Consider the following 72,089-nt stretch of genomic DNA (forward strand, 5'->3'; position numbering starts at 1 on the left):
ACTATTATTGGGCTGAAGCATTGTGATGGTGAGCGAATGGGCCCTGGAGGAGGGGTTGGTTTGGAGACAGATGGAGGCGACATGTGTCAGGGAGTGTGCCTGAGGGCTTTGTTGTCAGGGCTCTGATGTTCTCGCTGGACAGATATTCTGTTAGCCCAGTCGTGGTGTCAGCCGAGAGAGTGTGGGGGTCAGTGTGGGTAGCACTTGGGGTTGGAGGGTATGTTTGTGATAAGTGTAGGTTTGTGTCGGCAAGACTGGATGTGAGGTTCCGGGGGTGCCGGCAGGTGGGATTGAGTACTTCAGAGACCTGTTTATAAGGGGCAAATTTGCGGGGCGAGAGGAATTGTTTCAGTTTCCTACTGGGAATGGGTTTAGGTACCTGAAGGTTCGGGATTTTGTGAGGAGAGGTATCGTTTTTCCCAGTATTGTAAGATGGGCTTCTGTCCGAGGATGAAATAGGGAGGGGAAAGTTTCGGATATTTACAGGAACTGATGGATTGGGAAGGTGCCCTGGTGGAGGATGTTAAGCGCAAATGGAAGGAGATGTTAAAAGAGGTGGTGGAGGCTGGGGCATGGGCTGAGGCTTTGTGGAGGGTGAATGCGTCCTTGTTATGTATGAGGTTAAGCACACTCTCCTCCACTCCTTCTCTCCCCTCCTCCCCCCATTCCCTCCCCTCCCCTCCTTCTCACCCCTCCTCCCCTCCCCTCCTTCCCTCTCCTCATCCCCTTCCCTCTCTTCCTCTCTTCTCCTCCTCCCCTCCTCTCACCTCCTCCCCTCTTTCCCTCTTTCCCTCCCCTTCACCTCTGCTCTTCCTCTCCTCCCCTCCCCCCTCTTCGCTCCACCCCTTGCCCCCTTTCCCCTCCATCCCCCCAACCTTTACCCCTCCCTCACCTTCACCCCTCCCCCTCTTCCCCTCCCCACTTCCCCTCCAGTCCCTCTTCCCCATCAGTCCCCCTTCCCCCTCCTTCACCCCTTCCCCCTCCTTCACCATTCCTTCCCCTCCCCACTTCGCCTACAGTCCCCCCTTCCTCTTCTCCTCCCCTCCTTCCCCTCCCCTACCCTTTTCTTCCCCTCCCCTCTTCCTGCTCCCCTCTTCCCCTATTCCCCCGTTTCCTCTTCCCCCTCCCTATTCCTCCTCCCTTCCCTTCATTCACCTTCCCCTCCCCTTCTCCTCTTCCCCCTCCCCTCTTAGCCCACCCTCTTCCCCCACCCCTCCGACCCCTCTTAACCTTCCCCTTGCCCTTCCTCTCCCCCTCATCCCCTCTTTCCCCTCTTCCCCATCCCCTCTTCCCCCTTTCCCCCTCTTCCCCTCTGCTCTTCCCCTGCCCCTCTTCCCTTTCCCTCCTCCCCTCCTCCCCCTCTTACCCCTCCTCCCCCTCTTCCCCCTCCTTCCACTCTTCCCCCTCCCCTCCTCCCCTCTTCTCTTCCCCCTCCCCTTCCCCCTCTCCTCCTCCCCCTCTTCCCTCTCCCCTCCTCCCCTCTTCATCCTCTGCTCTTCCCCCTCCCCTCTACCCCCTACTTCCCCTCCCCTCTACCCCCTCCTCCCCTACTTCCCCTCCCCTTCCCCCTCCCTCCTCCTCCTTCCCCACCCCCTCTTCCCCCTCCACTCCCCCCTCTTCCCCTGCCCTTCCCCACCTCTTCCCCTGCCCCTCCCCCTCTTCCCCTCTCTTCTTTCTCCTCCCCTCTTCCCCCTCCCCTTTTCCCCCTCTCCCCTTCCCTCCCCCTCTTTCCCTCCCCCTCGTCCCCTCCCACTCTTCCCCTCCCCCTCTTCCCCCTCCCTCTCCCCCTCTTCTCCCTCCCTCTTCCCCTCCCCCTCTTCCCCCACCCCCTCCTCTCTTCCTTCCCTCCTCCCTTCCCTTCGGGCCCAACCTGATATTTTCTGGGGCCTTTGCGATTTTCCCCCTCCGATGGGCCAAGTTCCCGATGGTGCGGTTCACTTGTGCTTTTAAAAATCGTGAAATCTGTGTCCTGGCTGATGAGGGAGAGAGAGGAGGTAGGACACAGAGATGTGGGGCCATGGGCTGTTGGGCCAGACACTGCCTGGGCTGGCTGTGGTGGGGGATGGGGGCCCTGTCAGGGCAGGGGAGTGACAGGGGAACGGGCAGAGTGGCCAGGGTGACCCCTCACGGGGCTGGGGTGGTGTCCAGGCACAGACTGCCATTGCCGTGGCGCGCAAGGTAGCCATCTTGCTACGCACCCCACTGACCACCCACCTTGGCACTTGTTCTGCAGAGTGACACCAGTCATATGGGTACCCTCACCGCTCACCCACCCTCCGCCACACCACCCCCCATCCGGCCGCCACCCACCAGCAGGGCATCAGGTGGCCCATGCAACGGTAATACCCATGGTAGCCTCTACGGGGGCACTGGGCGGGTGCTGCAGAGCGTACCACTGACAAGGACAGCGCCAGCCGATGGTACGCGTGACAGCAGGGACAGATGCCAGGACCAGATGCCCCACGTTGCTGTGCAACAATAGGGCTAGGGGTGCAGAGATGGGGGCCCTATAAGAACATAAGAACTAGGAGCAGGAGTAGGCCATATGGCCCCTCGAGCCTGCTTCGCCATTCAATGAGATCATGGCTGATCTTTTGTGGACTCAGCTCCACTTTCCAGCCTGAACACCATAACCCTTAATCCCTTTATTCTTCAAAAAACTATCTATCTTTGTCTTAAAAACATTTAATGAAGGAGCCTCAACTGCTTCACTGGGCAAGGAATTCCATAGATTCACAATCCTTTGGGTGAAGACGTTCCTCCTAAACTCAGTCCTAAATCTTATTTTGAGGCTATGTCCACTAGTTCTGCTTTCACCCACCAGTGGAAACAACCTGCCCGCATCTATCCTATCTATTCCCTTCATAATTTTATATGTTTCTATAAGATCCCCCCTCATCCTTCTAAATTCCAACGAGTACAGTCCCAGTCTACTCAACCTCTCCTCGTAATCCAACCCCTTCAGCTCTGGGATTAACCTAGTGAATCTCCTCTGCACACCCTCCAGCGCCAGTACGTCCTTTCTCAGGTAAGGAGACCAAAACTGAACACAATACTCCAGGTGTGGCCTCACTAACACCTTATACAATTGAAGCATAACCTCCATCGTCTTAAACTCCATCCCTCTAGCAATGAAGGACAAAATTCCATTTGCTTTCTTAATCACCTGTTGCACCTGTAAACCAACTTTTTGCGACTCATGCACGAGCACACCCAGGTCTCTTTGCACAGCAACTTGTTTTAATATTTTATCATTTAAATAATAATCCCTTTTGCTGTTATTCCTACCAAAATGGATAACCTCACATTTGTCAACATTGTATTCCATCTGCCAGACCCTAGCCCATTCACTTAACCTATCCAAATCCCTCTGCAGACTTCTGGTATCCTCTGCACTTTTTGCTTTACCACTCATCTTAGTGTCTTCTGCAAACTTGGACACATTGCCCTTGGTCCCCAACTCCAAGTCATCTATGTAAATTGTGAACAATTGTGGGCCCAACACTGATTCCTGATGGACACCACTAGCTACTGATTGCCAACCAGAGAAACACCCATTAATCCCCACTCTTTGCTTTCTATTAATTAACCAATCCTCTATCCATGCTACTACTTTACCCTTAACGCCATGCATCTTTATCTTATGCAGCAACCTTTTGTGTGGCACCTTGTCAAAGGCTTTCTGGAAATCCAGATATACCACATCCATTGGATCCCCGTTATCTACCGCTCTGGGAATGTCCTCACAAAATTCCACTAAATTTGTTAGGCACGACCTACCCTTTATGAACCCATGCTGCGTCTGCCCAATGGGACAATTTCCATCCAGATGCCTCGCTATTTCTTCTTTGATGATAGATTCCAGCACCTTCCCTACTACCGAAGTTAAGCTCACTGGCCTATAATTACCCGCTTTCTGCCTACCTCCTTTTTTAAACAGTGGTGACACGTTTGCTAATTTCCAATCCGCCGGGACCACCCCAGAATCTAGTGAATTTTGGTAAATTATCACTAGTGCATTTGCAATTTCCCTAGCCATCTCTTTTAGCACTCTGGGATGCATTCCATCAGGGCCAGGAGACTTGTCTACCTTTAGCCCCATTAGCTTGCCCATCACTACCTATATGCCCAGTCAGCTCAATACATCCATTTCAATGTGGACTGAGCCCACCAGGATGCCTGGGCACGGGGTTCACCGCCATTGCTGACATGCCCCAGGTCCAGGAAGTGATCAGTGGGATGCATGTCACCCTACGAGCACCCGGCCGTTCCACACAAACCGAAAGGGGTTCCACTTGCTGAACGTACAGCTGATATGTGACCATCAGCTGCGCAGTATACACGTCTGCATCCGATACCCGGGCAGTGTGCACAATGCCTTCATCCTGGCACACTCGATGATTCCTGGCATGTTTGAGATGCCCTCTGGCTGGGAGGTTGGCTCCTGCGTAACAGGGGTTATCCACTGCGGTCGTATCTGCTGATGCCATCGCCTGACGTGGAGACCCGCTACATGTGCTTCAGCCTCCTAAAGGTGTGGCTCACGTGGCTGGATTGCTCGGAAGGGGCCCTACAGTATGGCACTGAAGGGTAGCCCACATTGCGGTGGCCTGCTGTATCCTCCACAACATCACACAGCAGAGGGGCAATGTGCTGGAGGAGGAGAACGAACACCAGGCCTTGTCCTTCGAGAAGGATGCGGGTGAGGGGGAGGGTAGGCAGGACATGGGGTCTGGGCAGGTACGGGAAGCTGCACAAAGTGCCAATGTGCAGGGGCGCTATGATCGCCTCCAGGTTCACTGACCTGGGGGGTGGGGGAAAGAGGCTTTGGGCACGGACACCACATCCCACCGCACCCCTCCCCCCCCCCCCCCCCCCATTGGACTGTCGCTACAGTCCGCCCCAGCACAGGTTGGCACTGCCAGGTTAGCACTGTGCCAACCTGGCAGTGCCAGGACACTGCTTGGGTAAGCCTCTCTACCGCCCTGGAGGCTCTGTGACCCAAGAGAGATTCCCCCCGACTGATTTGTGCCTGGCCAACCTGTTATCAGCCTCTCTGACATGACGTCACATGGGTGAGGTATTAATCTTCAATGAGAGGGGATCATGTAGCTGGGGCCCCGATAATAACGTGGAAATTGATGCAAAACTATTAAAATGAGGTTCACGCCCTTTGTGGCCGTGAACCTCATGATGTTGCTGGTGAGTGGCTGGGAAAATTTGGAAAGGTATTCTCTCTGGCGAGAATCGCGTTTCCCAAAGCTCGTGGGGTTTTCTGCCCACATCTAATCCTGCAAACAGCTCATGCAAGCTCAAAATCGCCCCATTGTGTAATTTCTATGTGTGTATTGTTCAATGTTTTAATACTGTGCCTATGGGCTTTACATTGTATGGCAATAAAGATAAATAAATATAAGTGGGTCAGTAGGACTTTCAGCGGAGCCTGTTTTGGAGCACATTCTAGTGTACTGCAACTTACAGTTTTCAGTGCACGTGTGCATGTGCACGTGCCAGAGGTTGCCGTTCTGCCCAACCCTCAATATGTGGAAACATCTCAGCACTTCTCTCTACTGGACCAATATGGTTAGGCAGAGTCAATACGGTTTTACAAAAATGAAATTATGGCCCAGATCTTCCGATCAGGATCAAAAACCTTGGGCAGGATATAACTAAATGGGAACAAAGTGGACAGTCTCAGATGTGAAAGTGGTTTGCTGATTTGATTTTGTTTATTGTCACGTGTAGCGAGGTACAGTGAAAAGTATTTTTCTGCGAGCAGCTCAACAGATCATTAGGTCCATGAAAAGAAAAGAAAAGAAAACACATAATAGAGCAACACAAGGTACACACTGTATCTACATAATACTGGCTTTGGGTGAAGCATTCAGGGGTGTAGTGTTCCACGGGCCTCGGAGGATGTTCAAACCTGCAAGGTAAGATAGGTTAGCAGCTCTGCAAGTATAATGAGTTTTGATGTACAAGTCTCCTGGTGTTCATGATTACAAGGAGTCTGTACATGAAGTTTGAGATATCACCACCTGAGAAAATAATTATTTTGTTCTTCTAACTCCCAGATTAAGGGACAATTCTGTGGTCATGTTTCTTGTGGCAGCCATTTTTTTTTAGTTCAGTAGGAAATCCATTGAAAAAAACAATAAGAATAAAGTTCTGGATTTATTTTCATGTCCCAAGGACCCAAGGTGGGTGAGGGGTTAAGGTGGCCTGCGGGTAGCTGGGTGAGATGGGTATGTGGGTGAGGTAGGGAGGTGGGTATGTGGGTGAAATTGGTATGTGCATGAGGTGGGGGAGATGGGTAGGGTAGCAGGTGAGTGAATGAGTAAGTGGTTTGGTAGTTGGGTGAGGCGATTGCTGGGCGGAGGGGTTAATCAGGTCATGTTGCTGTGTAGTCGGGGTCAGGGGATAGTCAGGGGTCAGTGTGAGTGATTGGGGGTTCAGTGTATTGTTACCCAGGAGTTAGACTAGGTTGTTTCCATGCTAACTTTGCCTTGGTAGCTATCAAGGAAATAAGTCGGGCTGTCCAAAGTCTCTGTCTCTAACTCAAAGTTGGAGACTTTTTCAGAGGTTTCCAGAGAGCAGGGGAGTTTCCCAATGGAAGTTCAAACTTCCAGGGCAATTCCCACAGAAACCTAGCATTAGTGCTTGCAAGGGGTCCTATGGCATATCTTATGGGCTATGTACAGTCGCAAACTATCTGGAAACTGGAAAACCTGGGCCCATGTTTGATAAATATATATTAATTTTTCTGAGGGTGTAACTAACAAAATAGATCAGGTGGATGTAGTATATTTTCAGAAGGTATTCAATGAGGTGCCACACACAAACATTTGGTGCCTGGGATTGGGAATAATATACTAACATCATTGAGGATTAAAGATTGGTTAACAAACTGAAAACAGAGGTTAGGAATGCATGGTCATTTTCAAGATGGCAGGGTATAATGAGTGGAGTGCCACAAAAATTTATTTTGGACTTTTAATCTCATAGTTAAATGATCCTTCCTTTGATGTTTTACAATCTAAATATCATTGCGGATTGTGATCAATCTATGCATGGAAGGAAATAGTAGTTATCGAGAAAAACAGTGATAATTTTCCAAATTGATAGCTGCAAAGCAGCTCCCATGTACAGTATGTTATTTCCCATCATTGTTCACCACAGGACGTAAACTATTTTCAATATTTTCCTACTTAAGCACTGAATCTGGAATCTGTGTTCTGCGGAGAAGGAATTCACTGCTAGAAGATAGTATTTGTAATTGATGCTTTAATTTGTGGCATTTCCAGAATCTAGGCACTGGTGACTAATTCTGCAATCTTTAAGAAATAGCCCTGAGACTATTAAGATACCAACGTCTGTACTGCAATCCCAGAGAACCATATCTGCAGTAAGTATCTGCAGCTCCAGCAACGTGGGCTCAGAGTTGCTGAGCTGGAGTCTGAGTTGTGGATATTACAGATTTTAGGGAGGGAAAGAGTTACTTAGACACTTTTTTCCAGGAGGCAGTCACTCCCCTTAGCTTAGCAGTCCAAAGATGTGCGGGTTAGGTGGATTGGCCATGCTAAATTACCCTTAGTGTCAAAGTAAGGTTAATGGGGGGGGGAGGGTTACTGGTATAGGGTGGATACGTTAGGCTTGAGTAGGGTGATCATTGCTCGGCACAACATCGAGGGCCGAAGGGCCTGTTCTGTGCTGTACTGTTCTATGTTCTAAGCTTCAGAGTTGTTCGATGGTCAGTGATGGGAGGGTGTGACTGCAAGGCAGGCAGGTAAGGGGATCTAACATGTAGGGATGGAGGAACCTCAGCCCCTAACTTTGTCCAATGGATCGGAGCTGCTTTCAACCTGCATGAATGAGGAGATGGCATCAGAGGGTGACAGGAAGGGACAGAAGATACAATCGTAAGAGTACACCATAAGTACACCAGCATATAAAGCTGGAAGTGGTAAAAACAGAGCTTAAGGCCGTGTATCTGAATGCACACAGCATTTGTAACAAAAGCAATGAATTGTTAACACAGATAGAGATACATACATATGAGCTGATGGGCATTACAGAGACATGGATGAAAGATAACCGAGGCTGGGACCTGAATGTTGACGGTTATTTGACATATCGGAATGACAGGAAGCCAATAAAGGTGGCAGGATAGCTCTGTTAATTAAGGATGGCACTAGTTCATTACGGAGATACAACCTTAGCTTGAAAGAACAAGATGTAGAATCAGATTGGATGGAGATAAGAAATAGTAACGGTAAAAGGTCACTTCTGGAAGTAGTTCATAGGCCCACTAGCAATAGTTACACTGGAGGACAGAACATACAGGAGAAAATAAATGGGTGTGTAAGAAAGGTGCAGCAATAATTAGGGGTGAGTTTAATCAACATGGAGATTGGGAAAATCAGATTGGCAAAGGTAGTCTGGAAAATGAGTTAATAGAGTGTTTTTGGGACAATTTCTTACAACAGTACAGTCTAGATCCAACCAGGGAGAAGGTTATTCTAGACCTGTAATGCGTAGTGATGGAGGATTAAGGAATAATGGTATAGGACCTCTAAAGTGACAACGATCGCAAGATGATAGAATTTCATGTTCAGTTTGAAATGGAGATGTGTGACTCCATGACTAGTGTTTTAAACCTAAATAAAGGTAACAATGAGATGATGACAGCAGAGTTGGCTAAGATGAACTGGGAAACTAGGTGAAAAGGTAGATCAGCAGAATTTCAGCAGCAGACCTTTAAGGAGATATTTAGTAATGCTCAAAAAAGCATTATCCAAGTGAGAAAGAAATGTTGTTTAAGAAGGATGCATCATCCGTGGCAAAATAAGGAAGTTAAGGTTACTATTAAATTGAGAGGGGGCAGCACGGTGGCGTAGTGGTTAGCATTGCTGCCTCACGGCACTGAGGTCCCAGGTTCAATCCCGGCTCTGGGTCACTGTCTGTGTGGAGTTTGCACATTCTCCCCGTGTTTATGTGGGTTTCACCCCCACAACCCAAGAAATGTGCAGGGTAGTTGGATTGGTCATGCTATATTGCCCCTTAATTAGAAAAAATGAATTGGGTAATCTAAATTTTTTTTTTAAGTATTAAATTGAGAGAAACATTGCACAAATCTGCAAGGTGGTAGGTCCGAGGATTGGATAGATTTTAAGAACCAGCATTGAAAGACTAAAAAGATAATAAAGAGGCAGAGTGTAGAATATGAAAGAAAGCTACCTGGTGATATAAAAACAGAGAGTAAAAGTTTCTACAAGTAATTAATAGGAAAAGAGTAACCAACCTCTAGAGTGATCCTGGGGAATTGACAATGGAAAATAAAGTAATGGCAGAGTTGTTGAATGGGTATTTTGTACCTGTATTCACAGAGGACATGAAAAACTTCCCAAAGATTCTTGAAAATCAAGAGGTGGTACTGAGGCATACAATCCACCACAACCATGGAAAGGGTGCGAGGAAAACTACTAAATCTAAGTGATTCCTAGGGACTGAACAGAAGTGTTGGCATAGATAGCAGGTGCATTGGTTATAATCGTCCAAAATACCTTCATTTCTGGAAAGTCTAGATGATTGGAAAATAGCTGATGTGACACATTTATTCAAGAAAGGCGGAAGGCAGAAAGTAGGAAACTACAGATAGCCAAACATCTGTGATAGGGAAAATGCTTGAATTGATTATTAAGGAGGTTATAGCAGGATCCTTTAAAAAATCCCAATGTGATCAGGCAGAGACAACATGGTTTTGTGAAAGGGAAATTGTATTTGACTAATTTATTATCGTATTTTTTGAAGAGGTAACCGTCAAGGTGGATAAAGGCAAACCGGTAGATGTGGTGTACTTGGATTTTCAAGTATGGTGCCATATAAAAGGTTACTACATAAGATAAGAGCATATGGTGCCTGGGGTAACGTATTAGCTGGATAAAGGGTTGGTTGGCTCACAGGAAGCAGAGAATTGTGGTAAATGGGACTTTATTTGGATTGGCAACTCATGGAGTGCCACAGGAATCATTGCTGGGGCCTCAACTATTTCCAATCTGTATCAATTACTTGGATGAAGGGTCCAAATTTATGGTAGCTAAATTTGCCAATGACACGGGCAGCATGGGAGCACAGTTGCTTCACAGCTCCAGGGTCCCAGGTTCAATTGCCACTGTCTGTGCGGAGACTGCACGTTCTCTCCGTGTCTGCGTGGGTTTCCTCTGGGTGCTCCGGTTTCCTCCCACAGTCCAAAGATGTGCAGGTCAGGTGGATTGGCCATGTTAAATTGCCCTTAGGTTAGGTGGGGTTACTAGTTTATGGGGATAGGGTGGAGGTGTCGGCTGAAGTGGGATGCTCTTTCCAAGAGCTGGTGTAGATTCGATGGGCCAAATGGCACCCTTCTGCACTGTAAATTCTATGAGATACACCAAGAAAAGTAGGACAGTAAGTTGTTAAGAGGAGGTAGAGAGTCATAAAAGGGACATAGACAGATTAAATGAGCGGGCCGACATTTAGCAGCTGGAGTATAATATAGGGAAATGTGCACTGGTTCACTTTGGCAAGAAGAATAGAAACGCAGTATACATTTTAAATAGAGAAACCAGTGGTATAAAAGGGATTTACATTTCCTAGTACATGAAACACACAAAGTTAGTTTGCAGGGAGAGCTAGTGTTTAGGAAGGCAAATTGAATGTGGTGTTTTTTATACGAGGAATATAAAGTAGGATTGTTTTGATGCAGCTGTATAAGGCTTTGCTGCAAAAACATCTGCTTATTTAAAAAAATATATAATAACTTTAGAAGCTGTTCAGAGAAAGTTCATTGGGCTCACTCCCGGGACGAAGGAGTTGTCTTTCGAAGAAAGATTGAGCAGGTTATACTATTATCCAGTGGAGTTTAGAAAAGTGAGAGGTGATCTTATTGAAACACATAAGATCAAGAGGCGACTTGACAAGGTGAAAGCTGAAAGGACATTCATTCTTCATGTGGGGGAGAGTAAAACTAGGGGACACAATTTAAAAATATGTGTCCAGATCATCAGCAATGATCTTATTGAATGGCGTAGTGTGATTGAGGGGCCAAATTATCTACTATTGCTTTCATTGTAGAATCCCTGCAGTGTAGAAGGAGACCATTCGGCCCATTGAGTTTGCACTGACCTTCCAAAGAGCACCCCACATAGCTGCACACCCCCCGCCCCAATCCCCACATCCTTGCAATCCCACAAAACCACCTAATCTCTGGACACTAAGTGGCAATTCAGGATGGCCAATCCACCTAACCTGCACATCTTTGGATAGTGGAAGGAAACCAGAGCACCCGGAGGAAACCCATGCAAACATGGCACTAACTTGCAAATGCCTCACACAGTCATGCAAGGCCGGAATTGAACCCAGGACCCTGGCGCTGTGATGTAAGAGTGCTAACCTCTATGCCACCGTGCTGCTCATATTGCCTATGTTGAAAGCTGAACTTGTCAGATTCAGCAAGGTCAACTAAAATTTATATGGTTCCTGGAGAGTGAAAATGGGACTTTGTGGGTGACAAAGTCAAATGTTTGACCCAAATTTGAAAGTTGAAAATTACCCCCGCTATTACCACATCAAGCAACATATTTCCTTATAATACAGTGGTACCTGACAGGATCACCTGCTTCTGTTTCCCAAGCCTCTTTTGTATTCAGGGAAAATTAAAATTTCGTAAGGTACTATTTCTCATAATGCTCATTGGAGACAGCTTCTGTGGACATGCTGATACAAATTGCAGAAAATCTGGCTGGGGACTTTGTTTAAAAACAATCAATCCAGTGTATATTTATGCATGTTTGAATTTTGTGTTGAGTACACTTTGTTTATTCTCAGATCTTTTTCTATAGTTTTATCTCTGTTATAAATAAGAAGCGTTATCTTAATCTGTGCATAGTGTTCTAGCAATTCTACCACCAACTTCGGCAATTTGAAAATATGTTTGGCCCATGTCTTCCATATTGGATTGGAACCAATATATCCCTTACCGGATTTAAAAAAGGACACACTTACCTTCTTATTTTTCTGGCTAATATTCTAATGGACTATTCTGCAGAACTAAGTCACTACAGGAAATGTCAGAGCCATCAGCGGAGGGAATCTGTGCAGCAGACGGTGAAGAAGGTAATTGGTATTTTGGCCTTCATGGTGAGAGGATTCGAGTACAGGAGCACGGATGCCTTGCTGCAATTATACAGGGCCTTGATAAGACCACACCTGGAATATTGTATGCCATTTCGGTCTCCGTATCTGAGAAAGGATGTTCTCGCTATGGAGGGAGTGCAGTGACGGTATATCAGGCTGATTCCTGGAATGGCTGGACTGATGTACGAGGATACATTGAATCAGTTGGGATTGTATTTGCTGGAGTTCAGAAGAGCGAGAGGGGAATCGTATAGAAATCTATAAAATTCTAACAGGGCTAGACAGGGTAGATGCAGGGAGGATGTTCTCAATGGCAGCGGAGCCAGAACCAGCGCTCTGGAGAGGCCCGCCAGTATGATGCTGAGAGGATCGGCTGCATTGTAGCGGCCTGCTGCCTTCTTAACAGCAGCACGCAGCAGAGGGGTGATGTGCTGGAGAAGGGGGATGAATGCCAGGCCTTGTCCAACAAGGAGGATGCGGAGGAGGGTGGGGATGGGCAGGACATGGGGCCCAGGCAGGCACAGGAGGCCACTCTCCCTGCACCACCTCCCCACGCCTTTCCAACCCCCTCTGTGATTCCTATCTACCTCACTACAGGGTGCTGCCCTGGGTTGGCAGTAACAGTGGGTCTGGTCCATGGGATGGAGGATGATGACAATCTGCTCTGCGATGAGCTCAGGTGCTCCGTGCCATTTGAGAACGTCTGACTCCTGCCCACTTTCCACTGTCCACCTGGGTGATCCCTGCATACAAGCATGCCATCCTCTTTGCTACCATGCCCAACCGAGGTGAGTGTTTCTGGGATGGTGGAGGGTGTTGGAGACAGTTGTGATGGGCGTCAGTGTGGTCCTCGGTGTCTCGCAGTTTGGGGCCCTTGTTGCTGTCCATTGCCCCGACGTCGCTGGTATCCATTTGGCGGTGGGGCCCGTCTTGTTGCCAGGTGCTCCTGCAGGACACAAAACATGATGCGTGATTAGATCACGGATTGAGGTGGTGGGTGGTGTGGGAATGATGTGGGGCTAGTGTGGAGATGGTGTGGGGATGGTGACGGGGTAGTTTGGGGTGTTGTGGGGGTCATGCCATACCTTCCATTGGGAACTGCAACTCAGCAGGGGCTCACTTGCTCGACTGATGCCAACCGTCACCTGCTCTTCCTCTGGGCCCACCAACCAGGACCAGTGCCCACCACTCTGCTTTGGTGAAGGGTGACAGGTCCGGCAGTCCCCCTCCCTCCAAGCTCTCCCAGCGGTTATGTGCTGCAATTTCCTGGGGTGGGGGTGGTGGAGACAGAAAGAACGAAGTTTTAGGCAGTCAAATGTTTGCAGCAAATGGGATGGACAGCTGGTGGTGTCCGTAGCCAGGGCACCTGGCCATGGCAGCCAGTATGGTTCTGGCATGTGGCACAGAGTGGGGTGCGTGTTCACTGCCAGCAGGTGGGGTCCACTTACCCTCTGGGTGGGAGGGGTTGGTGCCAGGGGCACTGTGCTGCCTACTCGCCTTGGCTGCCCTGAGGAAGTCGTGCAGCTTTTTGCAACACTGCTGGCCAATCCTGGCAGTGGGGCCCTTGGCGCTCACGGTCTCTGCCAGCTATGCCCAGGCCCGGTGTACGACAGTGGGTGGCATTCTCCTTCCCACCCCTGGTACAGGGTAACCCACCTCTCCTCCATGGTGTCCAACAGGGTCTCCAGCTTGGTGTCTGCAAACCAGGGTGCCAGTCTCCATGCTGCCACCTTGTTGGCTGGAATGAGTATGTGTGGGGGTGGAGTGCTTTACTGCAGCTGCTACTTGTCAGCCTCTCGAGTGGCAATCCCGACCCTGGCGAATCGGACAGTGTCTTTCATTGGATCTGATTGTGTTCCAAGTAGAGCCGGTGGTGGCCATTAAAATCCCGGCCCTGTGTGTTTTCATGAAGGGGTTAGGTATCGGCTCTCAGAACTAAAGGGATGGAAGGATATTGGGGGGGGGGGGGGGGGCTGCAGGAACAGGTTACTGAGTTGGTTGATCAGCCATGATCACACTGAATGGCAGAGCAGACTTGAAGAGCCACATGGCCTCCTCCTATTTTCTATGTTTCTGTGCAAAAGCCAGGCTCCCTTTTTACTGCACTAGCTGGTGTATTTTGGGGAGTAAAACTTAAATGTCCCAAATTTTCTTAGAGAAATATTAAGTGGATAATGGAATAAGGTGGGTGAGGTAAGTGGGTAAGGAGGTAGGGTGACAATTGGGTAGGGTGGTCGGTGCGTAGGGTGGTCGGTGGGTAAGGTGGTCGGTGGGTAGGGTGGTTGGTGGGTAGGGTGGTCGGTGGGTAGGGTGGTCGGTGGGTAGGGTGGTCGGTGGGTAGGGTGGTCGGTGGGTGGCGTGGTCGGTGGGTAGGGTGGTCGGTGGGTAAGGTGGTCGGTGGGTAGGGTGGTTAGTGGGTAGTGTGGTCAGTGGTTAGGGTGGTCGGTGGATGGGGTGGTCGGTGGGTAGGGTAGTCGGTGGGTAGGGTAGTCGGTGGGTAGGGTGACAATTGGGTGGGGTGGTGGGTGGGTAGGGTAGTCGGTGGGTGGAGTGGTCGGTGGGTAGGGTGGTCGGTGGGTAGGGTGGTCGGTGGATAGGGTGGTCGGTGGATAGGGTGGTCGGTGGTTAGGGTGGTCGGTGGTTAGGGTGGTCGGTGGTTAGGGTGGTCGGTGGTTAGGGTGGTCGGTGGGTGGGGTGGTCGGTGGGTAGGGTGGTCGGTGCGTAGGGTGGTCGGTGAGTAGGGTGGGTGGTGGGTAGGGTGATCGGTGGGTAAGGTGGTCGGTGGGTAGGGTGGTCGGTGGGTAGTGTGGTCGGTTGGAAAGGTGGTCGGTGGGTAAGGTGGTCGGTGGGTAGTGTGGTCGGTGGGTAGTGTGGTCGGTGGGTAGTGTGGTCGGTGGGTAGTGTGGTCGGTGGGTAGTGTGGTCGGTGGGTAAGGTGGTCGGTGGGTAGTGTGGTCGGTGGGTAGTGTGGTCGGTGGGTAGTGTGGTCGGTGGGTAGTGTGGTCGGTGGGTAGTGTGGTCGGTGGGTAGTGTGGTCGGTGGGTAGTGTGGTCGGTGGGTAGTGTGGTCGGTGGGTAGTGTGGTCGGTGGGTAGTGTGGTCGGTGGGTAGTGTGGTCGGTGGGTAGTGTGGTCGGTGGGTAGTGTGGTCGGTAGGTGGAGTGGTGGGTGGGTGGGGTGGTCGGTGGGTAGGGTGACAATTGGGTGGGGTGGTTGGTTGGTGGGGTGGTGGGTGGGTAGGGTGGTCGGTGGGTAGGGTGACAATTGGGTGGGGTGGTTGGTGGGTGGAGTGGTGGGTGGGTGGGGTGGTCGGTGGGTAGTGTGGTCGGTGGGTTGGGTGGTCGGTGGGTAGGGTGGTCGGTGGGTGGGGTGGTCGGTGGGTGGGGTGGTCGGTGGGTGGGGTGGTCGGTGGGTAGGGTGGTCGGTGGGTAGGGTGGTCGGTGGGTAGGGTGGTCGGTGGGTAGGGTGGTCGGTGGGTGGCGTGGTCGGTGGGTAGGGTGAGTGGTGGGTAGGGTGATCGGTGGGTAGGGTGGTCGGTGGGTAGGGTGGTCGGTGGGTAGGGTGGTCGGTGGGTAGGGTGGTCGGTGGGTGGCGTGGTCGGTGGGTAGGGTGAGTGGTGGGTAAGGTGGTCGGTGGGTAGTGTGGTCGGTGGGTAAGGTGGTCAGTGGGTAAGGTGGTCGGTGGGTGGGGTGGTCGGTGGGTGGGGTGGTCGGTGGGTGGGGTGGTCGGTGGGTAGGGTGGTCGGTGGGTAGGGTGAGTGGGGGGTAGGGTGAGTGGGGGGTAGGGTGATGGGGGTAGGGTGATCGGGGGGTAGGGTGATCGGTGGGTAAGGTGGTCGGTGGGTTGGGTGGTCGGTGGGTAGGGTGATCGGTGGGTAAGGTGGTCGGTGGGTAGGGTGGTCGGTGGGTAGTGTGGTCGGGTGAAGTCAGGGGCTAGTCAGCACTTGTCGGGGTAAGGTTGGTGCTGGCCAGCTAGGTTGGGTGGGATGAAGCCAGAGGTGTCGAGGGACAGCCCGGATGTCTGTGGTATAGTTACCAAGAGGAATTTTGTGTCTGTTACCGGGGTAACCATCTAGGTAAGTCCGAACCGGCCACAGTCTCCGCTCCAATTCCGAGTTGGAGACTTTTTCGACGGGAATTACCCATCGGAAGTTCAAACTTTCTGGGCGATTCCCTTGGGACAATCCGGAGACCGGGAGATCTGTGCCAGGCAAAAATCTTCCTCATCGAGGTATCTTGACCGGAGTTATGTTACAATTTGAAGATTTAACACATTTTTATTGTTTATTAAGATTTGATATCTTCAACAAAACTGTTCCCGTCAACATAGCAATAAATATTTCCCGCCATTTCCTTCCTTGGCTAACCTCCCAGGTGAGATGACCGATTGCTGTGGTTTCCAATTCAGCTGAAATATCTTCACTTTCTCCCACTGATGCTGAGATTTCTGTGCCAGCTTTAATCATGAATGAATGATTTAAATGTCGTGTTTTGTAACCTGCATTTGTATTCCAGCCATAAATTCGGTCACTGTAAAGACGGGCACCATTTGCATTTAACTATGCTTTTTCAATAACAGATCATTGAAAAACAATCTTGAAGTGTGTTCTGCTACCTCGTCACTTAATACATAATCAAATAGAAGGGAAAATACATCCATGTGAAAATGGCATTTTGTTTTCCGTCACTGAGGGAAGTTCGTTTCGCCTATTGCTTCAGTTTTAAGTCTGACATTATTAAACAAATGATTGTATAATTTTGATATGATTATTATACAATCATTCGGCTGGTTTGAACCTTCAGATGCGACTTCAATACATGGGCTGCACACGCCAGGAAGCCGCACCTCAGTTGTGGATCACACTCCCAACACGTCATTTACCTGGTGAAGACTCACACATGTCATTTACCTGCTCAAGACTCACTCATGTCATTTACCTGGTCAAGACTCACACATGTCATTTACCTGGTCAAGACTCACACATGTCATTTACCTGGTCAAGACTCACACATGTCATTTACCTGCTCAAGACTCACTCATGGCATTTACCTGGTCAAGACTCACATGTCATTTACCTGCTCAAGACTCACACATGTCATTTACCTGGTCAAGACTCACTCATGTCATGTACCTGGTCAAGACTCGCACATGTCATTTACCCGGTCAAGACTCGCACATGTCATTTACCTGGTCAAGACTCGCACATATTTTGGGTGGTCAGTTTAATTCCATTCGTTTCACAATACAAAAATATCACTTCATAGCGTTAATGGCAGAGTGCGCCCTGTGTCCCTTTGCACAGTCGAAGCAAAATGATTCTGTGCAACACCTGTTTAAAACGTCTGCACAAATCTGAGGCTGACAGGTTTGTGAGGAGGTTCATCTTGAAACTTTGATGTAAGATGTATTTTGTTGTTCGGTGTAAATAGCGATTATCTTCCCGATCTCTTTATATTGCCGAATCTGGAGAGTTTCTCTTTTTAAAGAGAAAAAGGGAAGGACTAGTATTGATAAGAAACTTGGGTGAGGAGTTGGAATCTGGGCGGATTCCAATAAAGTTAGGGGCAGGGTTGTGAGGTTCTTGTGTTGAAGATATCTGACTGGACTTGTGCAATTCAATTCTGACCTGCTTTTGACTGAGTTGGACATGGGGGCTGACAATGCCATGAGACGGGAGGGAAGATCTAACAAGCCTCTTCCCCGAGTTAGAAAGGTGACACCTTCTCTATTTCCCAGGACTCTTTTTCAGGGAGCTGGAAGCTTGGCTGGCGAACAGAAATATTGAAATATACACCAGCTGAGTTGCCCCAACTAAGGATGTACTTGGGGGCGCAGTGGCAACATTATTCATTAGTGACACCCCCCAAGCGTGCACTGTGCTCAATAGTGAAGCAGAAAGTAAAGGCTGTGTGAGCTCGGGTGTGTTGCTGTGTTCTGGAAAGTTCTCTTCCTCGCCTCACAGAATGGAAATCTGACACGTCGTGCCAGTGCATGTCGATAGGGTGATCAATTCTGGAAACCTCTCATCTTAAACAACTACACGAGTCCAATACTTCTGATCTGGTTAAAATCCCTGCAGCAAACCGTTTCTGGCGCTTGGAATGGAGCTCCCTAACTCCGTTTTTTTGTGCAATGCTCTCCGCCGTGTGTACACATTTCCCATGCAGTTTTAATCAAAAGGTCGATAGATCGAAGCCTATAGTTCATTGTCTGCTTTACACAGGCTCCATCTTTGCTCATCAAAGTCCGCGCGCGAACTTCCTCAAAGACAACCCCCCTGCCATCTGTACACGTGTTGTAACTAAAGTCTGAAAGTTTTTGCTTTGATGCCTGTCAGTCTTTTAACACCTTTTAAAGATGCCCGTCTGGTATTTGGAATGGCTTTGTGAGCCGCACTCATTTCCAAATGAATAAACGCAAGCAACAGATTTGACAAAAAAAATAGTCATCGCGTGGTTTTAACGAGTCGCTCCAGGCGATCCCAGGCCTGTCGCAATGTCTTTTTGGTTTAACAAAACAATTATGGCATTTCTTTCATTCGCACGCATGTGTTTTTAAAACCAATAATTATCCGTTGAAGAAATTTAGACCGCTGGCATAGAAGTTGCATTTTGGAGGGGATGGAGGATTAATCGACTTTCTTCAACAGACACATCCAGTTATCAAGTCGAGTCTGCTCCCCAATCGCATTGCTGACATTCACTAGATGTAATCATTCTTGATAGTTGAGCTTTAATAAACAATTCGCTGGGAAGGAACCATTATTGACCGCAGTATTTAACTGAACATTTCAGGTATTAGGTCAAGAAAACGAATACATTTTCACAAGTGCGCTTGAAACAACAACTTAATGACAACTTAACTATAAACTAGCATTTAATGGGGTTTATCTCTCTGCGAGTGAGTTGGTGCATCGCATTAAACTGGGATTTGCTGAGAGTAATATCACACTCCAGTGGTGACTACTGGGGTTGTTCGGGAAATTTGTCTCATTAAGTTAACATTTGAGATCCAGTAACTTTGCAACGGTCCTTATGGCCGCCTAGTTAGTCAGCGAATGTAGCAGGGTAGCAGTCAAACTGGTTACTGAGGCCGGAACGTACCATGCATCTATCTACTTTCATATTTAATTACTTTGCTTTCTTCTTTACAAATAATCCTGTTCGAAGATATCAAATCTCAATGTGCTCCACAATATCATGTAGTCCCGGGTTATTGTTCATGTAAAAATGGAATTTCGCCTCTGTATAAATTACATTCAACGCACAATATAAAGCACAATATAACGCCCTGCCGAAAAAAAAATCCTGGATGAGTTTTAAATGTTATAATGAAACAATTGTTCCACAAGGTAAATGGGTTAAGTTGATTAAGTCCAGGGTCAAATGGGCAAAGCTTAAACGTCCTTACATCGCGCTGCTCTTCAGAGTTCCTCTCTTTATTTGTGTCTATCTTTGACATTTTTGAATTGCATATGTTCCAAACTATCCATCTTCATAAAGCTATTGCTCCTGGCCATGAAGAGAGCGGTAAAACATGGGAAATACTCCCAGTCGATTAAGCCGCACTGACGTGCATTAAAATGGATACAGTTGATAATAAAAGACCCAGAAGCAGAATCTATGCAGGTTGACACAAATAATGCAACCGATTGTCATTACGGGCAGAAAAAAGGAATATAAGCTTCCAAAAATCCTCGGGTAAAGGCAGATTATTGTTGTACATGAATTGTCTGGATTTGTTTATAAACACAGGCCCAGTAGTGTTCAGTTGCAACGTATGAAATTGTTTTGCTGTTCTATACTCTATGGTTCAATATGGGCGTTTTTGCCATTTTATTTCCAACGCAGGAAACTTTCCAGACTTCACGAGATTAACTAAACGCCAGCTGTATAGTCCAATTTATTTTTTTAAATAGTAATGCCTGTTTAGAATTTGCAATACTGATGTTGAATGGAAACCGTGGATCCTTTTTCATCATTTATGTCGAGAAGTGTATCGTTTAAAACGTAATAGAGTTAGATAGAATTTGATGCAAATGCTGTAGTTCAAACAATGGCAATGTAATTCTTGTTTGCATGTTTTTTTTAAAAGGACGATGATTTATTTAGTAAACCTAAACTGGATTCGGATACACAATTGCACCGTTAGCTTTGCTTGTTTACTAAATACTAACCAAGGATTCAATTGATATCGATACAATAGAACAGGATAAAAACATTGAAACCTCCCAGCCTTTGCCACATCATTTTAATTGCATCTGCCTTTCTGACAGTGAGGGAAGTTTATATTTCTATTTGCTGCAATGTTTTCAACTGTTAATATTTAACAGTAAAATTGTACACTGTTTACCTTTGTTTGTACCTCCTCTAATTAATTACCAAGAAATTGATGGCATTTTAATTAAATACTGGACAAGTCAACACGCTAGGGTATCGAGTCCTGTTTTTTTTTCATTTCAAATTAACAGTTACCGATCTCCCATCGGAAGCCAGCGTCTTAATGGAAAGAAAAGTTTATATTCACATTCATACACTAATATTGATATAATTAAATCTACATATAACAGGAAACACGCGGAGCAAATGATGGAGGATATTGGTATTTATAAACATATTTATATTTTGCATGTGATTAGAAATAAGGTACATACAATTAAATAATTATGCCCAATGTGTTTTTTCCCTCCGTGAATTTCAATGCTGAAATGCGTTCAGCGAGGTAACATTTTATGGGATCCGTATGGAAATACATTCGGTACAAATCAAAGCTGGACGACTGATTTTCTACATAGATTTTGGTTTAAAGTTAAGCATCTTTGGACCCTTTCCTATTAAAAACAAACTCCGGAGTAATATGATGTACATTTATGTTTTTTTTATTCGACTGTAATCCTAGTCTTTGAGACTCCTTTGCAGCAATGGCTAACTCGGTGTATATTATTTGATGATCTTTACGTTGAACTCCAGATAATTAAATTCAAGTTTTGTTGTCTGGGATTGTCTTTACTATCACTCTTTGCATTCCTCCTGGAGCTGTAAATCTGATAAGCTACTTGGCAACTACATCTACCCACCTCCTTTTACAGAAAGAGCTAGCAGGCACGGTGACCGTCTAGGCTGCGAAGAACGGCTTCCTTGGAAGCTTTGGCGTGCGAACTAAGTAGCATAATTATTGCTTCATAATTGTACTCTTTTTCTTTAGCTTTTTATAACATTTAGAATCAGCCACGCTTGGAATCAGAATGGTTGTGACATTTAGGAGCGGAGTGATTGTGTGGAACACTTCAAGTTTAAAAAACAAGCCTAATACAACTCCGAAGGCTAAAGAATACTCCTTTCAGGCAACACATTGAGTTTTGATTTCGGACAATGGTGTTTCTCAAATTTCTTCCAAAACCTGCACCCATCTGTGATCTAAATGCAATCTTTTTTTCCTCTTCAATTCATTTGGCAAAGACGAAGCAGATGTATGTGACGGGGTTTGAATTTTAATTACAGCGAATACCTGGTGCACAAGAAATGAAAATCGTTTTCATAGAGTGGAAATAAGTACCGTTGATATATAACTTTAATCAACTGTTAACGTACAATTTTAATCAACTATTCTAATGAAGTTTGAAGCGAATCACGTTAGAATACTTTGGACGACCAGATTAAATACTCCTCTGAATTATTATCTAATTAGGATCGTTTTCATTGCAGTAACCAGCACTATTTCTGCCTAACCCTAAAATAAACTTATTTTTAGTTGCATAAAAAGACACGTGCTATTGCTATTGGTGTAGGTATTAAACCAACGCATCTCCTTTGTAAACAGTTTTGAAGCTAGTCTCGGAAAGATGTAGTGCACAGTCCGTCGTTTTAAGTGATCAATTAGTACTTAGTGGATGTTTGTTCCTACAGTTGCCGTAGTCCCTTTCAAAATGGTCAGTGGTGCAGTTATAATAACATGCAACTTTTTTTCTCTCTTAAAGCCCCCCTATTCACATTACCTCAAAGTGCCTTTAACCGGCGCAGAGGTGCGAAGATAAAATTGTCTGACGCTTTAATCCATGCCCGAGGGGTTGGAAAATAAAGAGAGACAGAAATGGTCCGAAAAGAACCGAAAATCCACACAATAGCTGTGGGAATCTGGTCAGAGTTACTCATTTCGGGCTCTTCCCTGGAAATCCATCAATTAGAAATAAGAGCATTATTAAACGGAACTGGCGGATGTCTTTATAGGTGAGGCTGTTTGCTTAAAAAGCCATTCACTTTCTAAACTTGAAGAGCTCCGACACGCTGCCAGCAGCGATTCTTGAAGGCGATTAAACAGAATGAATTGGGCATGGACAGCCTTCTGTCAGATGTTGCCTTTAACCCAACTCGTATCAGGACAATGTGTGATCTTTGGTACGTGGGGCTTGGTACTTTAAGAATTTTAGATAAAACAATTACCAGCTTGTATACAAAACCCTAAACCTTGCACATATATTACAGACATGCACGTATGCTGATGCGGTTTAGCAAATCGTCTAAAGTGGAATGTTATTGGCAACATTGATTTGCATTCAACAACAATGATCTGGAGGTGATTTGGGGAAAATGAGAACGTGATGAACAGTTCATTAATGCAACATCGATGTAATGCAACATGGTTGCGCCGCAAATGTTAACCCCAGCGTTCGGCAGGATACTGTATAGGTATTTTAACCAGTCTCCAACAATAGTACCAGAGCCATCAAAAACGAATACAGAAAATGGATATCTTGTAGCCATATTGATCTAAAGGAGAAAATAGATCTCACGTGCATTTTAATTGTAACGTGCTGATTAAAATCGCAGTACATAAATGAAAACTAAACATAGTTAACATTTCAATTAAATATTGCCCCTGTCGTTCTGCAAATAATTAAAATTAAAAACTGTATCATGCAATTCTGTATTTCTGCAGTTATTTTTTACGTTTTGTAAACTGCCTTAAGGGAAGGATTGTATTTGCGAAGGGGACATTATCACATGCCCTTTGCTTCTCAAAGAGGTTAACAACCTAATGAACACTTAGTTAGGAGACGAAGCGTGCATAAGTGTTAGGTTTCCCAAAGCTTATCTGATGTTATATGTGCTACTCTAACCTTGTAGTAACCTAATTGTTTCAGCTCCCGCTCCGGGGGAGCGGCTCAATGGCAACCCGGGACTGGGCAGCCTTCAGGTGGGACCGCAGCAGCCAGCAAACTGTGAGAATACCGCGCCAGGGAGCCAGGGGTCAGCAACATGCTGCTACATATGTTGGGTCAATCATTCCCCTTTGTGAAAATTTAAAAACCTGGAAAAACCCAATCGTCCACGGGTTTTAAGAAAATGTTCCTGGATTTGTTCCAGAATAGCCGAGAAAGAATAACTTGTTCAAAGGTGGATTATTTAAAGGAAGAAGTGACTCGGTCACACTGAAACGATGGTTGGATTTAAACCGAGACCACAGTAAACACGAGTTAACCAAATATAAAACCGCTTTTACAATCTCTCGCCTTCCAGAGGCTAACCCAGTTAACAGGATGAAGTTTGACAGTTAACACTGCACGTATACTGACTAGGGGCTTTTCACAGTAACTTCATTGAAGCCTACTTGTGATAATAAGTGATTATTGTGCACACGTTGTGTTTACATGCATAAATACAAGGGGTGCGTATACGTCAGCTGCTTATGAAGCGGCGATTCTTTTCATTATTAACATAATGCATGAATAAATCGAGGCGAGTAATTCGTTTATTTCCTAAATTTATCGATGTCAATTTCAAAACAAAATATGACCGCCACTTTGAAAAGAAGCAAAATATCGCCGTTCTTAAAGTATTTGGCCGCATATATCGACATGAAACACGAAATGAGACCCCGGACCTTGGAATATGAAATGTAGATGTAATTTACAGACTTTGTTTATCAATATGTAACATTCAGAATGTTGGCAATGAGCTTTCTTTATTTTTAAAAATAATATCTTTATGTTGTAATTCGAACCGCGTGAAACAAGCTAATCAACACATTGGCACCAACTACGTGATGATATCCGTGTGCGAAAACTTAAATATTGTGTAAATCTACTTGAGTGACGTTTGTGAAAGCGAGCGTCAAAATCGGATGTCTTCGAGGTAATATTCATTCGTGTAAGATTCGGCCTGAGATAATTACTTTTAATGTCAAAAAGATTTAGTTTAATATCATCTCTATTAGACTCTTGGCTGGGTAATTAAAGGTGCAGATTAAACCAGCGGGAAACAGATGGCATTTACTTACACTGATTCATTCAGTAAACAATGAAAAAGTCAATGGAACAGCCCTGGAACAAATGAAACCTTAAAGACCATTTACATTAGCAGGTACATGAGGACTGTCATCTGTCAAAAGGAGAGAGGACGTATAATAAACACTTACGGATAATTCAAGCAGAGTACTTGCATAAGCATTAATACTGGGCAGTTTTGTTACTGAATTGACAGGCAGAAGTGAGAATATCTACCAGAGGAACACCGCTAATAACTTTTCAAAAGATAAATACGTAATTTAGCTAAATTCAAATTATGTACACGTGTCAGTACATTTGAAAGAGTTTGTATAATAGCTACACACTTAAAAGGATCCTGGTATGTGGTTTTCAAAAACTTTAGTAAAAAGAGTATTTAAAAAAGGATGCACATTGATACGTCCTCATTTTTTTTTAATAAAGGCATTTATGATGTAGCAACCAATCTTCAACATTATATGTGCTTTGGAAGGGACCAGACCGTCACCATGTAGGATTGTTCACTTTCTGAAAACAGTAACACAAGCCGTGTATCAGTTAAAATTGGATACACATTATTATTGGATGGTGTACGCGCTTTCATGTCGGCAATTCTCCGTTGAAGCACAGGCTCGTTTTAATAAATATTTTGTTGTAGATATATTGATTTCTATATGGCTGTTCTCGGTCTTTTCAAAACAACGCCAGCAAAAAATACTGATTTTGGGAGTGCTCAGGAATACCTGATCTCGGCCTAATCCCATTGAGAAACACCGACAATGGTATTTTCCTTTCATGCCCACATAGGTTCATTAAAGCAGTTTGGTGTCACTGTACAGGATACCATCTGAGTCAGCCCGTCTTACCCTTTCGGTGCGAATTAATTTAGATCTAGATTTTAAAAACAAATAGACCATTTAAAATAAGCAGTTCCAGCGTTCACCTTTGTACTTTAGTACAAAACACTGCAGCAATTAATCTCCTATTTCGATAACATGTCGTACCCAGACAATTTGCTTTTGTAACCACGGCTAAAGCTACAATGTTCCTTCACTCGGTGGCTTCAACTTTTGTAACAATATGTGCACACATTTTGTTTTCCAACTGATTATTATTGCACCACCGTCAATGTTGCTGTCAAAGTTATTTCAATCCGTGTTCTGGTTAATCCGTGTTTAACTTTCCCTCGTGTACATCTCGTCCGTTGCTTGATTTTGACCAAAATCTATGCACTAAACTAAAATGAGAGATAACACGGTTTAAAAGGGAGAGGTTGTCCGTTAAAGGCCGCTGTTTTTAAACGAATCGACAAATGTCCCTTTATTGCTCTATTTCCCTGGCTGAGCATCGCAAACTGAAACAAACGGCCATGTCCCTGTGAACGGAATGCGGTTGGTGAGTGTGGTGGGAGGATTTAAATGCTACATTCTGGGCAGATTATATGTGTTGCTGTCGTTGTGTCTTCGCAGATGCTGACTGGCCGGCTGTGCATTTCAGCATCTCGTGTTGTCGGTGGTACTTTTTTTCAAGCTTTTTTTTTGAGGGGGGTGGGCGGATATAGTTATCTGTGTACTCCAAATCGTGATAAAATGTGAAGATGGAGCATAGAAAATGTTTCAGTCTGCACATTTCCAGCTCTTACAGAAAGACAGGTTAAATAATCTATTGGAACTTCCCTGGTGACAGCATTTGATGTTATAAACCCAAGCAACAACATTATATTCTGCAAGCCAAGGGCTTTATCATTTCACACATCCAATTAGCAGTCAATATCACGTGAATTACATAACCACATAGACCTGTCATTCTGCCCTTCCTCTTGATTAAAACCGCGTCCCGCAATTCTTTGGTATGGAGGCGCGAAATCTGCTCCAAAGAATCTAGTGGATTCAGGTTAAACGATGCACCTTGCAGTGAATAAAAGCGAGCGGCGGATGAAATTACCAGTTAAATTAGGCCGCCTGCTCTAATAAAGGAGGAGGTGTTTGACAACTGATTGATTTATGTTAGTTTGAAGACCGGCATCTCGGCGGGACTTTTTCAAATTCAGAACATTTTTCTCTCTCGTTTGGCTGTTGTTTCCAACAACTTTGCAACGTTGTTTAAATAATGCTATGTTGCGTTGTGAACGGATCAGCGCAAGGACAATTAATTAAATCAGGTGGATAGCTAGGCATGTTTTGTCAATTAATCTTAATTATCACCAATTATGGAAACAAAATAAACCACACTCGAAATGTTTGACGCTGACGCTGCTGTTCTGAGGCAAACCTTCAGCTGCAATAAACATTGAACCATCTTGTGGCTGGGACCTCTGCTATCAACAGTCAAACATTAAACTCCAATATTTCACAGGGCGATAGGCTTTAGATAGAAAAGCCGCATTTAATAATTAGGGCCCTATCGCTCTTTCCAGTTTTAGTTCTTCAAAATACTCAGGTTTTTTAAAAACATTTCAACGATGCAGTTCACATGACAGATATTTTGAAGTTTCGCTATCCCAGATTGGCGACTCTTATGTTCACTTGTTGGACTAAATAATACCTTTCTATTTTGGTTCCTTTGCGTGTCTTTAGTTGTGGAGGAAATGCGGAGGAAATGGTGGGAGCCATGAAGTAAAGTTGAACATTGTGTGATCATTAATTGAGAGGAGACGGGAACAACAGCAAGAACACCGCCGGCCATTTCCGGGAACTGGTTTTTGCGGCTACACGGATTGGATTGCTTTACTCACCCGTACCTCTCCCAGAAGTATCTCTTATGGCGGAATTTCCGCGACTAAAATTATTCTTCGCCCCAATGATGACGGAAGCGCAAGTTCTCCACTGCGGTTTATTTATATAGAATTTTTTATAAAACTATTTTGGATACAAAATTTACATAAACGGAGTTCTCACTTTTGATATCACAATTTCTTAGAGGAGAGAAGATTTGATGTGCAATGCCCCGAAGGGCTTTCATTTCTGTCCAGGTCTATATCACTTGTAGTTTGCCCTCTTTCTGTATGAGCCATGGAAGTATTACCCATGCTAAAGGTATATAAAGCTGACTGGCGAACCAGTGATTCGATGACATCGCTTCATGCCAATTTCAAAGTTATAATTGTTTCACTTTGAAATAAATTGCATTTTCCTGCGTCCCAAAGCGGGTCGCAGCCGGTAAGGTATATCGATTTGACAATGGGAGCAATGAAAAGGTTGGTTAACTGGAGCATGGATCTGGAATGTATAAAACAGAGTATTATTTCTTCCAAAAGCTGTATCTGTTGATTACAGCAGCCTGGTTTAAAACCCTCCTTTTTTTGTTGTTGCAATTACCAGAGGAAATAATTAATAAAGTAGACTTGCTACTTACCCAGAATTCAACTTCTGGGTTACTTGGTAATTACATCATCTTTAAAACGGCGGCCTGCAATAGAAAGTAGAACTTGGTTACCAGTGTTAAAGGCATTAACTACAGAGGGTAAAATAAAGGCTTCAACTTTAGCATGGCCACAGTTGTATCTACAAGATACTGTTGTAATACTCACTTGGTTATTTTGCAAGGTTCAGGTGGACACTAGGTAACAGTAACCATAACCAATCAGAAGTGTGCTTTCACCCGCGTGCCATTCGGCCAATCGCAGGCGCCACATGTTGTCAATTTCATTCTAATGAAAACGTAAGGAGCAACAATAGAGAGAGCGCGGGACTGGACTCATTGAACCTCTGTATCCAGCAGCATTAATGCTAATGTCATACATATCATCGCTTCTTCCCACACGGCTCCTACTGTCTTTCCTACCCATTAATACGTGGCGGTCTCAACGGTGTCCAGCAGAGTTTAAGAACTAGTCCGAGACTGCAATTTGAAGCAATAGCGTTAAAGTGGGCAGCAATCTATCCTGAAGTGATGGAATTGCGTACGGAGCTCTCTACCGCCCAGACTAATCCGACAGCCATACCTGTCTCGATGTCGGGGGCACTGCTCCGTGCTCCGCCTTTGCTGCTGCGCGCCACCGAAAAGTACCCGAGGACTCCCAAGTGCGCCCGCTGCAGAAACCACGGGGTGGTCTCGGCTCTGAAGGGCCACAAACGTTACTGTCGCTGGAAGGATTGCATGTGCGCCAAGTGCACCCTGATCGCCGAGAGGCAGAGAGTGATGGCGGCCCAGGTAGCGCTGAGGAGGCAGCAGGCACAGGAAGAAAACGAGGCCCGGGAGCTGCAGCTGCTGTACGGGACGGCAGAGGGACTGGCCATTGCGGCTGCCAACGGCATGATCCCCTCCCGCTCTTCCTACGACGTCTTTGGGTCGGTCTGCCCCGAGGGTAACACAGGTAAAAGGTTCTTTTTCAAAAGTTTTCCAAACTTTTTTTATCTGGTGGATTGAAAACTCTTTGTTCACATTCGCGCGAGAATTCGAAAAAAGTCGATTCAAAATCCATCAAATATTGGATCAGCTTTAGGTAGAAGAAGGGGTTTTACCTCAAAAAAAGCCCGGAGTTTAGTTTTAAGACCTTGTTAACAATGCCTTCCATAAATTAACGCGCACTACTTTTTGATAAACATTTCTAAATAATTAGCCAAGTTCCCCCCCTATTTACCGCCCAGAAAGTTTTTAGTTGAAGAAACGAAACATACAAGTTCACCTTGCCCTGGCCTCTCCCGGTATTAATCCTCACTGGAGCTTTGGTTTGGGCCTCGGATTTGCAATGTAATTCAACCTACGACTTGGATCAATGAATACCTAAATTTACAGCAGATTACGATTTAGAAAAATAACCAGTTTCTACAAACTGGTGTGTGTAATTAATTGATCAATTATTTGGACATTGTTCTTCGCTTCAGGAGAACATTCAGTAATGTTTCTCTCCATCTCCTGCATGCAGATTAAACAATATCTGTACAATTTCATGGTGCATAAATAAGAATAATGTGATTTTCCTGCCTCTTCAAATTAAAACTAACACCAGGCAAATAATCCGTTTAACATTAATCGCAGCACACACTAATCCTTGTAAATTCACATTATGAAATAATGAAAGGCAATTTAGCAATCCATTATACTAATCAAATACACCAATTCTCGCAATATGTTAAGAATAATTTGCGTAATCCGAACACACTGCGGTGTCTGTTTCTCTCTTTGATCAAATTATTGCTCTTCAAATCGTTTGCTGCCATTTTCTGTTTGATGGGAGAAGCCGCCTATCAGGCCTTATTTCAAAATAACGTTTTATTCACTGAAAAGTTACGATTAAGAAGCAAAGTAATTCCAAATACAGTTTAAATGCAGCGCTTACAAAAAAATGTTTCAGATAATCGCTCCTTTATTTGGGGAGCGGTTTGAAGATCTGAAAAATCAACATTGTGAATTGTTCTGACTATATAACCATCACATGGTGTCCTCCGATTCTGAGTACAGTTGATCCAATCAGAGTGCACATCATGGTAAGTAAAATTATCAATGTCAAACTGACTTGTCAAAGATACAACTTGTATGCACATCAGAAAGTTTCAAAATTCCACTTGCCTTGTGCTAACTTTCAACTGGTCATTTATAACTGTCTAGGCAGTGAGGATCTGAGAATACAACCACATTGGATGATAATAGGTTAAAACAGTTTGCATTTCTTGATTTGCAGAATCTAAACTCCAGAAGTACGAGTTATTTCAAAAGAGTTTATTGCCACGAGCTGGGACCCCACAGCAGTCCTTAGTGAAGGCCATGTCCGGGGACAGCGAGTCGGGCACTGGCAGTGTGCCCGGCACTTCCTCGCCAGACGCTCGTCACGGATCTGGCTCCGAGAACGGGGACGGGGAGTCCTTCCTCAGCTCTCCCATCTGTAAAGTTCTGAAAGAAGGACAGGATAGCCCAAGGACCATCACGCCGCTGGGCTCGGAGTCTGGGTCCGAGGCAGAGAAAGATGAGAGGGCGGGCACCCCGTCCACAGGTGCCCGGCAGAGGACTCCCATTCAAATTCTCACCAGAGTCTTTCCTTCGCACAAGAGAAGTGTTCTGGAGCTGGTCCTTCAGGGCTGCGGGGGGGACGTGGTCCAAGCCATCGAGCAGATTCTAAACAACCGCGAGCAAGAAAAGGGTTCCGATGAAACTTGGCACCGGGACAGGACTCATCAGACTGTCCAAGGGCCCGCATCACATCGACCTCTGGTAGCTGGGGCCGTGCCTCCTGCCATTGGGACCCTGGGCAACAGGTCTGCCTTTTCACCGCTCCAGCCCAACGCGGCCCATTTTACTACAGATCCCAACGCCTATGCCATTGGGCCACATCTCGGACTCAATCCTCTTCGCTTAGCATATTCAGCCCATAGTCGGGGACTCGCTTTCATGACGCCTTATTCCACAACAGGTCTTGTCCCAACACTGGGCTTTCGTCCACCAATGGATTACGCCTTCAGCGACCTCATGCGAGATAGGTCCAATTTACACAAAGATCAAGTGTACACTAATGGACTTTACGGATCAGTTGTAAATAATAACCCGGATAAACAGTAAGTCCCAACATTCTGAGGCGTCTTAACATTTCACACAGCACCGGCTGGATTGTTAGTAATTTCGCGGTGCCTCTGTGGTTATTTTAGAACATGCAGAGGAGAAAGTTAAATATTTAATAATAACAATAAACATGATTGTACAATAACGTGCTAACGTGCAGTTTTGTTAACGGTATATTTCGCTGGTATTGTAATTCATAGCCATAATCACTGAATTCCTTTGATTATTGTGTACTAGATTACTCAAGTGTAATGTCTATAAGCAAAACTGAATTATATCCTAAATTATTAATGTAATATGTAGAAACTGCGATATTCTAATGGAAGAGGGGACAACGTTTTATGTGCTGTTTAAGGTGCCGATTAATATATTCTAGATTCTTTGATTTAGTACTTGTTTTTGCAACTGTTTCTTTCAAGTAGACGTTGGAAAGTGTGTAAATATCGAACGTAAAGAAACTAGCCACATTTGTAGTTGTGAGAAGAGGGCTACAGCAAGTCGGTAGATATGTCCATCACACATATGCATGTATATAGAAGCTTGATGCTGATCCGTGTTGATTCTAGCATTTATTTTTTCGTGTAACAGTCAAAGTTATGTGCGTTGCATTTGATAGAAATAAAAGTTATTTTGTGAACAAATTTCTGGACATGTATTTTGACTTAAATCGCTAACCAAGCCAAAGCTGACAGCACAATTTGAGGACGTTTGGCTGGTTTCTTTACAAGTGAGGAATGCAGGAGATCTTGAGTATTTAGTCTGTGGCAATCGAATCGCGTCGGTTCATTCCGAAATGTTAAAGGAATTCCTGGTGCCAGCGAACACAGGGTTATTGAAGGGTTCTCCTATCAAACTGCTTCCCCCATTGTTTCGAAGGGCATGAAGGAAAAAAGCCATCATTGATTCATGAATTGCATGATGTTTGTAACTCAGACGGAAGAATATACTCGATTGACATTAAAACTTTATGACGTCTACATATAATAAAAAGTGGCTCACTGTATTGAATTAAGATTGCACAACTCATCAAACTCGTAACCATGGCAACCTAATCCTGCTAAACGGCACTCTGGCTGAGTTGATCTATTTACTTTCTTGCATCAAGTATGGCTGGGTAAACATCACGTCTAAAAGGACAATGTTGAATTTACAGCCGCCGCTCATATATTGGTGGCCAGGAAGGGAAATATGAAAACCGGTTTGGAACAGGGAAATTTCTATCAGCTGCCCTGATGGGTTTTCTTGTCCTCAAATGTTTACTCCCTCTCCCCCCCCCCCCCTCCCCTCCAATTTTTACATTCACTGACCAATATCGTCCTTCATATGGTAAAAATGCGACATAGCTGCGCTATTTTAATGGACCCCGTGCAATAATCCCGCCTATTAATCCAGCACACATTTTGCAAGCAGATCGGCAATGTTACAAAACTTTTCCTAGATCTTACAGTCAGTGAAACATAATATGGCTACAATACAACGATTTAATAAACTGGGGCTTTAATAGCCGGCTAACTTGATTGGGTTGCCTAATTCCACTTTAATTGGAAAAAAAAGACTGTGTTTAAGATGGTAGCAGAGTGTCTGTCCCAGGAAAGTGGGCAACATCTGAATAAACCTTCACAGCTGAATTTGTTCAGGATAACGTTCTATATCTGGGATTACTGACGCGGGCGTCAGGACTCGGAGAGAATTGCTACCGCGGTGATGTGAGGTCACACAATTTCTGCCAAGACTGCATCGCTGAATATTCCACCTATTTTAAAACCGAGCGTTGACATTAATCCTACTTTACACCACACCCTGCTTCTTGATGCCACATTGTTTCAGTATTTATAAAAAAAAATGATAAACACACCACCATATAATATTTTTGGAACATCAACTGAATTATCCACTAAGTATTGACAGGCAGGGTAATGAGATTTCTTAAGTGCAGACATTATACGGAATCAAACTGGTGAGAAAATCAAAATCGAACTCTATATCAGAAGCTCGGCACGTTTTGAAATATTTGAAATACAAATATAGTTAGTTATCTGTTCAGTAGCTTTAAACATCGAGAACGACATACATTACTGACAGCTAGGACAATTATTTTTTAATATTCACCATGAAAACCGAAACCAAAACGGTGGTTAAGTACCTGTCACCACAGCGTGCAAAGGGAGGCGTAAGTGTATTTTGAAGGGACTTACTCCTTCAGATATATTTAACTTCTTGATGATTATTTGGAGAATATATTAAAAATTTTACAAATGCAGTATCAATAGTAAATAAGGTCCAGGCAAATACAAGGCGATTTGAATGATTCGAAAGTTAAAAAAAGCATCGAGATAGTCTAAACGTAATCGAGTCAATTTCCTAATGTCAGCAAAACACCGCAGTTGCATCAGAAAACACTTCATAAATTTACTCTTTTTTAAAGAAAATATTTTATTGAAGCAATTTATAATTTAACATTTCAACACACAGAGATCCAACACACGCAACCCCCCCCCCCCCCCCCCCCCCCCAATAACATACCCAACATACCCCCAGCCCTCAACTCTAACTACCCAGACATGATTCCCACTTCATAAATTTACATTGGCCGCGAAATGTTTTTCTTACCAAAATGTCTCTCTGCTACTTTCAGGGCCCTGCGTTATGTTATTTGCATTTGATCGAGACGCAGACTTTGTAACAACAAATCGATATATTTTCACATTTTTATCATTTAAAACAGTGTCGTTAATTTGGGGAATAGTTATAATCTTGAATGTTTCACACAAACTCCAGATAGCAGACAATGTGTGCAAGGAGTCAATGTGCCGGATCATCAATCAATGAATTGGCGAGATTGGCAGCAAGAAGCAAATCGATATCGCACCAAGCGTTTGAGGAAAATTACTGGTTAAAGTTGGCGACGTTCATTGAAACGGGCGATGGCATCAGTTCCGGCGTTTGCTCACAAATCGTAGGATTCGGGAGCAAAAAGAAACTGAATTTCCCAGACATTCAAGTGCAACGCGAACCCCAAGATCACTGCGGGCAACCCGCATTACAGGATTTGCTTTTCTACGAAAATGAGAGAGAATCGGGTTTGCATTAAACAATGGGAGGAAGTTGAAACTTTTTATTAAATTGACGCGAGGACTCCACACTCCCAGCTAAGAAAGAATTTGCCAGGTTATTATTTATCAGGAAATAGCACGGATTTTGTAAATGTCTGAGGGATTGGGGGATTCACAGCTCCCTTTGTTCAATTACTCTCCAGGTCGCGGTTAATACAGCTGGCGGCTTGGTTTAAAGCACCGAGTGTGCCCGCGACTGTTCTAAAATTTAAGAATATGCAACCTTATAAATGCACCACGAAAAACATAAATATTGCATTTGGAGTAGTGTAACTAATTGTCCCTTTTGGTGAAAAAGTTGTCTTAGATCTCGCAGGTGTCTGAAATGCAACGAGGCAGATATCAGCAACCGGCCTCTGTGTTTGATACAGCACAATGCAAGGTAAAAGACCCAACTGACAAGCTAATGAGTTCAATCCGCAGCAAATTGTATTCGAGTTCAGGAAAAAAAATAACGAGTTTAGCTGTTGAAAGGATCGAATTCAATTGTCGTTAATTTCTGGAAAGTGCAGTAACTTCAGGTAACAGCAATCCGTTATTTTGATGACACAAATGTTTCACGTATTCCTTTCATTCAAGTTTTTACCTATTTTCATATTGCGGACACAAAGTACAAAAAGTAAATAAAATAAATAAAGTACACCAAGTTTTAAAAAAAGAGTTCAGTTTGCAGAATGGTGCGTCCGGGTGCTACACTTTTAAAACAGCTTTTAGAAAATGCTGCTGATATAATTGAAAACCCGATGCTTCTACTAGCCTGTTTGTCGAAGGAAGAATAGTTACAACGGCGGAGTTCAATTGTGACATTTCTTAATTGTAACTTTAAAAGAAGTGAGCTCCTGGCATTGGAGAGGCACATTTATCAGATCATTTACTCAGTAACAAAGCTTGTGTCCCGGCACATTTACAATGAGGATAGTTTTCCTTTTATGCTCTGCACTAATTATGATGTTCAAACGATATTTAATTATAAGCGCCGCCACAAATTATTGGTGAAAATTACCTTGCGCGGGATTATTAATGAAAAAATAAATATTAAATTCAAAGTGCGCCCTCTTCCCGCTTGTTTTGAGCTTCAGCGCCCCCTTATGTCCCACCTGTTTAATGGCAGCTAATGTTATTAGGGAGGCCCCTGCCAGTACACCTAACAGATTTCGCTTATTTCATATCGATATAACACTTTGGATAGGAAACCCAAAGGTAATTTGAAAATAAAGCAAATGACTGTAATTATGTAAATGAATATCTCATGAGGAATCATTTCTGTCCGCGAAGGTCAGGGCACGGCAATAATAACATTGCTTCAGGATCTTTGAATACCGTGTTCAACTTTGGTCACCAAGACACGCATCTTGTAAATTGCGCAGAGAAGAGCAGCGATGCTAATCTCTAATTTCAAAGGATTGAATTACAAGGAACACTGGGGTAACTGAGACTCTTTAACATTGAAAGGAAACTAAAAGGATTTTATACAAGTAAAGCACAGATAAGGTGCGTGTCGAATGTGTAAGTAGCGAAACGTACATGGCACACCAGGCAGGGTACACAATAACATGGATATATGACAAAACTGGTGAAAGTGAAATTTAAAACAACACCAGGACTTCTTCACCAAAGGAGACGGGGACAGTCGGAATGTCCTTTCATGTACAATAATGGATGTCAAAATAAGGCCCAGCTAAATGTCATGCCAGTGGGGGAGGTCATTTTTTCTTTGTCCTGGATAAACGGGTTAAAATGGATCAACTGGTTGTCTCTGTTTTCTGTAGCTATAGTTCTGATCCCGCCTTTTAGTTTATCAGTTCCATTCCAAAGGAAGGCAGCATTCTGTCCTAAAAAAGCACTGACGTGTCAATGGTTTGTCACAAGTCATACAATTCTGGTTAAATGTCTATCCATCTGTCATTGTACAAGTATTACGGATAGTCCACGAAGTCACCAGCTTGCAGGAAGGGGTTATATGCGCTGTTACAGGTAAGAGATTAATCACAAGACTGACTGAAGTTGGGAGGTTCTTTCCAGGCGCGAGGTGGCATTCTGCAACGCCGAGATGAAACAACATCCTTTGATTTCCTCCTGTTTGTTAGATCTTTTTACAATGCATACCCTTTATTTTTAAGGACAACTATATTGTGCAACAATCTGAATCCAGACCAATACCCTCCTCCCAGCTTCCTGTCAACCCTGATCGGAAGGTAGCCTCATGAATGAAATTATGTGTAAGACTGGTCTGGACTGAGTTGTCGAAACTGGGTATTTCTTCATATGGACTGAGTTTTTAATTCTCTATTTTACTATAACCAAGATTCCTGTAACTTCCGAGGCAGATCGATAATAAAGAAAATGAAATTATACATATAATACTCTACAGCAATGCAGTAATGCATTTATCCTACAGATTAGTTTACTGTGATTGTAGATTTTTTGCATTTCATAAACATGGGTAATTATTATTGCTGTGACAAGAAGCGACTTTCTGAGGAATTGGCAATGACTACTTCTCTTTACTTCCCTATATATTTTGTTTGTTATTTTCTTCTTTCCCTGTGGCCACTTATCCCAACACCATTCTCTGTGGTAAGCACCCCTGACCTGTTCCCAGACCTCTTGACAAAAGAGCTTTTTAGCTGGCAGCTGTTTGGAATTCAAAATCCATACTGTTTGACTTATCCTCTGTATTTTTTCTTATTCATTTGATTTTACTTCCACTTGGAAACTCTCCTGGACAGTTTACATGTGCTTGGGGTCTGCCTGAATGGGGAAATCATGGAAAGGTACCATCTTACGTATCAGTTTATTCAAACACTGATGCAAGTTATCATTTTTCAACTGCTCCTTAAAGCACCGGTGACTGTGATACCTCAGGACATGTGCCCCTCTTGTGAGTAATCAACACTTTCAGACTGGAAATCCATAACTTGATTGCTTAAATTGTTTCCACATAAATCCATAATTAGAATATATTTGTCAGAAATCACATATTTTATCAAATTCAGTTAGCACCAATTCCCATTACAGTATGGAGAATTAGTAACTTGATATTTGCCCATAAAATTGAATATGCTCTTTTCTGTTCTGTCATGAATATTTTATACCTGTTTTTCCTTTGTCCCCTATACTGATTAAATACCTAATTGAACCTTATTTTAATTTGACATTTTTTAGCATTTTGAAGTTAAGGAAAAATAAAGCATTAGGAAACTGAGTCTGTTCGATCCCGGCCCTGAGTCACTGTCTGTGTGGAGTTTGCACACTCTCCCCGTGTCTGCGTGGGTCTCACCCCCACAACCCAAAATGATCTGCAGGATAGGTGGATTGGCCATGCTAAATTACCCCTGATTGGAAAAAAGAATTGGGTACTCTAAATTTATTTAAAAAAAAAGGAAATTGAGTCTGTAAGGGCGTGGAATGCCCTGCCTGCAACAGTAGTGGACTCACCAACATTAAGGGCAGTTAAATGGTTATTGGATAAACATATGGATGATAATGGAATAGTGTAGATGGGCTTTAGAGTGGTTTCACAGGTCGGGGCAACATTGAGGGCCGAAGGGCTTGTACTGCGCTGTAATGTTCTATGTTCTATGTAAATTTACATACAAACAGGAGTCGAAGCTGTTGCTTTTCATCACACTGATTATTTAATCGCTTAGTTAAGGAGGGATCATTTATTGATAAATAGTTACTGCAGAGTTTATTTATGATGGAAAAAATATATATGTCCTTGAATAAGATAATGATGGGGAATAACATAGTAAGCACTTGAAAGACACTTTGGTTAAATAATTGCATTGTTATATAGCGCAGTGTGGTGCAATGTTGGAAGTAAGTTCACACCTATAATTTCCTAGAATATGGCTCTATGATTTCAGTCATTATTGTCAAGCAGAGCTATAAGTATTTCCCCACAAGTGGAGAGAGAAAAACAAAAGGCACGTCACTCTGAGCTATTCATGCGTACTCCACATGGGTAGATTTTTAAATTGCAACCCCCAGGTGGAAAACTGATGCTACAGATTGGCTGCCCATTATACAAACTGCCTGATTTTCATTTGCATCAAACTCAACAGAAATTAAAATCAGGCATGTTCGACAACAGGTGGTCAATTCACAACATAGCTTTCCAATAAATGTTTTTAAGACTGAATCAAATATGTACTTTTAGTGATGCTGACATCAAATATTGTTTGTGGCAACAGTTACTTATGCATCTGTTTTTTTAAAATCTTAGCCATTGTGGATATATATGTACAGACAAACTTTTGGGGGTGCAACAGCATTTTATTTCTTGATGGAGAGATCTATATCTTTAATACTGTCAGGAAATGTTGACATTATCCCATCTACCACTTTCTTGCTTAATCACTTAGCTGGTCTATATTCGTCTGCAACTCCTTTGTGTGCTCCTCATGGCTTACTTTCCTACCTAGCTCTGTCTTATCAGCAAGCTTAGGTATATCGCACTTGGTCATATTACCTAAGCCACTGAGATAAATTGCAAATAGCTGAGATCCAAGTTCTGATACTTGCAGCACTCCACCCATGACAGCATGCCATCCCAAAGATGACCTATTTAGTCCTACTCTCTGTTTTCTGTCTATTAACCAATCCTCAATCCATGCTAATGTGTTTACCCCAAACCATACGCCCTAACCTTATGTACCAGTCTTTTCTGTGGTATCTTATTTAATGCCTTTTGAAACTCTGAATGTACTGCATCCATTGGTTCATCCTTTTACACCCTGCTAGTTGCACCCTCAAAATTCTCTAGTAGATCCCTTTTATAAAACTGACTTGACCTTGCTTAATGATATTATAGTTTTCCAAGCGCCCGGTTACCCCATCCTCAATAATAGGTTCTAGCATTTTTCTTACTGCTGATGTCAAGCCTTTGTTTCCCTGTTTTCCCTCCTGTCCTTCCTTGAACAGCAGGCTATATTTGCTACGTTCCAATCCATGGGGACCGTTCTAGAGTCTCCAGAATTCTGGAAGTTCACAACCATTACACCCACTATCCCTTCAGCCATATCTTTTAAAACCAAGTCCATAGATCATCAGGTCCGAGGAATCTTTCAGCTTTGGTCCCATTTTCTTCTCCAGTAATTTTTCTGTACTAATGCCAATTACTTTAAGTTCCTCACTTTCCTTATACTCTTGCTTCCCAACAATTGTTTGTGTTCTTTCCGTCTTCTGCCATGAAGGTGTACACAAATTATTTGTTTAATATCTTGGCAATTTATTTATTCCCCATTTTCATTTCTCTCCCTTTTGCCTCCATTTTCTAATCATTTCCTTTTGAAATAGTTGTAAAAGCTCTTCAAATCTATTTTTTATATTTCTCGCCAGTTTATCTCATTCTCTTTATCGATTCCTTGGTGAATTCTCAAATCATTCTCAATTCCCAGGCTTGCTTTTTTGGCAACACTGTATGCCCCCTATACTCACCTTCTCCATAAGATCATTTACTATAACATTACTAAACGTGTTTCATTACACAATACCCATATCTAAAATAGCCTGTTCGTTGCTTGGTTCCTTAGAAAACAGTTCCATAAATCTGTCTCAAATGCTTTCCAAAACTCATTTTGCGAATTTGGTTTGTCCAATTGAAAATGAAAATCACTTATTGTCACGAGTAGGCTTCAATGAAGTTACTGTGAAAAGCCCCTAGTCGCCACATTCTGGCGCCTGTTCGGGGAGGCTGGTACGGGAATCGAACCGTGCTGCTGGCCTGCTTGGTCTGCTTTAAAAGCCAGCGATTTAGCTCAGTGAGCTAAACCAGCCCCTAAATTAAATTAAATACCATATTATGGTACATGCTACATTCTTGTCTACTTTTCTGATTCACACTCAGTCCAACACTACGATTAATGTGAGGAGGGCTAAAGAACCCCCAATTGTGTTTTTTTGTGATTTATTATTTCTTAGCTCTAACCATACTGATTCTACATCCTGATTTTCTGGATTTAGGTCCTTTCTCCCGACTGCCTTTATCTCTTCTTTTATCAGGCTTGGTCCACCTTCCTTTCCATTTTCCTATCTTTTTTTAGAAGTCAGGTACCCTAAAATATTTAACCCCCAATCTTATTCACCCTGTCTTGGTAATGGCGACTAATGCCGTTACAAATGTGTTGTATATTCAGATAAGATGCCTTACTTTTAACTTTTGACTACTCTTGCCAATGTGTCCCTGTTGCCAATGCCCTTTTACTGTTAGAAAACTCTCCATACCTTCCTGATAAAATCTGCTTGATTTTACCCAAATGACTATTCTACTCTACAGCCTTGTCCTATCTCCTCAGATATATATATTTGTCCTTTCCTGAACCCATTCTCCACATTTAAATGCCTATCACCCTGGGTGTTTGGTCACCAGGTCACTGGTCCCAGCCTGGCATTGCAAATTAATTGTTGGAATAGCTGAATTAAGCCACTTTTTGTATTTTTTCTTCTTTTAATTTTTCTGCCGCTCACTCCACTGCTGGTTGATCAGGAGGGTAAGCAAACAATTTACTCCCAATCTCTACCAATGCTGATCAGTATCTGACTAGAAGATATGCAGCAGCCAAATGAGATGGTTCTCCCTTGAGAATCTAACAATTCAATAGGAAATTAATCTTATGTTCCGCCAGATGGCATGGGCTGAGCTTTGAAGTAAACCTACGACAAAACCATGGGCATGAATCAGTGTATCACGAGCTACAGCTTATCACTTTTGCATGCAAGTATTTACTTAAATATTTGCAGATTTTACTTTAAACTAGTACTTTTTTCATGGTCAATAATATCTTTAAATTTACCTGAAATGTAAGCCCCAGATATTGTCATTCAGTATTCCAGCATCTAGTCAAATGTTCTAACCCTTTCATATAGTTTAATTATTGGAATGTGAGGGAAATATAACTATACAGTAAAACATATTCTTCGCAAAATAGAATGTCCTAATAAAGAAGCTTCACGGAATCAAATTTCTTACCTCCTCAGGTGGTAACATTTTTTTAAACAGTATTTTTATTGGTTATTTATGTTTTGCTGGTAACAATGTTGTTACACCAGTATTTATACACACATGAGGCAAGAACAAGTAATAAAAAATAAAAGGGGTGCATTGAGAATGTACCACACAGAGTACAATGTGAATTGAGAACATATGTACAGATTTAGGAGGCCTGTTTGCTTTGGGCCTCCGGATGCCCTGTTCAGCTATTTATATGTGGCTCCCTGGTATTAAAATGTGCCAAGGGCTTGTTTGCGGTGTAGCCACCTGGGGTGGCCACATCCCGATTCCAAAATGGATACTCGCAAAGAGTGCAGGGAAAAATGGACAGTACTAGAAAAACAAGCAGGTGCAAGGTTTCCTGTGGATTGGAACTTGCAGAACCCAGACAGAACTGAAACTACAAACCATTAGCATAGTAATGAGCTATCTCCAGGGACAAAAAGAAACATTGAAACAATCGGTACCAGGACAGACTCCCCGGCGCCAGTGGAGATTAAAACAAAGGCAGGCCAATGGTTACCTAGAGCCCGCCCAACGATCAGGGAACGACCCCGTTATTGGAGAGAATCGATACAAACGATTGGGACATGGTCCAATTAATTGGGACCAAGTCCAGGGTCCGCCCAGAAGGGCGCGAAACCCCTTGGGGTATAAAACAGAGTCCCCAAGGTCAGTTTGTCCTCTTGAGAACTCTTACTTTCTCCATCTTCACCTTGGCATTTGGCTCTCAGCGACGAGAGGCCCGCCAAGCACCAGCCAAGTAAGTCTAAGGTCAATGCATGCTACGAGATAGATGCTCCTAGCTACTATTCTATACCAGTTCGAAGCCAGCAGTATCAGAACCGGACAATGGCCATTGTTCCTCTGACTGAGTGGGCCACTCAAAGCTAAGTATAGGCTTTTAGTAGTAGTTGTAGTTTAGTGAGTAGAGTTTATGCATGAGTAATAATTGACTGTGTGTGTAAATAAATGTGCATTGATTTCAAACTTACTAACTGGTGTATCGAGTCATTGATCAGTATTCGGCTTTGAACCCTGTGGTGGTATCAGAAAGATACCTGGTGACTCTTGAGCAAAGGTAATTAAAACAGAGCAAATTAAGGGAAAGCATAACGAGCAACAGCGGTCACCCAGGTGTGCCCTCCTAGTTGTTGTTATGGACATCCTTCCTGGGCTTTTTTCCTCTCTCTGATGCCCTTTTGGTCCTTCAGCCCTGTTTCCCCTGTGTTCTGGGTTGTTTACTCCCCTCCTCTTTCTCTGATCCTTTCCCCTCCACGCCCCCCCCCCCCCCCCCCCCCCCCCCCCCCCCGCCTGCTCCCGCCCCCCTCTCTCTCCTTTTCCTTCACAGTCCAAAGATGTGCAGGTTAGGTGGATTGGCCATGCTAAATTGTCTTTCGTGTCCAAAAAGGTTAGGTGGGGTTACTGGGTGACTGGGATAGGGTGGAAGTGTGGGCTTAAGTAGGGTGCTCTTTCCAAGAGCCGGTGCATACTCAATGGGCCGAATGGCCTCCTTCTACACTGTAAATTCTATGATGATTCGTTGTCCGCTTCCGTCCCCCCCCCTCCCCCTTTCCCTTATTGGTTGCTGGCTACGAACAGGTCCCCAAATAGGTTGGTGAATTGTTTCCAGGTATTTTGGAAGCCCTTTTCCGATCCTCTGATGCTGAATTTTATGTTTTCCAATTTGAGGAATTCTGCCAGGTTGGACTGCCAGTCCCCGGCCTCAGGTGATACTGCTGATCCCGAGCTGAGCAGGATTCTCCAGCGGGCAATCAGGGAGGGAAAGGCTAGGGAATCTTCCCATCTCCCCGTAAAGGGCTCTGGCTGCTCTGATACCCCGAAGACCGGCACGTTTGGGCACGGCTTCACCCTCACCCCACAACCTTGCCATGGGCTCGAAAAAGACGGTCTCTGGGAGAGGACCAGAAAATGTTGGCATGGTTGGCTGGGCCTCCCTGCCACCGGTTGCATTTGTCTCTCACCTCGGGGAAGAACCCCCTTCTTGTGTTCTGGTCAAGTGTGCCCTGTGTGCTACCTTTAGCTGCACTAGGCTCAGCCCTGCACATGAGGTGGTGAAGTTTGCCCTGTGCAATGCTTTGATCCAGAGTCCTCCCCTTTTGTTCCCTTGTCTCATCCAATGGTGACCTTGTTTCCTCCAGTAGTGGTCCGTACATGTCGGCGCAGTTGCCGTCCCTTGTTCACCCGTGGTCAGAAATCTGTCCAGCAGGAAATGTCTTGCTTGTTGGGGAACGTTGTTGTCTCCTTGTGGTGGAAGTTCCTTAGTTGCATGTAATGTAACTTATTGTTGCAGGATAGGGTGTTTATCAGAACCAAACTCCATAGGCTCCTACGTGAGGGGATCATAGATCCCAGTAATAGCCCCTGGAGAGCTCAGGTGGTGGTCGTCAAGACCGGGGAAAAATTCCGAATGGTAAAGGACTATAGCCAGACCATTAATCGGTTCACGCTCCTTGATGCGTACCCCCTCCCCAGGATTGCAGACATGGTGAATCAGATCGCCCAGTATCGCACTTTCTCCACGGTGGATCTGAAGTCTGCATACCACCAGCTCCCAATCCGCCCGGAGGACCGCCACTACACGGCGTTCGAGGCAGATGGCCGCATCTTCCATTTCCTCCGGGTTCCCTTTGGCGTCACGAATGGGGTCTCGGTGTTCCAATGAGCAATGGACCGAATGGTGGACCAGTACGGACTACGGGCCACGTTTCCGTACTTGGATAACGTCACCATCTGCGGCCATGATCAGCAGGACCACGACGCCAACCTCCATCGATTTCTCCAGACTGCCCAGAAACGCAACCTCACGTATAACACGGAGAAATGCGTTTTCCGCACGACCAGGCTAGCCATCCTCGGCTATGTCGTGGAAAACGGAGTCCTAGGCCCTGACCCGGATCGTATGCGCCCCCTCTTACAACTCCCTCTCCCTCATTGTCCCTGGGCCCTCAAACGGTGCCTCAGATTTTTCTCGTATTATGCCCAGTGGGTCCCTCAATATGCGGACAAAGCCCGGCCACTATTTAAGGCCACACTCTTTCCTCTGTCAGACGAGGCTCGCCAGGCCTTCACCTACATCAAGGAGGACATCGCCAAAGCGGCCATGCGGGCGGTGGATGAATCCGTCCCCTTTCAGGTTGAGAGCGACGCCTCAGAGGTAGCTCTCGCAGCCACATTAAATCAGGCAGGGAGACCAGTCGCCTTCTTCTCACCCCGAACCCTCTCCGCTTCGGACGTTGACACTCCTCAAGTCGAAAAGGAAGCACAAGCCAGCATGGAAGCTATACGACACTGGAGGCACTACCTCGCAGGTAGGAGGATTCACCCTCATCACCGACCAATGATCGGTTGCCTTCATGTTTGACAACTCACAAAGGGGCAAAATTAAAAATGATAAGTATCCGACGGATGGAGGATTGAACTGTCCACCTACAAGTACAAAGTCTGGAAGACCGTTCGTACTGACCCTCCAGTCCAGAATCTCCCGACCTCCCATTGCAGGAGGTCCTCCCCGACGCGCTCCCATACATTAGGTCCCTCCTATGTACAGCCACCAACCAGACCCCTCACGAATGGCTATTGGTTTTTCGAGCGGCACTACCATGGGGTTTCGCTCCCAGCATAGTTGAAGACACCAGGCCCAGTTCTGCCTCCGGAAGCACGTCGGACACACAAAACTGACCCACTCGTAGAAAAGTGCTCCTACTCCACTCGAAACCCCCAATAACGCTTTCAATCGAATACCCTGACGGCCATCAGGACACTGTTTCCCTCCGGGACCTGGCGCCTGCAGGATCCAATCCCACCACTACTACTGCCGAGGTACCCCTCACACTACATCCCGCACAACCCTCCGCGCCCTGCGCCCCCGCTCCTACAAGTTCACTGTCCGCGCCCCCGCGCCTATGGGTTTCCGGCACTCCCCGTCGCCAGACGATCCAGTCGGGTATGAAGCTCGGACCGAATCACCCCCAGAGTCCACCATCGTACCCTCAAAGACCGCCACCACCCAGCCACCAGAAGAGGCTGCAACCCCGGTGCTTCGCCGATCGCAAAGGACGACTCGGCCGCTGGACCGGCTCAATTTGTAGACCCATCACCCCCGCCGGACTTGATTTTTGTACAGGGGGTGAATGTGGTGAATTATAAACCGAGTAATTCACACTGTGTTCCATTATATGTATTGTGTCCTTGTGGGCTCTGTATACGAGCCGTTGCGCGGCTCTGCCCATAGGGGGAGATGAGGGAGTTTGTACTGGGCTCCAACCTTGCTCCGCCCATGGCTCCTCCCACTAACCGGAAGTATTAAGCTCTGGCAGTCGTGAGCCTGCTAAGCAGTCATGCTCGTTTGCAGGCAGGCTCTGTTTGTAAGATTATTAAAACCACTGTTCACTTCCAATCACGTGTCTTGTGAATTTATTCTGTTTTCATCTTTCACCTGCGCTATTTCCCTTGTGGCTTTTGCTTTATCAGCAGGCAACTTGCCTCGTCTCCCTGCTCACAAAAGGCCCCCTTAAGGGGCAGCATGCTGGCACAGTGGTTAGCACTGCTGCCGCACAGCGCCATGGACCCGGATTCTATCCCGGCCCCGGTCACTGTCCAGGTGGAGTTTGCACATTCTCCCCATGTCCTGCATGGGTTTCACCCCCGCATCCAAAACGAGGTTGCAGGTTAGGTAAATTGGCCACACTAAATTGCCCTTAATTGGAAAAAATAATTGGGTACTCTTAAATTTAAAGAAATAAACAAAAGGTCCCCCGTGTTCTGGCGGAGTTGGTGCACTGCTTTCCCACATGGAGGGCAAATCAAATTCCATTTGTAATTTTCCCATCATCACCATTCGTTCCACAGTAGGGGGCCATGGAGTATCATCAATCCACATCCAGTATGGAATCGACCAACCTCTACTTTCTGCCCTCTCCTTTCAGCCCCCTCCTTCTGTCCCATAGCGCCTTTCTGCGATTATTTCTCCCCTTATTACCGCCTTCAGTGCTTCCCAGAATGTGCAGTAAGATGTCTCCCAACCACCAGTTAAAGTCCAACAGGTTTGTTTCAAATCAGAATGTGGAGGGTGAGACCTCCCTGTTCTGGTTGCAATTTACATATCCCTTGATAACTTGTGATATTTTCTCACAGAAGGCCTTGTTGGCGAGGAGGTTTAGGTGCATCCTCCATGGGAGGGCATTTGGGTCTGGCCTCGTTTCCAACCTCACATCCACGCCATGCGGAGCGCAGTCGAGATCACAATTGTGAATATTCCGTCTTTAATATATCTGGAAGCACCAACTTCCCTACTGTGAAGAAATCAAGGCGGGAGTATACCTTTCGGACTTGGGAGACGGAGAGCTCCTCCCACGGGTGTGTGAACCTCCCATAGGGTCTAGCTCCTCCTATCTGCTCCATACGGGTGTTCAAGCTCTCTTACCATTGGCCGACTGCCCCGTTGATTTGGACAGGATTTGTCCGTCCATGGGTCCTGTACACAGTTAAAGTCCCCCCTTATGAAGAGTCGGGGGGGAGTTTAGGTCGGGGATTCTGCCATGGTCTTTTTATAAAATCTGCACATCCTCGTTGGGGGCATACACATTCACAAGTATCACGGTGCCCCTTCCAGGATAACGCTAATTAAATGCCATCCTCCTGTGTCTGTCACCGTCTTTGTTGCTGTAAGGTTTATTCTCTTATTGAACAATATGGCCACCCCGCATAGCCCTCACCCCTTTCTAACCCTCAGCCGATCCTTCTCCCACAGGTGTGTCTCTTGGAGGAAGACTGTTGGCCTTCAGGCTTTTCAGATGGGCGAAGACTCGAGCTCTTCACTTGGCTGTTAAGTACCCTGCGTTCCAGGTGACTATCCTGATTGGGGGAGGGACTTCTATCCCCCTCCTTCTGTGGGGTCAGACACGTGGATGTGCCCCAGCAGTCTGGGGTTTCACTTTGTCCAGGGGCCACCCAAGATGGCCGCCGCTGTGTTATTTGTTCTGGTCGTCCTCACGTGCGACCTGTTGAAACCAGCATTCTACTCTCCTACCCCCATCTACCACCCTCCCCCTCTCCCTTGCTTTCTACCCCCCCTTCTCTCCACCCTGGTAGCTTACCCATCCCCCTTCTTCCAGGTGCTCCCTCCCTCTCGGGAGCTGCATCGTGGCCCTCCCTCTCCTCCTACCTCTGCGTGCTCGCATACTCGCTCGCCCAGTGGCTCTCCTCCTGAGAACAGTTCCTCCTATCTTTGGCCCATTTTGTTCCTCTTTCCCCCCCCCAACCCTCCGGGGTGCGTGGGTGGTCATTCCAGTGGACATATACGTAGAGATAAGGCTGGCATGAAAAGACAAGTAACATCTTTGTGGTCGCTTTGTGTCCATTATTGCTGTCTTCCCAGCCGTTTTTCCTGATGAATTCCTCTGCCTCACCCAACGTGTTGAAGTAGAACTCCCTGTAATTATGGGTTACCGCAGTTTTGCCGTGTAAAGCATTCCGAACCAAACTTTGTTCATAAATAAGGCTGCCTTGGCCCGATGAACTCAGTCTGAAATTTGGTCAGGTCGCCCCAATGTCCTGGTATATATGGATTACGTGGCCCTTCCATTTACAGAACCTCATGCTCCTCGCCCTATTTCGGATCCTCTCCTTGTCCTGGTATCGGTGGAGCTTTGCAATGATCGCTCTTGGTAGTTCTCCTGATTCGAGCGTTTACCTGAGCGATCTGTGGGATCTGTCCACTTCTGGGGGTTTGGGGAAGTTTCCCCCCCCCCCAAACCAATTTCCCCAGCAGCCGTGTTACATAGTCTGTTGGGTTCCTGCCCTCCGTCCCCTCAGGCAGACCAACAATCCTCAGATTCTGGTGACCGGGATCTGTTCTGCTGGTCCTCGACCTTCCCTTTGAGTGCTTCCTGGGCCAACACTAACCTTTCCACCTCCGTCTCCAGTGCGTCGATCCGGTCACCCTGGTCGGTTGCAGTTCTCTCCAGTTCCCGCACAGTCTCTCCTTTGGTTTCCAACTGTCTCTCTGTCTTTTCCAGGGCCTCTTTGAAGGGGGCCAAAGCAATTGCTATGGCCGCCTACACGGTCTCCATGAGGTCATCTTTGATGGATTCCCTCAGCTATAGGTGTTCCTGTGCCAGGAGTTTCACCCATTGCCCCATTGGTCACAAGGTCATCCCCATAACCCAACTACTTGCCTTGAAACAACCGCGCATCCTCAAACAAACCATTGTTCGCAGCAAGTTACCCAGCCTTCAGAACAGCGACCATAACATCACACAACCCTGCCATGGCAATCTCTGCAAGACGTGCCAGATCATCGACATGGGTACCACCATTACACGTGAGAACACCACCCACCAGGGATGCGATACATACTTGTGCGACTCGGCCAACGTTGTCTACCTCATACGCTGCAGGAAAGGATGTCCTGAAGCGTGGTACATTGGCGAGACCATCCACTGCGACAACGGATGAACGGAGATCGCGCGACAATTGCCAAGCAGGAATGTTCCCTTCCAGTCGGGGAACACTTCAGCAGTCAAGGGCATTCAGCCTCTGATCTTCGGGTAACCGTTCTTCAAGGCAGCCTTCAGGATGCGCGACAACGCAGAATTACCGAGCAGAAAATTATAGCCAAGTTCCGCACACATGAGTGCGGCTTCAACCAGGACCTTTGATTCATGTCGCATTACATTCACGCCCACCATCTGGCCTGGACTTTGCGAAATCCTACAAACTGTCCTGGCTTGAGTCATCTCTTAACCTGGGATTACCCCTCTCCTGGAGTCTGTAAAGACTTAATTACCTGCAAATGCTCCTCATTCAAAGTATCGTTTTGCATCTTTGACTTTGTCTATATATATGTTTCGGGAACCCACCTCTTCATTCACCTGAGGAAGGAGCAGTGCTCCAAAAGCTAGTGATTTGAAACAAACCTGTTGGACTATTACCTGGTGTTGTAAGACTTCTTACTGTCCTCACACCAGTCCAATGCTGGGATCTGCACATTATAGAATCTTGGAAGATGATCAGCATGCTCCATTATTTCTAGGGTCACTTCATTAGGGGCTATTCACAGAACCTCAATGCAGTTGTTAATGTAAGCCTACTTGTGACAATAAAGATATTATTAGTTGACAAAGATTATTATTATATGTAGTCTGGGATGTAGATTATCAGGTCCTGGGGATTTATTGGCCGTCAATCCCATTAATTTCCCACACCATTTCTCTACTAATACCAATTTATTTTAGTTCGTGCTCTCATGGTGGCTGGACGGTAATCTAAAGGCAGGCTGCTGGCTTTGCTATTCTGCTACACAAAATGTCTTCAGCAAGAGAGAACTCTAGGCTGTGGAAATCCTGTCACCGGCATCTCCATGGACAGCCTCTGCCATTGGGATTGGATGCAGCATTAATCACTGTCTAAGGGACTGAAGGACCATCACGAATGCCAGGAACATTTTAGATTCATGCGTCTTGGCCTACTTGACAGCCAATGCTCCACACTGGTCAAAGATCAGACTATACCAAGTAGGCTGGTGCACACCCTCTGCATGCGCTAAGTTGTCTGCTCTGTGTGGTTCTCCGTGATGGCTGCCTTTATCTGAACGTAGGGGGCCATTTGCTCATACGCCAAGACATGGCGTCAATCATGACAATAATGAATTCTTCTATTGTCTGCATGCAGCAGTGACCAACCTCTGGGAAACCATCCAGATGTCCACACACTGCACCCTACTGTTTCAGTATCAATTGCTTTGCAGATAAACACTGAGGCTCACTGTCTGCATGAAGCTGAACATTACTGGGCCTGTCTTTAATCATCGAATGCAGATTGACATCAGCCGTCACAGATTCCGTTATCTGCTTTGGTTTCTCTGTGCCATGCTCACTAGTTGGTGCCAACCATTCTGAATGTGCAACAATATCCACTGAGATTGGGTGCGCTGGACTGGTGTGATGATGCCTCCTTAGATGGTGGCTTTTTGAGGTCCCAGGTGGCTCCAATGCCCTCAGGGAGGAGATACAAGAGTGCTGTTAAGAATATCTGTGCCCACTCACTTCCTCCTCCGTAACGTCAGGTGGGCATTAAGAGCCACAGAGGCACTGCAGCAAACATGAGTGAGAAGGATTGGCATCCACAACCTTCACTCTTTTCACTCTCTTTGAACTTCACACCAACCTTGCCCCCTGGGTGAGGCTAGCCTGTTTCCAACCATCCAATCTAGGGGCAGCACGGTGGCGCAGTGGTTAGCATTGCTGCCTACGGCGCTGAGGACCCGGGTCGAATCCCGGCTCTGGGTCACTGTCCGTGTGGAGTTTGCACATTCTCCCCGTGTCTGCGTGGGTTTCACCCCCACAACCCAAAGATGTGCAGGATAGGTAGATTGGCCACTCTAAATTGCCCCATAATTGGAAAAATTAATTGGGTATTCTAAATTTATTTTAAAAAAATAAAAATTTATGGCATTTAGTGCCTCCGACTGACGTTGGTCCTCCGGTGAGGCCTAGGTGGGTACAATTCAAAGAAGAGCAGAGATGTTGCCGCTTTGTCTGAACCAAAGCCTTTTCCTCAACCAACATCACTAAAGTCAGATTGACTTGTTATTCATCTCCTTACTGTTTGTGACATTTTTCTGCGTGAAAATTCGTTGCTGTCCCTTTTTATGTTATGTATCCTGGCTTTTCTAATGACTGATGTACTTTTGAATGTCCCGGTAAACATCTAAGTTTTTGCTAATCTGAGCTCGCTGTCAATGAGAAGTGAGTTATGACTTTTTCTCTGGATAAGTACCTGACTGTAGAGATGCTGTAAAAGACAATCATTTTTGTGCTAAACTAAGGCATATCATGGAAGGAAATACTTCTGGAACAGAGGGAATCACAGATAAATGTCAGATCAAGGATTCCTAACAACTCTGAATTTTTATATCAACTTTTTAGTTTGTAAGCTTTTTTTTCTTTAGTTTGATAACTGCTCTCTTAAAGGGAACCAAGGTAACACGTGGGTGATCTGGGGCGGAATTCTCCGACCCCCCGCAGGGTCGGGGAATCGCCCGGGGCCGGCGTAAATCCTGCCCCCGCTGTGGCTGGAATTCTCCGCCACCCGGGAATTGGCGGGAGCGGGAATCACGGCCAGCCGATCGGCGTGCTCCCCACGGCGATTCTCCGGCCCGCGATGGGCCGAAGTCCCGCCGCTGACAGGCCAATCCCGCTGACGTGGTTTAAACCACCTCTGTGCCGGTGGGATTGGTGGTGCGAGCGGGCCCTCGGGGTCCTGGGGGGGGGGCGTGGGGCGATCGGACCCCGGGGGGTGCCCCCACGGTGGCCTGGCCCGCGATCGGGGCCCACCGATCGGCGGGCCGGAGGGCCAGTACCGTGGGGGCACTCTTTTTCTTCCTCCGCCGCCCTGGCCTCCACCATGGCGGAGGCAGAAGAGACCCCCCTACCGTGCATGCGCCGGTGGTGACGTCAGCGGCCTTTCGGCCTGCCCCGATGCCGGGCGGCGGGCGCCAAAAGCCGTTGGCACCGGTTGTGGCGCCAGTCAGCGTGGTGGAAACCACTCCAGCGCGGGCCTAGCCCCTAAATGTGCAGAGAATTCCGCACCTTTGGGGAGGCCCGACGCCGGAGTGGTTGGCGCCACTCCGCTATGCCGGGACCCCCGCCCCTCCGGGTAGGGGAGAATCCCGGCCCTGATGCCAGTCCAGTATTCCACAGTATCTTCACAATAAGGGCAGGGGTCTGCAAATGATTTTAAAATGCATTTGGAAGGGTGGTTGTGGGGAAATATTAAAACCAAGTTTTGAAAATTTAAAAAAATAAAATAATTTTTAATGGAATTTTTTACAGAAAATATAAAACATAACGACAAACAATGAAATGCAACAAAATAACCCATACTAACTGTAACACCCCCCAGACCGTATCAACGCATGTATCACATCCCCCCACCCCCCCCAACCCCAATGAACAACAAAAGAACTTAAAAATAAATTTAAATTAAATAAACAAACATAGTCATCGTCTCCCCCCCCTTTCCCTCCCCCTTCCCCCTTCCCCCCCGGGTTGCTGCTGCTACTGTCCCCGTACCCTATCGTTGAGCCAGAAAGTCGAGGAAAGGTTGCCACCGCCTAAAGAACCCTTGTACCGACCCTCTCAGGGCGAATTTGACCTTCTCTAGCTTAATGAAACCCGCCATGTCATTGATCCAGGTCTCCACATCTGAGGGCCTCGCATCCTTCCATTGTAGCAAAATCCTTCGCCGGGCTACTAGGGACGCAAAGGCCAGCACACCGGCCTCTTTCGTCTCCTGCACTCCCGGCTCCACCCCAACCCCAAAAATCGCGAGTCCCCATCCTGGCTGGATCCTGGATCCCACCACCCTCGACACCGTCCTCGCCACCCCCTTCCAGAACTCCTCCAGTGCCGGGCATGCCCAGAACATATGGGTATGGTTCGCTGGACTCCCCGAGCACCTGACACACATGTCTTCACCCCCAAAGAACCTACTCATCCTCGTCCCAGTCATGTGGGCCCGGTGCAGCACCTTGAATTAGATGAGGCTAAGCCGCGCACACGAGGAGGAAGAATTAACCCTCTCCAAGGCATCAGCCCACGTCCCGTCTTCGATCTGTTCCCCCAGTTCCCCCTCCCACTTAGCTTTCAGCTCCTCTACTGACGCCTCCTCCGCCTCCTGCATAACCTTGTAGATATCAGATATTTTCCCCTCTCCGACCCAGACCCCCGAAAGCACCCTGTCACTCACCCCCCTCGCGGGAAGCGAAGGGAATCCCTCCACCTGCCGTCTAGCAAATGCCTTTACCTGCAGATACCTGAACATGTTTCCCGGGGGGAGCCCAAATTTCTCCTCCAACTCCCCCAGACTCGCAAACCTCCCATCAATAAACAGGTCCCTCAGCTGTCTGATGCCCGCTCTGTGCCAACCCTGAAATCCCCCATCAATGTTCCCCGGGACGAACCCATGGTTCCCCCTTAACAGAGCCTCCATCGACCTCCCCACTTCTCCCCTATGTCGCCTCCACTGCCCCCAAATCTTGAGGGTAGCCACCACCACGGGACTCGTGGTATACCTCGTAGGAGGGAGCGACCACGGCGCCGTTACCAGGGCCCCCAGGCTTGTATCTCCACAGGACGCCCTCATCCATGCCGTTCCATGCTGCCCCCTCCACCTCCATTACCACTTGCGCACCATCGACACATTGGCCGCCCAATAATACCCCGAGAGATTGGGTAACGCCAGCCCCCCCCATCTCTATCATCCCCGCTCCAAGGAAGACCATCTTCACCCTCGGGTCCCATGCGCCCAAACAAAGCTCATGATGCTCCTAGTCACCTTCTAAAAAAGGCCCTAGGGATAAAGATGGGCAAACACTGGAAAAAGGAACAAGAACCTCGGGAGAAGCGTCTCATTTTGATGGACTGCACTCTACCCGCCAACGATAGCGGCACCATGTCCCACCTTTAAATTCCTCCTCAATCTGCTCCACCAGCCTGGTAAATTAAGCTTATGGAGAGTCCCCCAACTCCTGGCCACCTGCACCCCCAGGTATCTGAAACTCTTCACTGCCCTCTTAAACGGGAGTCTCCCAATTCCCTCCTCCTGGTCACCCAGGTGTACTACAAATACCTTGCTCTTGCCTAAATTTAACTTGTAGCCCGAGAAGCCCCCAAATTCCGCTAACAGCTCCATCACCCCCGGCATTCCCCCTTCTGGATCCGCCACATACAACAGCAGGTCGTCCGCATACAGCGATACCCGATGTTCCTCCCCACCCCGCAACAAGACCCCTCCATCTCACCTGACATCCCTCACACACCATAGCCACAAGGTTCAATCGCCAGTGCAAAAGAGCAAGGGGGACAGGGGGCACCCCTGCCTGGTCCCACGGTAGAGCCTAAAGTACTCCAATCTCCTTCCATTGGTAACTACACTTGCCATCGGAGCCGCGTAGAGCAGCCTCACCCATTTGATGAATCCCTCCCCAAATCCGAACCGCTCCAGCACCTCCCACAGGTACCCCCACTCAACTCTATCAAACGCTTTCTCTGCATCCAGCGCCACCACTATCTCCGCCTCCCCCTCCACTGCCGGCATCATAATAACATTTAGCAGTCTCCACATATTCGTGTTGAGCTGCCGTCCCTTGACAAATCCTGTCTGATCCTCATGTATCACCCCTGGCACACAGTCCTCTATCCTGGTGGCCAGGATCTTCGCCAGCAACTTAGCGTCAACATTGAGGAGCGAGATAGGCCTGTATGATCCACACTGCAAGGGGTCCTTATCCCGCTTCAGGATCAGAGAGATCAGTGCCCGCGACATTGTCGGGGGCAAAGCCCCCCCCTCCCATGCCTCATTGAAGGCTCGCACCAACAGGGGGCCCACCAGATCCGCATACCTTTTATAAAATTCCACCGGGAACCCATCCGGCCCCGGCGCCTTACCTGATTGCATTTGTCCAATCCCCCTGACTAGCTCCTCCAACTCTATCGGCACCCCCAGCCCCTCTACCAGCTCCTCTTGAACCCTTGGGAAACATAGCCTGTTCATGAAGCTCTCCATCCCCCCTCTCCCCATCGGAGGTTCCGACTGGTACAGTTCCTCGTAGAGGTCCCTAAAGGCCCCATTTACTTCTGTCCCCTTCTGCACTACATTCCCACCCTTATCCGTCACTCCACCAATTTCCCTAGCCGCATCTTGCCTGCGGAGCTGATGCGCCAACATTCTGCTCGCCTTCTCCCCATACTCATACACCGCGCCGTGCGCCCTCCTCCACTGTGTCTCTGCCTTTCTGGTGGTCAACAAGTCAAATTTGGCCTGCAAACTATGCCGTTCCCCCAGCAACCCCTCCTCCGGTGCCTCCGCGTATCTCCTGTCCACATCCAGGAGCTCCCCCACCAGTCTCTCCCTCTCCTTCCTCTCCCTCCTTTCCCTATGGGCCCGGATGGAGATCAGCTCCCCCCGGATCACTGCTTTCAGAGCCTCCCAGACCATCCCCACCCGGACCTCCCCCGTGTCGTTGGTATCAAGATACCCCTCAATACTTCCCCGGACCCTCCTACACACCTCCTCATCAGCCAGCATCCCCACATCCAGGCGCCAGAGCGGGCGCTGGTCCCGCGCCTCCCCCATCTCCAGATCAACCCAGTGAGGAGCATGGTCTGAAATCGCTATGGCCGCATACTCGGCATCCTGCACCTTCGGGATCAATCCCCTGCTCAGGACGAAAAAATCTATTCGGGAATAGACCCTATGGACATGGGAGAAAAAGGAATACTCCCGCGCTCTCGGCCTCCCAAACCTCCAGGGATCCACCCCTCCCATCTGGTCCATAAACCCCCTCAGCACTTTGGCCGCCGCCGGTCTCCTACCCGTCCTTGAACTGGACCGGTCCAGTGGGGGATCCAGCACTGTGTTAAAGTCTCCCCCCATGATCAGGCCCCCTGCCTCCAGGTCTGGGATGCGGCCCAACAAGCGCCTCATGAAGCCAGCATCATCCCAATTCAGGGGCATACACATTAACCAGCACCACCTTCTCTCCCTGCAGCCTACCCTTCACCATAATATATCTGCCCTCCTTGTCCGACACCACCTCAGCCGCCTCGAACGCCACCCTCTTCCCCACTAGAATCGCCACCCCCCGGTTCTTCGCGTCCAATCCTGAGTGAAAAACCTGCCCCACCCACCCCTTCCTCAGACGAACCTGGTCTGCCACCTTCAAGTGTGTCTCCTGGAGCATAGCCACGTCCGCCTTCAGCCCCTTCAGTAGAGAAAATACCCTAGTTCTCTTAACTGGCCCATTCAGCCCCCTCACGTTCCAGGTAATCAGCCGGATCAGAGGGCAACCCGCCCCTCTCCCCCGCCGGCTAGCCATAGCTTATCGACTGCCTCGCCCCAGGCTAGCTCGCCCGCCTGACCCAGTTACCCATGGCGATAACGCCTCTCCTCTACCCCCCCCGGCCCACACCAGGCTCCTTCCTGGCCATTCCAGCAGCAACCCGGTATCCCCCCATACCCCCCCACCCCCCCCAGGCTAGGACCCCTCCTAGCCGCGACGCACCCTCCATGGTACTTCCGTGAGTCAGCTGACTTCTGCTGACCCCCGGCAGCTCCCGCCAAAACCCATCCCTTCCCGGCATGGGGGTCATCCCCCTCTTGCCACATACCTCCTTGGCACCGTGCTTCAGCGCGGGAAAGAAAACCCAGTAGAGGCCACGCCCCCACCTCCAGCTCCGCCCCCCCCCTGCCTGGGGACTCAAAGTAGTGGTGCCGGTCCTTATATGTCACCCACAGCCGTACAGACTGCAGCATTCCAAATCTGACCGTGCTTGGGCATGCAGCACCCGCCTTCGTCCGGTTGAACCCGGCCCGCCGCTTTGCACACCTCCGCACCCCCAGTCCTGGGAGACTTCGCAACAACCGAATTCTCCCCACTTGGCTGCTCCTCTCTTTCTTGGCCCAGCGCAGCACACACTCCCGGTCACTTAAATCGATGGAACCGCACCAGCACCGCGCCGCGGGGGTTCATTTGCCTTAGGCCTCCTGGCCAGCACTCTGTGAGCTCCCTCAAGCTCCAGGGGCAAATGGCAAGGACCCCGCTCCCATCAACGAGTTCAACATCGTGGTCACGTACGACGGGAGATCCGACCCATCCCGAGCCCCTCCGCCAGGCCCAAGATCCTCAAATTCTTTCGCCTCGTGCGACGTCCAGCTCCTCCAAGCGGTCTTGCCACTTTTTGTGAAGTGCCTCGTGCAACTCCACTTTCCCCCGAGGACCACGGCCTCCTCCTCCCGCTCAGCGGCCTGCTGCTGCAACTCCCGAATGGACACCTCCTGGGCCGTCTGGTCCCAAGCAGCTTGTTGGTAGTCGCATTCAGGGAGTCCAGCAACTCAGCCTTCAAGCTCCGCAAAACAGCGCAGAAGAGAAGCTTGCTGCTCCTGCGCCCACTTCCACCAGTCCTCGGGTGTTCCGCCGGCCGCCTTTTGTCCTTCTTCCCCCGCGTTTCTTGGGGAGCTGCTGCAGGCCTTTTTTCCTTTGCCCCACTCCAGGTGAGCACCATAAATTATGGGGAATGCTCCTCTAGACACCCTTCCCCCACCGGGATTCGTCGAGAACAGCGCCGTTTGGACCCTCAAATCGGCCCAAAGTCCTTAAGTAGCGGGAGCTGCCGAACGTAGCGGCTTAGCTCCGCATAGCCCGCAACCGGAAGAAAGTTTTGAAAATATTGCTAACTGTTGGAAGAGTCAAATAAAGAATTTAGTGGGTTGTAGATGACATACAAGTTGTGCTGTTTTTGAGTCAAGGTACATTTGCAGTTTGGCAGTGATAAAAGTGAAATGTTACCCACCGGCCTTTCAGACTGCAAATGTGCAGAGCCAGTAAGTTAATACCAGCGTGAGTGATGTTATGGAAGCACCATTCAGTAGTCACAATTCAAAACTTGTAAGTCAATTAGGGGCAGAGAGGGGGGCCGGTACCAGAACATGCAGGTAAAAGCTCTTTGTGCACGTCGTGCACGTGGTGCCCTCTCTCTTTTGTTCTCTATTCCATATTCTCTTCCTTATGCCCCTAAAGTCATAGAATCATAGAATTTACAGTGCAAAAGGAGGCCATTCGGCCATCGAGTCTGCACTACTTGGAAAGTGCACCCCCTAACTAAGCCCACACCTCCATCCCATCCCCGTAACCCGGTAACCTCATCCAACAATTATTTTGGACATTAAGGGCAATTAGCATGGCCAATCCACCTAACCTGCACATCTTTGGACTGTGGGAGGAAACAGGAGCACCCGGAGGAAACCCCACGCACACACAGGGAGGATGTGCAGACTCCGCACAGACAGTGATGCAAGCCGGAATCGAACCTGGGACCCTGGAGCTGTGAAGCAATTGTGCTATCAATTATTAGCAATTATGCTCTCTTCCTGGCAACTCTTAGCTTGGATTTTTGCTCTTGGTCAAGAGTGCCGAGTCAGGACAATTCCAACTGCAAGAAAACTCAGAAGTTCATATTTTCATTCCCGGTCGTGGGAGGAATCTGGAGCACTCGGAAGAAGCCCACGCAGACACAGAGAAGACATGCAGATTCTGCACAAACAGTGACCAAGCCGGGAATCAAACCTGCGACCCTGGAGCTGTGAAGCAGCAGTGCTAACCCTGCTTGGCTTTTGTTTCCAGGGTCGGAGAATCGGCTGGGGCCGCTGAAAATCCCACCCACGCCGTGGCAGAGATTCTCCGCACCCGGAAATGGCGGGTGGCGGGAATCTCGCCACTCCGATCGGAGAGGCCCCTGCCGGTGATAAGTCCCGCCGCTGGGAGGCCTCTCCCGCCGCCGAGGTTTAAACCACCTCTGGAACGGCGGCATCAGCGGCGGCGAGCGGGCCCCGGGGGTCCTGGGGGGGTGGGGGGGGCGGGGGGGGGGGGCGATCGAACCCCGGGGGGTGCCCCCACAGTGGCCTGGCCCGCGATCGGGGCCCACCGCTCAGACTCCGGGCCAGTGCCCTGGTGCACTATTTTCCTCCGTGTCCGCCACGGCCTCCGCCATGGCGGAAGCGGAAGAGAACCCACATCGCGCTGGCCGCTGACATCACTGCCGGCGCATGCGCCGACCGGCGAAAGCCTTTCGGCCAGCCCCACCGGTTTTTTGCGCCAGTCTTCTGGTGCAAACCGCTCCGGAGCGGGGCTGGCCCCCAAAGGTGGGGACAATTCCCCACCTTTGGGAGGCCCAACCCCTGAGTGGTTGGTGCTACTCCCCTATGCCGGCAACCTCCGTCACGCCGGGTAGGGGAGAATGCCGCCCCTTGTTTGTGTTTGAAAGTGCACTAACCAAGTTTTGTAATAAACTCAATCTCAAACTACCACCGGACCACGTCTCTTATTAGAAAATAAGAGATCCTACTGTGGTGGTGTGTGCAGAGCCTTTCTTGGCCAAGTTTAGACAGTGACCAGCAAGGTGAAGAAAAGTGTGTCTTCCTGGGTACCAGTCAAAACAAAATTTGCCAATTTTATAAACCATGAGAAACGGGCAGCATGAAACACTTCAACTTGCATCATTGATGCTGCCTCTTTGTAAACTGTTTAATAAGCACCTTTCCTCCTGGCAACTCCCTACCCTGTTGCTCGTAATGATGTAATGGAGTAAAACACAAGAACAATGCATGCACAGCGCTAGCAATAAACATAGTTTTTTTTCCCACCTTTTTTGAGCCACACCCATTACCAATGATGATTCAGTTTCCTGCCCACAATTAGTGCTTATTCAGGCAACCACTTACAGCTGGTTGATAGCTGACTGACTCTGACAGGTAGTTTCTACTAACCAGCTTGCAGTTCCCTTTGCTGTTTTCAAGTTCCAAATACACTTTAATATGCTGGACTAAATTTCACTTTGAGATATACTCAGCCAATACTTCCTGGAGAAATTCTATTTCCACTAAGTTCCCAACTTTTACACCCTATTCATGCTGTACTCCTTTTAAGACTACTCTTTGCAACCACTCTTGGTTAGTTATTTTGAAAGTTCCATAAATATAGGCTCAACGGTACAACTTGGCCTGGCCTGGCTTCCTCTCACTGCATCCACCCAGTCACAGACCACTTCCCGAACAGTACTTACCGTCGTGGGAGTGCAAACGTACGTTGTGCTGGCCGTTGAACGGATTGACCAACTAACCGCAGGTTGCATACTGCCAATCGGTGATGGGGGACGAGCCGAAGCAGCGTTGCAGAGGACGAGCACCAAAGCGGAGCTCCGAGCTGGGCCACACACTGTTAGCATCGCATCCGCGTGGATGCCCGTCAGCCCCTTCCCCCCTCCCCAGCCGCTCTGCGCGCGGCACACAGCCCACCTCGCTCCACCCGCCCCCTCAAACACCGCAACCAATCGGGGACTGCCCGTGGCCTGCATTATTAAAAGCCGGTCGCAGCAGTTGAGAACTTAATCCCGCAATCGGGAACGCCACAACCGATCGCTCCACGACTCTCCCGACACCCACCCGCAACCCACCTGCGGGTCGCGACCCTAAGTTTGAAAAACCCTGGCTTGTAAGATCTTGGGTTTATAAATAGAGGCATAGAGTATAAAAGCAAGGAAGTGATGCTACACCTCATTGTTCAGACCACATTTGGAGTATCGTGTTCAGTTCTGGGTACCTTATTTAAGGAAGGATGTTAAAGCCCTCGAGAGTGCAGAGGAGATTTACTAAAATGATACCAGGAATGAGAAATTTTAGATCCAAGGAAAGATTGGACTTGTTTGCCTGGGAGCAGAGAGATTAAGAGGTGACCTTATTGAGATGTTCTTGAGGTGTTCAAAATTACAAAGAATTTTGACAGGGTAAAGAAGGATATTCTGTTTCCACTATTTGGTAAGTCAGTGACTAGGGTTCACAATTTCAAGATGGTCAGCAAGAGGGGAGGCAGTAGCATGGTATTGTCACTGGGCTAGCAATTCAGAGACCCAGGATAATGACCTGGGGACGCGGGTTCGAATCCCACCACGGCAGGTGATGGAATTTTAACTCAATACAAATCTGGAATTAAAAGTCTGATGGTGACCATGAAAGCATTGTCATTGTCATAAAAAACCCATCTGGTTCACTAGTGTTCTTTAGGGAAGGAAATCTGCCATCCTTACCTGGTCTCCAGACCAACAGCAATGTGGTTGATTCTTAAATGCCCTCTGAAGTGGCCTAGCGAGCTACTCAGTTGTATTCAAGCGCTGCAAAAACACAAAAAAGAATAAAACCGGATGGACCCACCCGCCATTCAGGAAACCAGGAGCGACAATGGCAAACCCAGCCCTGCGACCCTGCAAAGTCATCCTTACTAACAGCTGTGAGCTTGTGCCAAAGTTGGGAGAGCAGTCTCACAAACTAGTTTTTAAAATTTTTTTAAAAATAAAATAATTTTATTGAAAAATTTTGAATTTACACAACAACATCAAACCATACTAAAATACCACGATAACAGTAATAACAACAATCATAAACCTTCACCCCTCCTCAATGAACAACCAACTATTAACAACAACTTAAGTTAACCCAGTGTTAAGTTACATAACCGTAGCGAAAAAATATAGAAACTATAGTTAGGAACACCCCCCCTTGCCCCTCCCCGGGTTGCTGCTGCTATTGACCAAGATACCTATCTTTGAGCCAGGAAGTCCAGAAAAGGCTGCCACCGTTTATAGAACCCTTGCACTGATCCTTTCAGGGCAAATTTAAACCTTTCCAACTTTATAAATCCCGCCATGTCATTGACCCAGGTCTCCACACTTGGGGGCCTCGCATCCTTCCACGGTAGCAGGATCCTTCGACGGGCTACTAGGGACGCAAAGGCCAGGACACCGGCCTCTTTCGCCTCCTGCACTCCCGGCTCCACCGCAACTCCGAAAATCGCGAGTCCCCACCCAGGTTTGACCCTGGATCCAACCACCCTCGACACCGTCCCCGCCACCCCCTTCCAGAATCCTTCCAGTGCCGAACATGCCCAGAATATATGGGCATGATTCGCTGGACTCCCCGAACATCTGGTGCACCTGTCCTCACCCCCAAAGAACCTACTCATCCTAGTCCCGGACATGTGGGCCCGGTGCAGCACCTTAAATTGGATGAGGCTAAGCCTCGCACATGAAGAGGAAGAGTTGACTCTCTCCAAGGCATTCGCCCAAGTCCCGTCCTCTATCTGCTCCCCGAGTTCCTCCTCCCATTTAGCCTTCAGCTCCTCCACTGACGACTCCTCCACCTCCTGCGTTACCTTATAGATGTCAGACACCGTCCCCTCTCCGACCCACACCCCCGAAAGCACTCTGTCTATCGTCCCCTGCGAGGGCAGCAAAGGGAATCCCTCTACCTGTCGCCTAGCAAACGTCTTTACCTGCAAGTATCTGAACATGTTCCCTTGGGGAAGGCCAAATTTATCTTCCAGTTCCCCCAGGTCCGCAAACCTCCCGCCAATAAACAGGTCCCTCAATTTACTGATGCCCACCCTTTGCCACCCCCTAAATCCCCCATCCTTATTCCCCGGGATGAACCGATGATTTCCACCCAATGGAGCCTCCATCGAGCCCCCTGTTTCCCCCCGATGCCGTCTCCACTGTCCCCAGATTCTTAGGGTCGCCGCCACCACCGGGCTCGTGGTAAACCTCTTAGGGGAGAGCGGCAACGGCGCCGTTACCATGGCACCCAGGCTCGTACCTCTACATGATTCTCACAAACTAGTTAAGCAACAGCTTGACATAGTCATACTCACAGAATCATACCTTACAGATGTGCGGTGGGACCCCACAGTACAGTTCCCAGAGGGTCTCCCGCATCGTGATGGTCTGCTGTGTCCTACATAACCTGGCACAGAAGCAGGAGGAGCAGGGTGACCACCTTACTGATGAAGACCTGGAGGAGTGGAACGTCTCCTCGGATGAGGAGGAAGGCGAGGAGTAAGAGGCTGGAGAGGAGCCGGAGGGTGGATGACAGAGTAGGTGAAGGTTCGCGAGGGCTGCCCTCATTGCTTCCCGCTTCACACTATAGGAACACCATGTTCTCTGACAGCACAAGAAATGCCCCCCGCAAAGACCGTGCTAACCCCTTAGCAACCACAGAAGCAGAGTCCCAGTAAACCTCAGGGTGCTGGGCTTGGGGTTCCTTGGCCTGCTGATCAGAAAAGGCAGGAGGGTGATGCCGAGTTGCAGTGAGGAAAACCCCTGTGATGCATCTCAGCTATTGCTTATGTCTGACTCCTGCCCATCTGCTGCCAGCACGCTGACTCCCCGGCTCATGTGCGAATGAGGTTTGGTCCTGGATCTCTTTGTCACACAACACTAGAGGGGGATTAGCGGCAAGGGTCTAGGGTTCTCTGATTAATGCCTAAGACCTTTCAGGAATTATGTTGTTTTAACTTTGAATGGGCCTAACCATTTGCCTGACTCTGAGGGTCTGTGAGAAGAGCTATTTGCAGATGTGGTGAAGCGATATCCTATGGGTAGGAGGGTTAACAACATTGAGACCTTAAGGCTGTGAAAAATGTGGTAAAATAGACAATGGCCTGAATTTTAGGCCTAATGTATAATTGGACAGTTTAAATCACAGCCACAGCCAGCCCACAGGAGGGCCTGATGGGAATTCGAACAGCCAAGTTTGAATACTCTGAGCAGAGACAGACAGCCGGGACAAGTCTGGGCCTGCCCTGCAAACAGGAGTTAATCGGTCCCATTCTAATGGATCGATTGTTGTGGATTGCCCAGATGAAGCTAGACTTTCTGGCACCCAGATTATCCACCATTACCATATATGGAGTAAGGTTACATGTGAACAATATACCTGGGGGTGGGTTCTTGGTGTCCTGCAGAATTGCAATCATGGGGTGATGCAACCCCTGCTCTGAGGCCTCATTGGCTGAGAGCCAGAGAACTTTCTGGAAAGGCTGGAAGAGGGGAATAATAATCGACCACCAGGACTCTCCCCAGCGAAGATTCAATGCAGATGCAGCAGAGAAGGTTCGACCGCGGGCCAGAGGACAGAAGGAAGCAGCATGTGAGACCTGAGACATCCGAGCCTCAGAGAATTGAACCTGCAGCTCGATTGAGTTCATCAGCAGATATAGTATAAGAATCTTGGGATTGTTGTAGGTGGATCATTTAAGGGGGGTAACTGTTTTACTGTGTTCGATAATAAATTTGGTTGAATTGTAAACTTGCATTTGTCCTTTGTTCATCTCGCAAATAAGGGAACCTGGGTAAAACAGCCGAATAATAATCCGGTCAAAGTGTCTGATGTTTTACAGACAACAAGAACAAGAGTTTTTAATGAGCTAACATGTGCATTTGTGACATTTGATAAAGATCCAGCTGCGCCTAACCTCACCCATGCCCACTCTGTGCCCTTACAATTCCTTAGCCTTGCGTACCCTCCCACAACATCGAGGTGTATTCCCAGGATGCACATCAGAATTGGAGATGGCCTGCTGCCTTCCGCGCCCTGTTACCTGAGATGCCCTTGGTGGGCATCCTCTGGAGAGCTGGGACCTGGAGGGCCCTGGCTTATTCTCGAGTGGTACAGGTGTTGCCACACCAACCTGTTCAGCCCACTGCCCCAAGCTGCACCAGTATCAGGAAGGGGGGGGGGGGGGAATCAGAAGGGCTGGTCATTCCCAGGCTCTCCTGGGTAGAAGGCCTGGCGAGGTGCTCCAGTGGTTCCTTCTCCCTCCTGGTGTTTGTGGGCCCCTGGGTTAGTCCATAGGACAGAGGGGCATCTGGAGTGAGCTCCAGAAGCCTCAATGCCATCTGGCACAGGCAGTCCTGGAGACTCGCCATTGTCTGGACCATGGCGTTGCACTCCTCAGCCATGGCCCTCATGGACTGAGCCATGCCTCTGAGTTCAGCAGTCATGAGTCTGACGTCTTGCAGCCGCCACCCTTGCAGGATTGCCCTGTGTGCCATGCATCACCGGCAACATCTCCTGCAACAGGAGGCTTTGGGACTCCTCCACTCGACCTTGCAGTGGTAACCCCTCCTGGTATTCCCAGCTCTAATAGGAACATAAGAACATAAGAACTAGGAGCAGGAGTAGGCCATCTGGCCCCTCGAGCCTGCTCCGCCATTCAATGAGATCATGGCTGATCTTTTGTGGACTCAGCTCCACTTTCCGGCCCGAACACCATAACCCTTAATCCCTTTATTCTTCAAAAAACTATCTATCTTTACCTTAAAAACATTTAATGAAGGCGCCTCAACTGCTTCACTGGCCAAGGAATTCCATAGATTCACAACCCTTTGGGTGAAGAAGTTCCTCCTAAACTCAGTCCTAAATCTACTTCCCCTTATTTTGAGGCTATGCCCCCTAGTTCTGCTTTCACCCGCCAGTGGAAACAACCTGCCCGCATCTATCCTATCTATTCCCTTCATAATTTTAAATGTTTCGATAAGATCTCCCCTCATCCTTCTAAATTCCAACGAGTACAGTCCCAGTCTACTCAACCTCTCCTCATAATCCAACCCCTTCAGCTCTGGGATTAACCTGGTGAATCTCCTCTGCACACCCTCCAGTGCCAGTATGTCCTTTCTCAAGTAAGGAGACCAAAACTGAACACAATACTCCAGGTGTGGCCTCACTAACACCTTATACAATTGCAACATAACCTCCCTAGTCTTAAACTCCATCCCTCTAGCAATGAAGGACAAAATTCCATTTGCCTTCTTAATCACCTGTTGCACCTGTAAACCAACTTTCTGTGACTCGTGCACTAGCACACCCAGGTCTCTCTGCACAGCGGCATGCTTTAATATTTTATTATTTAAATAATAATCCCGTTTGCTGTTATTCCTACCAAACGGATAACCTCACATTTGTCAACATTGCATTCCATCTGCCAGACCCTAGCCCATTCACTTAACCTATCCAAATCCCTCTGCAGACTTCCAGTATCCTCTACACTTTTCGCTTTACCACTCATCTTAGTGTCATCTGCAAACTTGGACACATTGCCCTTGGTCCCCAACTCCAAATCATCTATGTAAATTGTGAACAATTGTGGGCCCAACACGGATCCCTGAGGGACACCACTAGCTACTGATTGCCAACCAGAGAACACCCATTAATCCCCACTCTTTGTTTTCTATTAATTAACCAATCCTCTATCCATGCTACTACTTTACCCTTAATGCCATGCATCTTTATCTTATGCAGCAATCTTTTGTGTGGCACCTTGTCAAAGGCTTTTTGGAAATCCAGATATACCACATCCATTGGCTCCCCGTTATCTACTGCACTGGTAATGTCCTCAAAAAATTCCACTAAATTAGTTAGGCACGACCTGCCCTTTATTAACCCATGCTGCGTCTGCCCAATGGGACAATTGCTATCCAGATGCCTCGCTATTTCTTCCTTGATGATAGATTCCAGCATCTTCCCTACTACCGAAGTTAAGCTCACTGGCCTATAATTTTCTGCTCTCTGCCTACCTCCTTTTTTAAACAGTGATGTCACGTTTTGCTAATTCCAATCCACCGGACTACCCCAGAGTCCTAGTGAATTTTGGTAAATCATCATTAGTGCATCTGCAATTTCCCTAGCCATCTCTTTTAGCACTCTGGATGCATTCCATCAGGGCCAGGAGATTTGTCTACCTTTAGCCCCATTAGCTTGCCCATCACTACCTCCTTAGTGATAACAATCCTCTCAAGGTCCTCACCTGTCATAGCCTCGTTTCTATCAGGCGCTGGCATGTTATTTGTGTCTTCCACTTTGAAGACCGACCCAAAAAACCTGTTCAGTTCCTCAGCCATTTCCTCATCTCACATTATTAAATCTCCCTTCTCATCCTGTAAAGGACCTTAGCCACTCTTTTTTGTTTTATATATTGTAAAAATATTTACTGTCTGTTTTTATATTCTGAGCAAGTTTACTCTCATACTCTATCTTACTCTTCTTTATAGCTTTTTTAGTAGCTTTCTGTTGCCCCCTAAAGATTTCCCAGTCCTCTAGTCTCCCACCAATCTTTGCCACTTTATATGCTTTTTCCTTCAATTTGATGCTCTCCCTTATTTCCTTAGATATCCATGGTCGATTTTCCCTCTTTCTACCGTCCTTCCTTTTTTGTTGGTATAAACCTTTGCTGAGCACTGTGAAAAATCGCTTGGAAGATTCTCCACTGTTCCTCAACTGTTCCACCATAAAGTCTTTGCTCCCAGTCTACCTTAGCTAGTTCTTCTCTCATCCCATTGTAATCTCCTTTGTTTAAACACAAAACACTAGTATTTGATTTTACTTCTCACCCTCCATCTGTATTTTAAATTCCACCATATTGTGATCGCTCCTTCCGAGAGGATCCCTAACTATGAGATCATGAATCAATCCTGTCTCATTACACAGGACAAGATCTAGGACCGCTTGTTCCCTCGTAGGTTCCATTACATACTGTTCTAGGAAACTATCGCGGATACATTCTATAAACTCCTCCTCAAGGTTGCCTTGACCGACCTGGTTAAACCAATCGACATGTAGATTAAAATCCCCGATGATAACTGCTGTACCATTTCTACATGCATCAGTTATTTCTTTGTTTATTGCCTGCCCCACCATAACGTTACTATTTGGTGGCCGATAGACTACTCCTAATCAGTGACTTTTTCGCCCTTACTATTCCTGATTTCCACCCAAATTGATTCAACCTTATCCTCCATAGCACCGATGTCATCCCTTACTATTGCTCGGATGTCATCCTTAAATAACAGAGCAACACCACCTCCCTTACCATCCACTCTGTCCTTCCGAATAGTTTGATACCCTCGGATATTTAACTCCCAGTCGTGACCATCCTTTAACCATGTTTCAGTAATGGCCACTAAATCATAGTCATTCACGATGATTTGTGCCATCAACTCATTTACTTTATTCCAAATACTACGAGCATTCAGGTAAAGTACACTTATGTTGGGTTTTTTTTTACCTCTGTTTTGAATCTTAACATCTCCAGTTTTATTCCTTTTGTTATTACTGGGCCTATTCACTGTGCTCCCCTCAGTCACTGTACCTTGTACTGTCGCCCTTATGGATTTCTGACTATGTCTTCTCTGCCTTGCACTTTTCCCCTTACTTCCCATTTTGCTTCTGTCCCTGTTTTACTACTTCCAACTTCCTGCTCGGTTCCCATCCCCCTGCCACATTAGTTTAAACCCTCCCCACAGCTCTAGCAAACACCCCTCAGAGGACATTGGTTCCCAGTCCGGTTTGTACTGTCCCACCTCCCCCAGACAACGGTCCCAATGCCCAGGAATTTAAATCCCTCCATCTTGCACCATCTCTCGAACCACGCATTCATCCTATCTATCCTGACATTCCTACTCTGACTAGCTCGTGCACTGGTAGCAATCCTGAGATTACTACCTTTGAGGTCCTACTTTTTAGTTTAACTCCTAACTCCCTGAATTCCGCTTGTAGGACCTCATCCCATTTTTTACCTATATCATTGGTGCCTATGGCACCACGACAGCTGGCTGTTCACCCTCCCCCCCCACCCCCCCCCAGAATGCCCTGCAGCCGCTCCGAGACATCCTTGACCCCTTGCACCAGGGAGGCAACATACCATCCTGGAGTCTCGATTGCGTCCACAGAACCGCCTGTCTATTCCCCTTATGATCAAGTCCCCTATCACTATAGCCCTGCCATTTTTCTTCCTGCCCTGCTGTGCAATAGAGCCAGCCACGGTGCCATGAATCTTGCTGCTGCCTTCCCCTGGTGAGTCATCTCCTTCAACAGTATCCAAAGCGGTATATCTGTTTTGCAGGGAGATGACCACAGGGGACACCTGCACTGCCTTACAACTCTTGCTCTGTCTTTTGGTCACCCATTTGCTATCTCCCTCAGTAACTTTCAACTGCGGTGTGACCAACTCGCTAAACGTGCTATCCACGACCTCCTCAGCATCGCGGATGCTCCAAAGTGAGTCCATCCGCAGCTCCAGAGCCGTCAAGCGGTCTAACAGGAGCTGCAACTGAACACACTTCTTGCACGTGAAGGAGCAAGGGACAGTGGACGTGTCCCTGAGCTCCCACATCGCACACGAGGAGCATGACACGGGTCTGGGATCTCCTGCTATGTCTTAAACCTTACGTAAACTTATACAACTACAATTTCAAAATAAAAATAAATAAATTAGACAATGAAAAGAAAAACTACTTACCAGTCACTTACCAGGGTTAAAAAGCACCTCCGAAAAAGCACCTTCTCTCACTCTGCACTGAATTACCTCACTGCACCAAATGACCAAGTTGCAATTCCCACTCTAGATGTGCCTCACTCCGGATGTGTCTCCTTGAAAAGCGCAAGCTTACTGAGTGCGCTTTCTGTCTGTCTTTTATGCAGACCTTAGCCAATCGATGACTCAAGAAATACCTAAAATTCAAAGAGAAGAATACAATGTGCCCTTTGTGCCCCTAAACAGGCCTCAGGTGACTGACAGATAACTGCCTCTCAGCAAGTAGGGTGGGGGCAGCTTCAGCCAATCAGACACTAAGCTACATACTGCACTTTTAACTGAAAAACAGCAAAATTAGATTTACCACTTACCTTTCCTGATTACCTCACTGCACCAAATTACCAAGTTGCAATTCCCACTCTGGATGTGCCTCACTCTGGCTGTGTCTCCTTGACAAGCACAAGCCTTTGCATTTCAAGCAGCTGAGGGATGAATGTGCCCAGGGGCATGGCACCTGGCTGGGCACAGCTGTGTCTTGGGATCCAGCAGACCTCTGACTGTCCAATACCTGGTACACTCCTGCCTCCACTTGATGTGCATCAGAAGCAACGTGGCACTCACCAGAAAGTGGCCCAGAAGCCTGCCTGCTAAATTCGCCCACCGAGGTGTGTGTCTCTGTGATGGTGGATGGTGCAGGTGAAAACTGTGATGCTTCATCCGTGTCCTCCTCTGAGGTGCTTTTGAGGGTAAATGGTGGAACATTGCTGATTGATGGGTCATGCTTTCAGTTCCTGCAAGGCGAGGCAGATGGTTTTCATACATGGCGTGGTTAAGGGTTTGGACAACGAACCCTTCACTTCAGACTGATCATCTGGATGAAGGTTGTTACGCGAGGGAGATATTAGGAAATTGGGTCTAGAAATTTGATTAAGATGCAGCAGCCAATTTAGGGGTTAAACCGACGGAGGCAAAATACTGCTGGCATGGAGTCAGAGGGATATGGCCACACCTGGCTGAGTTCAGACTTAAAACTCTTTCGTGACAATATACAGGATGCCCCATTGTTCTTTGGGAAACCCCTGTCTGACCAGCTATTAGTCCATTACAAAGTCTGATGGCCTTTTCGTCCATCACTGGGAGGTTTGTTGCATGTCAATAGCATGGCTCTGTAATTTTGTATAAACGGGAGTGGGCAATCAGACAAGATAACGCTGATGGGTTGCGTATGGAAACCCCAGCAGAGAACCTTGTTTGAGAGGTTGGGCAGAACTTAGAGAGAGAGAGAAAAAATCCTATTTTGAACAGGGACGGGAGAAGGCTTTGAAATCGACTGAGATGAGGTCATGAAAGTTGCCATCGAGGCATGTTTTGAAAAGGGTTTCTGAACAAATGTTCCTAACAGAAGAAAAATTGCTTCGTAAATGCAAGTATTGCCTTCTCTACTTGTGTAAGTGGCATGAGAATTGCATGTTCTGTTAAAGTGCTGTTTAATGCAAACTAGTGTGTTAAGGTTAAGAAACTACATGTAATCTGTTTAGGTTAGAGTCGAAGTTTAAAAGTTTAAGTATTGCTTTCTTTTCTTTGTTTTGTAAAGTTTGTTTGTAAAATAACCAAGCCCTATTTCTCATACACTCACTCCTGGGTTCTATGTTCTATGTTCTGTAGCGTCTAAAAATATAAAAGAGTTACAGCTCTTTTCCAGTTTCTACGCCATTGTTGAGAGCTGTCCAGGTGTCCATAACAATGTGCAGTGGCTCCCCACTTTTTCCCCACCAGCCAACCTATTTCTCAATGAAGGCCCGCACCTGCTTCTCCCTCCTCCTCCAGGGTTTCTCTCTCTCATTCCGGTTGTAGGTGGGTTTTTCCTGCAAGGCCATAAAAGGGGAAAATATGAGTTGGACACCTGGTGGGTCAGAGGCTTGAGACAACTGGCACATGTGGGCACTTTCCCCAAGCAGAGAAGAGGGGTCTGTGAAAGTGCTGGGGGGTTTGAGGCAGATACTGGGAGGCCAGAATGCTGGGAAACTGCGAGATGGCAGCTTGTGAGTTCCCAGTGACTTTCTGGAAGTGACGGAAGAGTGGAGTGCCAAGAGGAAACAGGGAGCACTTACCTTGCTGAGCTACAGGTTATTCACCTTCTTCCGACTTTGCATTCCAGTCCTCTGGTCAGGCTGCTGACACTGACCAGTGCTTTCACCTTCTTCCTGGCGGGATTTGTGACCTTCTGCTGGGTCTCCTGCCAGCCTGAGGATGGATAGTTGGCCTTCTGTCCTCAACGCCATCCAGCATTCTTGTGGCAGTCCCCTTGGTGAATGGTGGAGCTGGGTTCTTGGCTGCCGGCCTCCTGGTTGACTGTGAGCAACTGCGTGGAGCCATTTAATTGAAGATCTCTAATGACCCTGGGTGGGGAAATCAGGTGCTTTGCAACATCTGGCACTGCACTTTTTCACGTGTTTTTTCACACGTTTTTTCAAAGGTGTCTCTAGATTACGATCCGAACATTGCTGCCGGGGGCTGACGGGAATCGCACGATTTTATCGTTGAAAATTACACTTTGCCATTTTTTGGAAAATCCGCCCGTTGTTAATATACCATTCTGAAAATAACGTGGCAATAAATATAAATAATCGGCGGGATTGTCTGCTAGCCGACCCAAAATCGGGAAAGGCAATTGGCCGGAGGAATCGGTTTCCGACACTGAATTCGTGGCAGGTGCCGATTTGACGCAAATTGTAATGCTCCAGCACCTCGACAGCAGCGCCATGTGTTCCGGAACGCACAGTACAATCGACACCATTTGCATATCATTAACGGGCCTGAGCCGGGGGTTCTCCGAGCCTCCGTGATTCTCTGCCTCTGATGGCTAATTCCCGACGGCTTGGTACACTTGTGTTTTTAAAAATCATGACGCCGGCATGGTGGCTGCTGAGGGAGAGAGAGGGCGCATGGAACGTGTCCCAACATGGCCATAGTTTGCTGACAGTTGTGGCCGCTGGCTGGGGGCTTCTGCCAGGGCCTGGAGGAGTAGTGGGGGGTGGCCAGGAGGTGGGCTGTGGGATCAGGGTGGACTGGCAAGGACAACCATCCCACCGTCAACAAGGCAGCCATGCAGCTGCCATACCGCTGACAGCCCGCTTTAAACTTAGTGCCATGGGTCGTCTAGTGTTCACTCCCAGGGCACCCTCCTTGCCCCAGCTGACCCATCAGTTGTGTGGGCATGCTCCAGAGCAACCAGTGGCACCTTGTTGGCTGGGATGAGTGTATGTGGGAATGTAACATGCATGTGGCTGCAGCTTGTCAGGCCTCCCGAGTGTCAACAAGGACCCGGCGAATCCCGCA

General features: G+C 47.1%; 1 protein-coding gene across 1 annotated transcript; it reads left to right on the forward strand.

Annotated features, from left to right (window-relative positions):
• Window positions 1-27,771: 27,771 nt before the first annotated feature.
• dmrta2 (DMRT-like family A2) lies at window positions 27,772-31,528 on the forward strand. Its single transcript, XM_038794286.1, has 2 exons — window positions 27,772-28,745; window positions 30,054-31,528. Exons 1-2 carry the CDS (start codon window positions 28,322-28,324, stop codon window positions 30,923-30,925), a joined length of 1,296 nt encoding a protein of 431 aa, XP_038650214.1. The 5' UTR covers window positions 27,772-28,321; the 3' UTR covers window positions 30,926-31,528.
• The last annotated feature ends 40,561 nt before the right edge of the window (window positions 31,529-72,089 follow it).

The sequence above is a fragment of the Scyliorhinus canicula genome, chromosome 4 (genome assembly GCF_902713615.1).
Source record: "Scyliorhinus canicula chromosome 4, sScyCan1.1, whole genome shotgun sequence".
Taxonomy (NCBI): domain Eukaryota; kingdom Metazoa; phylum Chordata; class Chondrichthyes; order Carcharhiniformes; family Scyliorhinidae; genus Scyliorhinus; species Scyliorhinus canicula.

Coding starts and splice junctions, on each gene's coding strand:
- dmrta2 (XM_038794286.1), top strand. CDS start 28,322: ATGGAATTGCGTACGGAGCTCTCTACCGCCCAGACTAATCCGACAGCC. Junction 28,746..30,053: donor CTGCCCCGAGGGTAACACAG/GTAAAAGGTTCT, acceptor CTTGATTTGCAG/AATCTAAACTCCAGAAGTAC.